The 67,075-nt window shown below is 38.9% G+C and overlaps 1 non-coding gene and 2 pseudogenes across 1 annotated transcript; all 3 read right to left on the bottom strand.

Moving 5' to 3' along the window:
* Positions 1–8,269: 8,269 nt before the first annotated feature.
* On the bottom strand, positions 8,270–13,873 carry LOC143662454 (protein Aster-B pseudogene; annotated as a pseudogene).
* On the bottom strand, positions 11,394–12,377 carry LOC143662777 (uncharacterized; annotated as a pseudogene).
* A 20,204-nt stretch (positions 13,874–34,077) lies between the features above and the next one.
* Positions 34,078–34,184, bottom strand: LOC143662885 (U6 spliceosomal RNA). Its single transcript, XR_013165653.1, has one exon. It is a non-coding gene; the product is annotated as a U6 spliceosomal RNA (small nuclear RNA).
* Positions 34,185–67,075: the final 32,891 nt, after the last annotated feature.

Here is a 67,075-nt window from a genome sequence, read left to right as displayed (position 1 = left end):
AGGAAATGGACGGGTTCCTGGAAAGACATGAACAACCAACTTTGACTCAAGAAGAAATAGATGACCTCAACAAACCAATCACAAGTAAAGAAATTGAATTAGTCATTCAAAAGCTTCCTAAAAAGAAAAGTCCAGGACCAGATGGCTTCACATGTGAATTCTACCAAACGTTCCAGAAAGAATTAGTACCAATTCTCTTCAAACTCTTCAAAAAAATCGAAGTGGAGGGAAAACTACCTAATTCATTCTATGAAGCCAACATCACCCTCATACCAAAACAAGGCAAAGATATTACAGAAAAAGAAAACTACAGACCAATCTCTCTAATGAATACAGATGCAAAAATCCTCAATAAAATTCTAGCAAATCGTATCCAACAACACATTAAAAGAATTATACATCATGACCAAGTAGGATCCCAGGTATGCAAGGATGGTTCAACATAAGAAAATCAATTAATGTAATACACCATATCAACAAATCAAAGCAGAAAAATCACATGATCATCTCAATTGATGCAGAGAAGGCATTCGACAAGATTCAACATCCTTTCCTGTTGAAAACAGTTCAAAAGATAGGAATACAAGGGAACTTCCTTAAAATGATAGAGGGAATATATGAAAAACCCACAGCTAATATCATCCTCAATGGGGAAAAATTGAAAACTTTCCCCCTAAGATCAGGAACAAGACAAGGATGTCCACTATCACCACTATTATTCAACATTGTGTTGGAAGTTCTAGCCAAAGCAATTAGACAAGAAAAAGAAATACAAGGCATCAAAATTGGAAAGGAAGAAGTAAAACTATCACTGTTTGCAGACGATATGATACTATACATCGAAAACCCAGAAAAATTCACAACAAAACTACTAGAGCTAATAAATGAGTACAGCAAAGTAGCAGGTTACAAGATCAACATTCAAAAATCTGTAGCATTTCTATACACTAGTAATGAACAAGCTGAGGGGGAAATCAAGAAACGAATCCCATTTACAATCGCAACTAAAAGAATAAAATACCTAAGAATAAATTTAACCAAAGAGACACAAAACCTATATAAAGAAAACTACAAAAAACTGCTAAAAGAAATCACAGAAGACCTAAATAGATGGAAGGGCATACCGTGTTCATGGATTGGAAGACTAAATATAATTAAGATGTCAATCCTACCTAAACTGATCTACAGATTCAATGCAGTGCCAATCAAAATCCCAACAACTTATTTTTCAGAAATAGAAAAACCAATAAGCAAATTTATCTGGAAGGGCAGGGTGCCCCGAATTGCTAAAAACATCTTGAGGAAAAAAAACGAAGCTGGAGGTCTCGCGATGCCGGACTTTAAGGCATATTATGAAGCCACAGTGGTCAAAACAGCATGGTATTGGCATAAAGATAGATATATCGACCAATGGAATCGAATAGAGTGCTCAGATATAGACCCTCTCATCTATGGACATTTGATCTTTGATAAGGCAGTCAAGCCAACTCACCTGGGACAGAACAGTCTCTTCAATAAATGGTGCCTAGAGAACTGGATATCCATATGTAAAAGAATGAAAGAAGACCCGCATCTCACACCTTATACAAAAGTTAACTCAAAATGGATCAAAGATCTAAACATTAGGTCTAAGACCATAAAACAGTTAGAGGAAAATGTAGGGAGATATCTCATGAATCTTACAACTGGAGGTGGTTTTATGGACCTTAAACCTAAAGCAAGATCACTGAAGAAAGAAAGAAATAAATGGGAACTTCTCAAAATTAAACACTTTTGTGCATCAAAGAACTTCATCAAGAAAGTAGAAAGACAGCCAAATATTATCTCAATGGGAGATAATATTTGGAAATGACATATCAGATAAAGGTCTAGTATCCAGAATATATAAAGAGATTGTTCAACTCAACAACAAAAAGACAGCCAACCCAATTACAAAATGGGAAAAAGACTTGAACAGACACCTACCAGAAGAGGAAATACGGATGGCCAAGAGGCACATGAAGAGATGCTCAATGTCCCTGGCCATTAGAGAAATGCAAATCAAAACCACAATGAGATATCATCTCACACCCACCAGAATGGCCATTATCAACAAAACAGAAAATGACAAGTGCTGGAGAGGATGCGGAGAAAGAGGCACACTTATCCACTGTTGGTGGGAATGTCAAATGGTGCAACCACTGTGGAAGGCAGTTTGGCGGTTCCTCAAAAAGCTGAATATAGTATTGCCATACGACCCAGCAATACCATTGCTAGGTATCTACTCAAACGACTTAAGGGCAAAGACACAGACGGACATTTGCACACCAATGTTTATAGCAGCGTTATTTACAATTGTAAAGAGATGGAAACAGCCAAAATGTCCATCAACAGAAGAATGGCTAAATAAACTGTGGTATATACATACGATGGAATATTATGCAGCTTTAAGACAAGATAAACTTATGAACCATGTAATAACATGGATGGACCTAGAGAATATTATGCTGAGTGGGTCCAGCCAAAAACTAAAGGACAAATACTGTATGGTCCCACTGATGTGAACGGACATTCGAGAATAAACTTTAAATATGTCATTGGTAACAGAGTCTAGCAGGAGTTAGAAACAGGGTAAGATAATGGGTAATTGGAGCTGAAGGGATACAGACTGTGCAACAGGACTAGATACAAAAACTCAAAAATGGACAGCACAATAATACCTAATTGTAAAGTAATCATGTTAAAACACTGAATGAAGCTGCATCTGAGCTATAGGGGTTTTTTTGTTGTTGTTGTTTTTTACTATTATTACTACTTTTATTTCTTTTTTCTATATTAACATTTTATATCTTTTTCTGTTGTGTTGCTAGTTCCTCTAAACCGATGCAAATGTACTAAGAAACGATGATCATGCATCTATGTGATGATGTTAAGAATTACTGAGTGCATATGTAGAACGGTATGATTTCTAAATGTTGTGTTAATTTCTTTTTTTTTCTTTCTTTCCGTTAAAAAAAAAAAAGAAATGGGATTCTTTGATGAAATTATTAACTTGTTAATCATCATAATGGATGTTAGAAGTGGGCTATCTTTAATGAATTTAATGATATTCAAGATATAAGGACTGCAAAAAAATGGAAAAAAACCAAGTGTCCATCAATAGATAAGTGGTTTTTAAAATGAGGTATAGCTATACAATGGGATGCTATTCAGCAATTACAAGAGATATAAAACTGATACATACTAAATAAGATGAATTTTGAAAATATTATGCTGAGTGAAAGAATTCATTCACAAAAGATAGTACATTGCATGATTCCATCTGTCCGAAATGTCCCGAATAGACCAATAATCATAGAGACAGAAAGTAGATTAGATTGCTGTTCTAATTTGGAAGCTGGGAAAGAAGGAATACAAGGAGTGCAGATAATACATTTCTTTTGGAGGTGACAAAAATGTTCTGAAATTAGATAGTGGTAATGGTTCATAGCTCTGCGAATATTGTTAGAACCACTGAACTATATACAATTTGAAGGGGGTAAATTTTATGGTATGTGAATTATATCTCAATAATCCTTTTTAAAAAATATCTGATGGTTAGTTAAAGTATTTCAGAGGCATGCCCACTCTTGGACAAACAGAATATAAGAATCCAATAACACCTGTATCCTGTATCCTGAAGACGCCCAATGCTTGATCATCAAACAGTTCACTGGGCCAGAGCACTGCTAGGTAATTTAATTTTCTTATTTTTACATATGTAAGAGATATGATATTTAGAACTCATTACAAAAACAAGGGTCCAAATTGCATGAGTTCTCTCTGGTTGTCACACAATTCACTTGTTGGTGACTTTGAACAACATTTCTTCAGCTGGTCTTGCATAAGATTCTTCAGGCAGTTGAGGTTACTTGGTGGGTCAGATGGAGCCTAGACTCAACTGGGACAGCTGAGATTACTGTATCCCTTTCTGCAATGCAATGGTCCTTCATCCTCCAAGAGGCTAGTCTGGGTTCTCAGTGCAACTACCTTTCAAGCATCTATTTGCCTGTCAATTAGCAGCACCAAAGCAATTAGCAACAGCAAAGCAAATTACAGATCAAACCCCAGATTAAAAAGATGGAGAAATAGTCTCTACCTCTTGATGAGAGACACTGGAAATAATTTGGGGTCATTTATTTGCATCCTATGATAAGAATTCTTGAATCCCCTTGGCTTGTGAAAGAATGGATTTATATCACTCAAGATCTGTAAATTACTGTGGACAATCAGCCTTTACTGAACCAGCTGCTAGAACTGTGGACTAAGTTCAAGAACAAAAATTGTAAGTATGTTCACCATTCTATCGCTGATAACTGATAGAGTGCTTGCCACATAATAGACGCTTAATACATTTTTGTGCAATGAAGCTGTTGCAAGTGAGGGAAATCCAATTCAAATGTGCTTAAACCAACAAGGAAGATTTATTGCCACAAATAACTAGGAAGTGCAACATACTGACTCCAGATAAAGCTGGTTCCGGGACTCTCTCTTACTTTTTGTTCCTCACTCTTTGTGTTGGGGTCATTTTCTGGCAGACTCTTTCCATGCGGTCACAAAGATACCTCTAAGTTTATATTCTTAGATTGTGTTCCCTGTAACTACATATGTCTTCTTCCTCTGATTGAAATAATAACAACTACTACTTATGGAGTGAATATTCTATGCCAAGCACTTTATATTTACATTAAAAATATATTTATTTTCAATTAGACATTTTTATATCACATGATTAAGATCATGGACTCTGGAGTCGGCCTGCCTAGATTTATCTGAAAGTGTGTGGTGGTTTTCTATAATGTTTTTCAAATTTCGTTTTTGTTTTTATCAAAGTTATCCATGCACATAGTTTAAAGAGTCATAAGAATCTCAAATTATACCAAATAACTTACAGTTAATATTGAATGCATCTTATGCTTGTATATGAATTACAATTGCATTTGAATATTCCTTGCAATCCCTTAAATTAACAATGAAGCTATACTAAATGAAGTAATGCAAAAGTTGGAGGAGATGTGCTGGAAAGCTCTTCTGTGCCTCTGTACCTCTGCTGAATTCTTTCTTCTTTCTCATTCCCTGCTGAGGTTAAAATGCATTATCCCTCCAGATTCTCTTTCCTCCCTAGCTTCTGATACAGCTTAACAACCAGCTTCTTGAGCATAAGCACACATCTTTTTGGTAGCTGAGTCAGCTGTCTGGTAGACTTTTTTTTCTAGCTCCATTATAGACTAAAATAGAAGGAAATAGAACGATTTATTATGTTGACTGATTTGTTGAAAGGAAATGAGTATTGCTCTGACTCCAGTGCCACACTAATCCTAAAGATTTTCCCCACCTAAATAAACCACAAAGCTGATTCGGATAAAAAATTTATCTTACAAGCCTCTATCCAATATAGCGAAACTATTTCTATTATCCATCAGATGTAGAAGAGGGAGTGCTTTATTCAATCATTTCTGAAAGAAGATTGGTAAAATTTATTTCATAAATTGACGTTATTATATTTATAACATATCAGTGAGGCTGTTTAGCATACTAATAATTTGGAACTTGAGCTTATGGCTCATAGTTTCAGTCTTAGATAAGCCTCAACATCTGAAAGTGTGTGGTGGTTTTCTATGATGTTTTTTAAATTTCATTTTTGTTTTTATCAAAGCTATCCATGCATATAGTTTAAAGAGTCATAAAGTTCTCCAGGGCTTTTGATGGGAACAGTAGCCTTTTGCCCAATTCCCCTTCCTAATGTCAATACTCATTCTCCAGAGGCAATCACTTTAAACTCATTTGACTAATTCATTTGAGCTTTACCTCTATATTGTTAAGTAATCTGCTTATGCTGTTCCTTCTTGATTTGGGGAGACAATTCTCCATGGGTTTATCGCTTTTCTGGACTCAGCCCAAGCAGAGAGTTGCTGAACCGTCACCCACCCACCCCCACCATCTCTTCATGGCTGTCTGCATAGCAGACTCTCTTGAAGAGATAAAGTGTCTCCCTCTGAGACAGAGGATGTGTTTGTTGACTGATATCATGAAGATAATGTCTCTTCTTGGGGTCAAGGTTGAGCAGATTTGCTTGCAGCCCATTATAAAAGACTGAGGCTTTTCTGAGCATGGGTTTCCTCAGCTGTGATGCATAGCCAGTGCACAGGGAGCACCCACCTGGCCTGCTCCTCATCACTCCATAGGACTTAGGGGGTAATGGGGATGGAGACATGGACATATAGCTCAGGATGTTTGCTATGCCATGAATAATAATATTCTTCATCTATGACCCAGGGGTCTCAGCTCTTCGGTCAGCATTCACGACACTGTGTTAGGCTAACTTGTTAGCTTGAAGTAAACTAAAATCTCAGACCTGTCACAGATCTTGACCCTTACTTTTTCATTGTCCCAACTGATTTGCCAGTATTGAAGATGAGGGAAATCTCCACCCCCACCCCACTTCTGTCCCACACAACATACAACTTTCCTGGCTCCTCTAATAAAGTTAATATGATGAATATTCAGTGTTTACATGATTAAGGCTATGTAAATGCTGTTCACAGATGTATCATGGAATGTGCCAGGATTACCTTCCCTATCCTGCACAACTTCCTATTTTCTGAAGCGTAGATAATTGTCTTTTATTTGTTTGATTGCTTTCTTGCTAATTTTCTATTTATTTACCATTAAGTTGTTCCCAAATTCTCCCTCAGACATTTTAGTGGCTTTACTAGATTCTTCTTGAAGACACTCCTCCTAGAGACCTCTGGCCTTCCTTCTCCAATCTGGGTTGCTTGTTCGCTAGGCATGCTTTGACTATTATCCTTTATCATCATCTGGGACATTTGCTTCATCTTTACATATTGAATCCCAGATATTCATTCCCAGATCATGTCTTCCTCTTCCTTGGGTTACTCTCTGATTTTGGAAGAGTGCATCCTCCAGTAGCTTTCTAATAATGGATGTGTGGAGATTAGTTTTTTGAAAACTTGCATGTCTTAAAATGTCCTTTTTTTCCATGTTAACAGTTAATTGACTTTGTTTGACTGGGTATAGTCTGGGAATCACTCTACCTGTGAATGTTGGGTACTTTACTACAGTTCTCCTAGCTTACAGTGTTGCTGTGGTAAAATTCAGGGCTATTCTGATTCTTGACCCTTCTTGTCTAAAACGTGAATTTCCCCACTCTTTAATGGAAAAAGAATCCTCACTGTGTCTCTGAAATTTCCCAATGATGTGTCTTCAGTTGGGATTAATTTTATTCTTTGTGTAGGTTAGATATTTTATGGACACTTTCACTCTGGGAACTCATGTACTTCAATTCTAGGGATATTTCCCTGAATTACTTCATTGATGATTCTCTCCCCTCCACTTTTTCTGTTCTCTGTTTCTGGAATGCCTATAATTTGGGATTTAATATTATATACTGCTTCTCTACTTGTCTTTTTTTTTTTTTTTTCCTATTCTCTAACTCTTTTTCTTTTTACTTAAGTTCCTGGGAAATGTCTTCAAGTACAATTTCAAACTATTTATTGAGTCTTTAATTTCTGATTTCATATATTAATTTTCAAGAGATTTTTTGGTTCTCTAATATTTTTCTGCATATTATATATATATTTATATTCTGTATATATTTACACATATTTATTTATATGATTTATTGTAAATGTATCTAATGGCTGCCTTTTGCAGCCACCATGTTCCTCCCTTGTCAACCTTAGCAGTTCTTCTTTTTACTTTGTGTTGTGTAATCATGGGACCTGATACCGTTCTGAAGGTTGATGAGTGTTTTAACTTGTTAAAGCTGCTGGAAAGCAATATACCAGAAATGGGCTGGCTTTTATAAAGGGGATTTATTAAGTTACAAGTTATAGTTTTAAGGTCATAAAAATATCCATACTAAGGTATTCAGAGAAAGATGCTTTGATGCTGAAGAGAAAGCCATGACATTCAGGGTTTCTCTGTCACATGGGAAGGCACATGGTGATGTCTGCTAACTTTCTCTCCCAGCTTCTGGTTTCAAACAGCTTCCCCGAGGGCATTTTCCTTCTGCATCTCTAAACATCTCTGTCTCTGTTAGCTCTGGGCTTTTTCCAAAATGGTCGCTTCTTGAAGGACTCCAGCAAGCAGATTAAGATTAACCTTGAACGGGCAGATACACATCTCCATGGAAACAACTTAATAAAAAAGATCCCACCCAACAACAGGTCTGCCCCCACCAGATTGGGTTGGGATAAAGAACATATATTTTCTGGGGTACATAACAGTTTCAAGCCAGCACAATGAGTGTGTGCTTCATCTGGTCAAGAAGCATCACCATGGATCTGATGATCTCCTTCCTTTTCCAGAGCTCAGTATCATGGGACTTGGGTTGGGACTCTAAAACCTGGGCCCATGCTGTCTGAGATTGGAGTAAACTTTCTTGGAGTCTCAGACCCTGCTAAGCAGTGAAGGTCTGAGCAGTGCATTCCAACATCTAGAGTTTGTAGAAGTGCATCCTGTTAAAGATGACAGCAGAGCCAGAACACGGCTGACAACCAGCAGCAGCTTGGACACGCTCGGCAGGTGGAGATCATTTGGAGGGCTCCTCAGAGAGCCTGCCACGTGCTTGATCCTGTGGCCCACATCTTTGTTAGTAGGCACAATGACAGGGCTCATTACCTCTTCCAGGTGAGGGACCTGTAGGTGGGCATGGAGATGCTTCCTCCTTCACACCGCCGAGGGTTTGCTGGCTTTCTCTTTGGGAGACTGTGCATCTCGACCAGGTAGGTGCTCTCCATTTGGTCAGCTCACTCTGTAAATGGCAGAAATAGTCCTCTAGTCCACTCCAGAAGTTCTTTTTTTTTTTAAATCTCTAGTTTATGTCTAACAAACACCACTTGGTGCTTGACTCATGGGCTGTATTTACATTTGTCTAAGCATCATTTCCTTATTAAATGAACTAGTACAGTTTAAGCCAAATGAAATCATAATTATTCAAATTGTCTGTAAACTACTATTGTTTACATTTATAACCTTGCATTTGCTTAGTACAGCCTAAGTTTTAAATACAGAAAGCAGAAGAATAAACACATGGTAGCATATAAAATCTAGAAGATCATCTGATCTGGGCTATTTAGAAGGTGGACTTTCAAGAAGTCTGAAGTACAATGAAGAGAGTAAAAGTTCTTGTGCAACGTACAATAAACGTAGCAAAAAAAATAGATGTAAAAAAGCATGGGGAAGTTCATCGTAAAAATATCATCAAAATATTTCTACATAAGGTGTTTGTTTTCACCTTTAGATCAGCTGCAGAGAAAGACATGTATTTTAAATTTAAAACAAATATAATTTCATTTGATCTATCTACCAAATATCCTAAAATGTTTTAATTTATATTTAGATTGCAGCAGATATCAGTGTTAACAGAAAAAAAATCCATATCCCATGCCAAAAAAAAAGCCCCAAAGCATGACTGATGATTTTCCTTAATATACTTACCTTGCTTGCATTGTCACTGAAGATACTTTTAAAAGAAACCTTTTTATTTTATTTTATTTTATTTTGGGGGGTTGCATGGCTTAGTAATCAAGCCTGGGCCCCCCACAGGGCAGGCAAGCATTCTACCACTGAACTACCCGTGCACCTCAAAACCCTTTCTATTTTTAAACCAGAAGACAAAATGGAGCTCAAGTGACCAGATTTTAACTTGGGGAAATAAAACAAATTCCAAAAGCATTTAAGCCATAAGTAATTTCGAAAGTGAACGGGAGCAGTAATGATTTTAACATCATGTAGAAACAAGCACTCATTTGCACTTCAGGAGAAAATTTTATGCAAAATGTTTGAAGTTAAATATCTCAAGGCAAATGCTCACTTAAATTCACAATGTCTCTATTGGCCTTTCATCCCAAGAAAAATATACTTCAGAAACTCTCTTCAATTTGCTTCTCATTAACAACTATGATATAGCCTTTTCTAATCTCTCATATCTGACAACCAGATATTTGAAGAATATCACACAAAGCTTTTTAAAATATTAAGACAGCCAAACATTTCAAACATGTTTTCTTAGCAGCCAACCATATCAAAAGAGACAAAGTGTTAGATTAGTAACATTTTAGTAAAAGAAAATGAGTAATACCTTTTTGTTAGTTTGAAAGCTGCCAGAATACAATATACCAGAACTGGAATGGCTTCTAAAAAGGGGAATTTAATAAGTTACAAGTATACAATTCTAAGCCTACAAAAATGTCCAATTAAGGCATGTCCAGAAAGATACCTTAATTCATGGAAGGCCGATGGGTCAGGAACACCTCTGTCACCGGGTGGTCACATGGCTGGCATTTGCTGATCCCTCTCTCCTGGGCTCTGATGCCTTAACTCTCTGTTCCTTTTGGGGGTTCCTCAATTTGCTTCTCCAGGGCTGGCTTTCATCTCTTGGCTTCCCTTGGCTCTCTCCAGGTTCTGGTTTGCTTAACATCTCATGGCAACATCTGCTGGGCTCCAAGCATCTCCAAACATCCATGTTTCTGTTCTCTGTTGGCTCTGAAGTTTCTAATGGCTCTTTCTCCGTCACCTGTGTTGTTTCTGTTTCCAAAACGTTTCCTCTTTTAAAGGATTCCAGTAAGCTAATCAAGACCTATCTGGAATGGGTGGAAGGAATCACATCTTCACCTAATCAAAGGTCACACCCCTGCGGAGATAATCTAATCAAAAGCTTCTGCGTGTAGGATTGGATCAGGATTAAAACAAGGCTTTTCTAGGGCACATGATTCTTTCACCACAGGCACAACCTTCTGCAATTCACAAGATTTTTTTACATTAAATATGGTGATGCAAAAAGTAAAATTGAATAAAAGTCAGTGATTCTAAGGCACCCTAAGCATAGGACTTTCAAAATAAAGCAATTTTTAGTTGGCTGTTTTACAACTTAGTTTAACTTTTTCTGATATGAGAGTCACTTTGACATAGGCTAATCTAAACAGGTTGATTTCTTTTCCCAGGTTAGCATAAATAGCTTGTTCCCAACTACTTTACCATAATCCTTGCCTTTATACCCAAAGTTCAGGCAAGTTTTGACAATCCTCTTTTAGTCAAAAGATAGAACATATTTTGGTATAAAAAACAGAGTTCAAATTAGGATATAAAGTACTTTGTTGTAACAGAGAGGCTTTACATAAAGGAAATAAATGTTTTTAAATCATGAATGTGAAATGCGGTGTATATTTGAGGACATTATGACTTAAAATGCTATTTACTTTTAGTTTCACAAATAAACACAGGTGTATGTTTCTGAAAAGCAATGAAAGGCATGCACCTCTACTAGAAGATTTAGCACTTCTGACCAAGTAAGACACCAACTACTTTAAAATTATGCTTCATGCACTACTGAATATTTGAAGATGTAAATTTTAACACACTATTTCTCTTTTCGAACTTGAACGGGAACCAGAATGAAACAGTCCAGAAGGTGACCTGCGGCGCCTTTTGGGTGACCGTGCTCTTGCTTGCCCTTTTTCGCAGTCACCAGATGAAGATCTAGAACGACTTCTCTTTCTCTTCCTCTCGGGAGAAGATGATGAACTTGAATAAGATCTTTTTTCGTAGGGAAGAAGAGCCCCTGTGGGGCCGGGAGCTGAACCTTGATTTCCACCCAGGAGATCTCAAATGCTCTCCAGAACTGGAGCCAGCTCTTGACTGCAAACTGGAAGAACTTCTCGGACGGGACCTGGACCTAGACTTTGAACTTGAAGGGGAGGACGAGTGTGGTGAAGATCGTGGGTGTGAAGGACGAGACTTTGAGTGACTTCGTCTGTTGAATTTCTCTATTACTATCTTCTTCACTGGCACCAAGATTACATTTTGAGAGATCAGCGTCATCTTCATCCTCATCCTCATCTAATTTATATTTAAAAAGACCTTTATCCTCATCCTCTTCTCCCTCTGATTCTTTATCTCCAACTTCCTTTAAATGGATGCGGGACCCACTGCCTTCCCTCTGTATTTTTTCTTTTTATGTCCAAACTCATCATATTCGCCATCAGATTCTTCTCTTTCTATGTACTCAACATTTTCTCTTTCATTAAAATCACCACCACATCATGTTCTTTCTTCTAACATAGCACACTTTGGAGTATTGAGCATGCTACATTCTAATCTTCTGATGTGATTCACATTGCTGCAAGTTTTACACTGCCAGTCATTAGCACTAATCAGGCCTCAGCTCTTTTCTGAAAATGTCTTTCCTATTTCAGTGCTTCCAGCTTTCGTCACCTTTGCCTCATTGTTTTCTCCCAATCACATCACTTACAGCTGGTTCTTCTAGCAAAGTTTATATTTCTACATATCTTGTCAGAACAAATCCGGTCTCTGTCACTGACTTGGAAATTCTTGATATATATCTTGGCCACCACGACCCAGAAGTTTTTATTGATGAAGGTTTCCACTAATGCCCAGGGCTGTTTTCTATAGCACAGCTTTGTGGAGACCCCGAATGAGCTCTTATTCCGAACCCCACAGGTGAGGATGTTGCAACTGATGGTGCAGAAATAATCCTGGCATGGCAGATTGTGGGTGAGGACCTGGCATCAATCACATAACATTCACTCTCTAGCTCATCTTATACGTGGTCTGTGTCTCCCTGTTGGCAGTTTTGGGAACCAGAAGGTTGATAAGGGTGATGGTATAAAGAATCACTTGGCTCTGTTTCTTCCCATTCTTCTCATTTCTCCATGGACGGAAGATGATATTGAAGAAGCGCCACTGTTCCATGAAGTCCCTACGGAAGGGCGAGTCAGTGAAGAGGAGGTCCTAGAGCTTGTCCATGTTGAAGTTGAAGACTTCATTTACATACTAGTGGCCACTCAGATCACATAGAAGGTCTGAACCTCCCCTTCATCACGGGTGTCAGAGGAGTCACTGAGCTCACTGAGGATGTCTTCTTGTCACTGAAGTACGACGAAGGGGGTTCATGGGTGCAGTGATTTTGATCTTCTCCCCTATGATGTCAATGGTGAGCTCCTTCTCCAGGACTGCATCACTGTCCAGCACCTCCTCCTCCAGGGTCAGGCTATCAAATGGGACAGGGGCTTCACTGTTCCCTGTGGATGTCAGTGTGCTATTGGTGAAGGATTTCTTTGGCAGCTGTGGACAGGCATCAGCCTTGGTCTTTAGCCTACTTTTGGATGAGCTGTCATTTACTTTATGCTCTTCCATGGGATCTCCTTGCAGTAGACTTCCCATTATGTTGAAGTCATCGTCAGAAGGTAGGCTGTCCTCATCATCACTAGCCAGCCCCAACTCATTCCTAAGCACTGGTGAACAAAGTGCCAGAGCTCCTTGGGGCATAAGGGCTTTTCAAGGAGGGCATTCTACCAGAGCCAGAATGTCATCATATGTGTCCTATTTTGGGCCCCAAATGAAGTGAAAGAGTGCTTTTCCAAATCAGTGCAAACTTGGATGGCATTGGGAATGAGGTGAGCTGTTTTTTCAGTAATGGAGCTGATGTCTTTCAAAGGGATTCCCAGCAGAATTTTCCAGTAGGGGCTGTTTCTGCAGGAACAGATTCGGTTTTCAGAGAGTTAGAGTCAGCCCTCAAGAAGAATGTCTCTTTGGAGTGCACATGAGTAATCAACAATGAGGTGCTCCATGTGGAAGTTGTCTTAAGTGCTTCCTAAAGTCTTTATTTCTCTGCTTGTAAATGGGACTTAATATATTATACTAACTCTGACTTTCCTTGGAATTTTTGCCACCATTTTGGGCAGGTTGTGAGGACAGCTGCACTCACCCACTGCTCCGGTGTGGGTGGGGACTTGTGGGAGGAGTGATTGGAGCTCTTCTCCACCATGGTGTCTCTGTCAGCATCCTGTGGGGTTGGCAAGCAGACCAGCATGCTTCCGTTTGAGTTACTGGCAGTGAAACTTTTAGTATAGTTCTTAGGTGGTGGAAACATCCAAATCAAGGCATCAACAGGTGATGCTTTCTCTTCAAAGACTGGTTGCCAGTGATTCTCAGCATCCCCATCCCATGGCCAGGCAATATGGCAAGGTCTGCTTGTCTTTCCCTTTGCTTCTGGGTTTCACTGCTTCCAGCTTCTGGTTTCAGTGACTTCCTCTCTCCAGTTCTCTAATTTTTTAAAAAGAAATAACCTCAACATACAGGAGAGTTGCAAATGCAAAAATTATACAGAAACTTCTATATTCCCCTACTCAAATGGCCAGATTTACCATCTTTTGACCTTTTGCCACTCAGGTTTTATCACTGTATCACCCTATCTATCTATCCATCCTTCCAATATCAAGCTATATATCCATTTTCTAAACATTTGAAAGTAGCTTGCAGACAACATTCTCCTTTATCACTTTATACTCCTATGTGTATTTCTTAAGAACAAGGATACTCACTTATGTAACCACATTAAGTACAATTATCAAGTTCAAGAAATTTAACATTGATATAAAGTAAACAATCTGTATCCAATCGTTTCTATTGTCTCGATAATGTCCTTTTGGATCTTCTCATCTTCATTATTAGATATAATCCAGGATCTTATATTGTATTTAATTGTCATTGTCTCTTTAGACTCTATTTCTTTCTTTTTAAAAGTTGTGATGATATATACAACCTAAAATTTTTTATCTCAGCCACTACCAAACATGCAATTCAGTGGCCCTAATCACATTCATAGTGTTGTGCTACCATCATCACCATCAATTATAGAAACTTTTCAATCACCCCCCAAAACAGAACTTGTACCCATTATGCATTAACTCCACATTCCCTCTCCTCCCCATCCAGTTACCTGTATTTTACTTTCTGTGTCTCTAAATTTGCATAATCCAGCTACTCCATATAAGAGGAAATATATAGTATCTGTCCTTTTGGTCTGACTTCATACACTCAACATGATGCCTTCAAGGTTACTTTTCCAATTCTTCTGTTATTTGGTTTCTAGTTCCATTCCTTTGTGGTTAAAGAATATCCTTTCTATTATTTCAATCTTTTGAAGTTTTTGAGACTTTTGTGACCTAACATATGTTCTATCCTAAAGAATGACCTATATGCACTTGAGAAGATGTGCTCCTGTTCTTGGATGAAATTTCTATATGTCTATTAGGTCTAGTTGGTTTAAATTCTGCCAATCTCTTCCATTGATTGAAAAGTTTAGCTCTTTACATTTAAAGTTCCTATTGATAATGCAGGTCTTCTGACATTTTGCTATTTTGATTTTGTAAGTTTTATACTCTTTTTGGCCTTCAATTCTTCCATTACTGCTTTCTATATATTCAGTTGATCTTTTGTATTGAACCATTTAAAATCGTTCTCATTTCTTTCTGTGCATATATTTCAGATGTTTTCTTTGTAATTATCATGCAGTTAAACTTAATATCCTCAATCTATAAGATTCTTTCTTTATTTGATATCCACTTAATTTTATTAGCATACCCAAACTCTGTTCCTACATCCCTCTATCACCCTCTTGTCACAAAGTACATCTTCATACATTGTGTTCAAAATCATAGATTTATCATTCCCTTTTTATCCATTTGTATAAATCCTATAAGAAGGAAAAAAGTGGAGGAACAAACCAAAAATAGAACAGTATTGGCACTTATATTTACTCATGTAGTTACCATTACCAGAGATCTTTATTTCTTCATGAATCTACAATCTACTCTCTGGTTTTATTTTCTTTTGACTCGAAGAAATCCTTCAGCCTTTTTTGTATGACTGGTCTAATGGCGACAAACTTCTTCAGCTTCTGTTTATCTGGAATGTCTTTTTTTAAAAAATATTTGTATTGACAGATCTTCACAAATATACGGTCCATACATGATTCATAATCAATGGCTCACAATGTTATCACATAGTTGTATATTCATCACTATGATCATTTTTTAGAACATTCGCATCACTCCAGAAAATGAAATAAAAAGAAAAAAGAAAAACTCATACATCTTATACCCCTACCCCTCCCTCTCATTGACTACTAGTATTTCCATATACCCAATTTATTTGACCCTTATCCTCCTATTATTTATTTATTTTTTATTTCTGGAATGCATTAATCCCTTCCTCACTTATTAAAATAATGGAATCTCCTTTGTTTTTTAAATATTATTTATTGTGAAATATATATATAAAAACAATAAATTTCAAAGTATATTTTAACAAGGAGTTATAGGACAAATCTCAAAGTTTGTCATGGGTTAAAGTTCCACAATTTCAGGTTTTTCCTTCTAGCTGTTCCAAGACACTGGAAGCTAAACAGAAATATCAATATAATGATTCAGCAGTCATACTCATCTGTTTAATCCTGTCTTCCCTATGACAACTCATCCTTCTCCTTTGATCATTCTCCCAATATTTAGGAATATTTGGGATATGCCCATTCTGACTGTTTTCATTTTGAAAAGGGATGTCAACAATATGGGATAGAGCAATGAAACTAGTTGATGTTCTTGGAGAGACTGGTGCCTCTGGGTTCCAGAATTTAGCTGGCCTAGGAACCATCTGAAGGTTTTAAGTTTCTGAAAAATAAACATAGTGCTCGCAACTTTTGTAGAATCCATATAGAGATATTCTTTAGGGCTAACAGGAAGGATGTTGGTTAAGGTTGGAAAACCATGGCAATTAGCAATGTAGCTTAAGCTTGCATAAGAGTAACCTGAATGGCCTCTCAAATCTATTTAAGCTGTCTTAGCCACTGAAACCTTATTTTTTTTTTTTGCATTTCTTTTTCCCCTTTTGGTAAGGAAGGCATAGTCAATCCCATGATGGCAGGGCCAGGTTCATCCCTGGGAGTCATGTCCCATGTTGTCAGGGAGACTCACGCCCCTGGACATTATGTCCATGTAGGGGAGAAGGTAATGATTTTCCTTACGGTTTTGGGCTTAGAGAAAGAGAGGCTGCCACATCTGAGCAACAAAAGAGGTTCTCTGAAAGTAACTCTTAGGTATAATTATAGGCAGGCTTACTTCTCTGCTACAGAAATAATTTTCATAAGAGTAAGCCTCAAGATCAAGGACCTGGCCCATTAACTTTGGAGTCCCTAGTGTTTGAGAGAGTATCAGGGGTTTCCCAGGTGGGAAAGATTAATAGTTCCATATTTTTTTCTCCAGTCTCTCAAGGAACTTTGTCAATGCTTTTTTTTTTTTTTAAGTGCATGGTCCAGAAATTTTGAACCCAATTCTTCCATATGGGAAGGCAAGCATTCTACCACTGAACCTATACATTTTTTTTGTATGCTGTATGGCAGTGGGTCACATTTCATTCTTTTTCCATGTGAGTATTCTTGTTATTGCAGCACAATTTGTTGAATTTTTGTTGTTTGTTTTTTCCTTTGTCTGTTTCTGGGAAGTGCATGGGTCAGGAATTGAACCTGGGTTTCCAGCATGGCAGATGAGAATTCTACCACTGAACTACACTTCCACCCCTGAACTGATACTTTTTAATTATCTGCCTAACATACTGTGGGATATATCCACGTATTGTGTTAAGTTGTACAGAATTACAAGCCTTCGTTCCCATTCTGGCTTCATGTATTTGTGTTGTTTAAATGAACTATCCAGACAGGTTGAGTTAGATTATGTGTGACAGAAAATTTAGGTTTTGGACAAAATAAACCTCTCTTCTTTGGTTTCAGACAGTAGACGAAGTTCTAAAATACAGACACTGTCATCTTTAACTCTGTATTCTGATTTCCCTTAGTCCCAACTAGATCAGCTTTGTTCTTATCTCTAACTGAAGACTGATCTCCATTTTTTGTTTGTTTCTTAAACTGTTGCTGTATGTAGCAATGTTGATTTTCAGAGCTGCAGAACTCCAACTCTGCATCTTAGGTTGCACAAAGGTACCTAAAGTTCCAGGGAGATACCAGGTTATACATATATAGCATAGCATCTCAGAATCTAGAAATAATGCTTAAAGTTCATATAAATGTAACTGCTATAAGAGCTTAACAATGTAGGCCCTGATTTTCTTATAAGCATTCTCTAAAAGAGACCATGCAATATTTGTCTATTTGTTTCTGGCTTATTTTGTGCAACCTAATTTTCTCAAGTTTCATTCACCTCATTGCATGCCTCATGACTTCTTTCCTTTCTGTAGTGGCACAATATTCCATCACATGTATACACCACAGTTCTCCTTTCTACTTCTCAGTCAATGTACACTTTGGGCACCTCCATCCATTAGGCATCATGGATAATGTCCAAAATAAGCACTCCAGGTCTCACAGTATCCTCACTTAGTTGTACAATCATCAGCACTCTCAATTTTAGACAATTTTCATTGCTCCAAAGAGAAAAATAACAGATAAACACAGCTTCACCAAAGAGAGAATACAACCCCCCCTTCACTTATGTCCCTCCCCCACAATTATTTGCCCTTAATATTGCTATGGTACTGGTGATGTCTTCCTGTTAAATATAGGCCATAGCATGCAATGGTAGTGTGTTAGTTTGCAAGCTGCCAGAATACAATATTTCACAACTGGAACAGCTTCTAGAAAGGGAAATTTAATAAGTTACAAATTCACAATTCTAAGGAAGAGAAAGTGCCCAAATTAAGGCACCAACAACAGTTTACCTTCACTCAAGAAAGGCCAATGGGTCTGGAACTGCTCTATTCTGTCATTTGGGAAGACACCTGGCTGGCATCTGCTGGTCCCTTGATCCTGGGCTCCACTGCTTTCAGCCTCTGTTCCTTTGGGGGTTCCTCACTTTACTTCTCCAGGGCTGGCTGTCATCTGATGTTAGTATAGCTAGCTACTCCAACTTTCTCTTGGTTACAGCTTGTATAGAATATCTTTTTCCATCCTTTCATTTTCAATTTATTTGTATCCTTAGGTCTAAGATCTCGTTTTGTAAGCAGCATATAGATGGCTTATATTTTTTAATCCATCCTGCCAATCTTCATCTTTTAATTGGTAAATTTAGTCCATTAACATTGAAAGTTATCACTGTACAGGCAGTACATGGAAGTTGCCTTCCATGCAGGAGACCAGGGTTCAATTCCTGGACCATGTGCCATCACCCCCCAAAAAAGAAAAAAAAAGTAAATTACTGTTACTGGAACTATTCAATTTTGTGCCCTCCACCAGACTTTTCTCTCCTGTCTTTATTTTTTCAATTGACAGGAGCTTTAGTATTTCTTTTTAGGGCAGGTCTCTTGTTAACAAATTATCTTAGCATTTGTTTGTGAAAATTTTAATCTCTCTCTCACTTTTGAAGGGTGACTTTGCTGGACAAAGAATTCTTGGCTGGAAGTCTTCCTCTTTCAGGATTTTAAGTATATCATACCACTGCCTTCTTGCCACCGTGGTGCCTGTTGAGTAGGCCAAACAGTTTTATTTGCCTTCCCTTGTATGTGGTGAATTGCTTTTCTCTTGTTGTTTTCAGGAATTTCTGCTTTTCTTCAACATTTGACAATCTGATTAGTATGTGTCTTGGAGGGGTCTATTTCCACTTATTCTATATGGGGTTCATTGGGCATTTTTGATTTGTATATTTATGTCTTTGTTAAGGGTTTGGAAGTTTTCCCCCATTATCTCCTCAACTAATCTTCCTAGCCCTTTACTCTTCTCTTTTCCTTCAGGGACACCAATGATTTTTATATTTATGTACATCATGTTGTCCATCATTTCCTTGAGATCCAATTCCAATTTTTCCATCCTTTTTGCCATTTTTTTCTTTTGTGCATTCAAATTAATCTCTCCTGTCCTCTAGTTTGCTTGTCCTTTCTTCTGCCTCTTCAAATCTGCTATTGGATGTTTCTAATATTGTCTACAGTATCTTCCATCTCTGTGAGATTTGCTATTTTTCTATTTATTCTTTCAAATCTTCTGTATTCTCTTCTAGTGTCCTATTAATTTCCTTTAGTCATTAGCCAACCCATTAACTTTATTTAGGAGATTTGTATGAACATCTTTAATTAATTGTTCTAAATTCTGTTTCTCCTCTGCAGTTCTAATTTGGGCATTTGGCTGGGCTATATCTGTCTGCATCTTCATGTGCCTTGTGATTTTCTTTTGGCTTCAAGGCATTTGATTATCTTGATGAAGTTATTTTGAAAATTGATTTCCCTTGCTTGTCAAAGGTTTTGTATTTGCTTGCATTTGTACTGACGGTCTCCTTTTGTTCTTGGTTTGTCAATAATTCCATGCTCAAGCAAGGCTGGACCTCCTGCAGGAAATGCAACTTTGCTGCAGATCTTTTGAAAGCTCAGCAGATAGACAATTTGCCAGACTGCATTTTCTGTGTCTTCCCCACAGATCACGCTCTTGGGCCACTCTTCCCAGCTGTGGCAGCTGCTGAACACCGAATGGAGACCCAGTGCAAATCCAGCCAAGACTGTTGGTCCTGGTGCATGCTGAAAGCCACCAATCCCAGGGCTGGGAGGTGGGCAATGTATATCTCAGTGGAGAATACGTTTATGGGCCCAGTGGGTCTCCAGGCTCCCACCTGGAATGACCTTGGGCTCTGGAACTGAGTATTTCAACTGCCTCTGCCCTCAACCAACCTGGAAGTGCCTGGCAGTGTAGCATGGCTTGGCCTACTTCTTTGGTCATGACTCTTTGCCCGTGCATGCCTAAAGATTCTGCACTTCCATGGGAAAAGGCAATGTATAGTGGGACCCAAGTCTTTTTTGCCAGCCAATTGTCAGGCCAGCTCCACCCTGCATATCCTCTCTTCCCAAAAGGAGGACCTCCCAGTCTCTGCCCAAAACCAGTTGCCCACAGTGGCCTGCCTCAGGGATTGGGAGCATGCACTGTGCATTGGCTAGAAGGTTTATATGCTCAGGCAAACCAAGTCTGCAGGTTTCCAGGTTCCCCATGGGAGCTCCTGACTGTGGACCTGAGAGGGAAGATCTCCCAAGCTAGCTTTGGAGGTTGGCAGGAGTGCAGAAGTGTCTCACACCTTTGGGACTCACTCTTTCCAGTATACCACCACTTGCCCCAGGTGGAGTCCTAACTGAGCATATCACCCCATTCTCTCCATCTCCATTTCTTTTTTCATCCATGACCTCCCTGTATAGTGTAGACACCCTCTCAGGTTACTTGCTCCCTGGAACTGCTCTCCTGGTAATTTTTCTGTCACTTTTCTAGTTGCTCCACAGAGCAGGGGTGAACTCAGCATATTCTATTCTGCCATCTGCCTGGAAGTCCCTTCCTCACTTTTGAAAGAGAGTTTTACCCGGTATTGAGCCATTCATTGGCAGTTTTTGCATTCAGCACTTAAATATCCCATCCCACTGCTTTCTGCCTCCATGGTTTTTTATGAGAGACCACTTAATCTTATTGAGGCTCCCTTCAACATAACATGTTGCTTCTGTCTTGTGGTTTTCATAATTCTCTCTTTGTGTTTTGCATCTGAAAGTTTGATTATAACATGGTGTAGTGTGGGTTTATTTAGGTTTATCATGTTTGGAGTTTGTTGACAATCTTGGATATGTATATTCATACTTTTCATTAAATTTGGGAAGTTTTCCATTATTATTTTTTTGAATATTCTTTCTGCTCCTTTATCTCTTTCTTCTCCTCTGGGACTCCCATAATGCATATATGGGTTGCTTGATGTTGTGCCACAGATCTCTTAGGATCTGTTCACTTTTCTTCAGTGTTTTTTCTTTCTGCTTATCATACTGAATAATTTGAATTGTCTTATCTTCAAATTCACTGATTATTTATTTTCCCAGCTCCAATCTGATGTTTAACCCTTCAAGGGAATATTTTTATTTCAGTTACTATGTGTTTTAGTTTGCTAGAACTGCCAGAATGAAATATAGCAAAAATAAACCAGCTTTTATTAAGGGGATTTATTAAGTTGCAAGTTTACAGTTCCAAGGCCTTAAAAATGTCCAAACTAAGGCATACACAGAAAGATTCCTCAACTCTGAGGAAAGGCTGATGTCTATTGGGTTTCTCTGTCATATGGCACAGCATATGCCCAGTCTCTGCTTGTCCGTTCTTAGCTTCTCTGGGGCAACTCTGGATTTCTTCTCTTAGCTTTCCTAGGCTTTCTTCAGGTTCTGGCTTGTTTAGCCTCTCATAGAAAGGCACGTGGTGATGTCTGCTGGGCTCTGGTTCCTGCCTAGCTTCTTTGGCTCTCTCAGCTTCTGCTGTCTTCTGCATTTCCAAACGTCTGCATCTCTATCAGGTCTGAAGCAACTATGCTTCTCCAAAATGTCTTTCTTTTTAAAGGACTCCAGTAAACTACTCAAGACCCACCTTGAATAAGTGGAGTTACAGCTCCACCTAATCAAAAGGTCACACCCACAATTGGGTGTGCCACATCTTCATGGAAATAATCTAATCAAACTTTATACCCTAAACAATAGGTCTGCCTCCACAAGACTGGATTAGGAAAGAGCACATGGCTTTTCTGGGGCACATAACAGCTGCAAACTTGTACACTATGTTGTCCAGTGTGCTGGTTTAAAAGGATTATGTACTCTAGAAAAGCCATGTTTTAATCCTAAACCATCATGTGGATGCAGCCTTTTCTTTTTCTTTTTTTTTTTCATTTTTCTATTAATTTTTTTTTTAAATACCAAAAAACACCAAACAAACGCAAACATTCGTAACTTTTGGTCATTCCGTTCTACATATATAATCAGTAATTCACAATATCATCACATAGTTGCATATTCATCATCATGATCATTTCTTGGAACATTTGCTTCTATTCAGAAAAGAAAAATAAAAAGAAACAAAAAAAATTCATACATACCATACCCCCCATCCCTTCCCCTCACTGATCACCAGCATTTCACTCTAAATTTATTCTAACATTTGTTCTCCTTATTATTTATTTTTATTCCATGTGTTCTACTCGTCTGTTGATAAGGTAGATAAAAGGAGCGTCAGACACAAGGTTTGCACAATTACACATCATATTGTGAAAGCTGCATCATTATACAATCATCTTCAGGAAACGTGGCTACTGGAACACAGCTCCACATTTTCAGGCAGCCTTTTCTTTTAATCCCTTTTCAGAACTACAGTTGGAAGCCTGATTAAGTTATCTCCATGGAGATGTGATTCACCCAATTGTAGGTATTAACCTTGGGTTAGAGGGAGATGTGACTCCGTCTGTTCCAGGTGGGTCTTGATTACTTTACTGGAATCCTTTCAAAAAGGAAGCGTTTTGGAAAAGGCTTGAGATTCTGAGAGAGACAGAGCCTATGCAGCCAGAAGACCTTTGGAGATGAAGAAGGAAAACATTGCCAAGGGAGCTTCATGAAACAAGAAGCCAGGGGAGAAGGCTAGCAGATGCTGCCATGTTTGCCATGTGCCTTTCCAGTTGAAAGTGAAACCCTGAACGTCATTGGTCTTTCTGAATGCACGTAACCTCTTATTGGTGCCTTATTTTGGACATTCCTATAGACTTGCTTTCATTTGGACAATTTCACTGCCTTAGAACTGTAAACTTGCAACTTATTAAATTCCCCCTTTTTAAAAGCCATTCCATTTCTGGTATATTACATTCCAGCAGGTAGCAAACTAAAGCAACCAGTATTCTGTTTTCTTTCTTTTTATGGTTTCTATCTCTTTATTGAATTTCTTTTTGTGTTCATCTGTTGCTTTCCTGATCTCCTTTCATTTTTTTGTTTTTCCCTTTAGCAATTTGACCATATTTAAGTCAATTTTTTTAAGTGTTTGTCTGGTACGTACAAAGTCTGGTCTTCCACATTGATGGTTTCTAATGCTTTTTCTTGCTCCTTTGCATGGGCCATTGTTCTCTGTTTCTTTGCACACCTTGCAATATTTGTTGCACATTGGACACTTTAATATTTTAATGTCTCATCTCTGGAATTTAGTCCCTGAGGTATCTGTTCCTTAAGCATGTTCAAGCTAGTGTTATGACAGAGTTTCTCGAATGCCAGGAGCTCACAAACCAGAAAAAAAAGAAGAAAGAAAAAAGAAAAGGAAAGGAAAGGGAAACAGTCTTTGTAGATTATGCTGTGTAAGTCCTCTCCTTCAGAGCTTAGCCATCTTAACATCAGGCCTAAAGAACACACTGAGGTGGAAGCATAGTGTCCTACCTATCTTTTCTGAACATGTTTCTCGTCCTGAGCATTTCTGTATGACCTTAGGAATTCCTATTTACATGGATCCGAATATCCCCTTTCTCCTGGGAAGGTCTTTCCTCCTGGTCCTAGATGTTATATTGAATGTCTTAAAGCTGGTAATCTTTTGTCCCAGGCATCCATGACTTATTTGCTTTCTTACAGTGTGTTAGCTGCACTTCAGGCCACTTTTACATCTTGGAAAAATTCTGGGATGGTAAGCCTGCAATAAGAGTCCTTGTTCAGTCCTTCAAGCTGCCGCAAGACAGACTGTTAGAGATATGCATGCGCCCTGGTACCTGCGTAAGGGTTACTGTGCTTCCTTTGGAACTAGAACCAGTGTCATGCACTGGGAACATGGGCCATTTCTGTACTGAGCAGGGCTGCAGGTGGAAGAAGAGACAGCACAGGTGCCCTGAGGTTTTCCTACCATTTCAAGTTACTTTTCTTTATTTGGTGCTTGTCAGTTACTGCAGCTCTTTAACTCTTTATGAGAAAGATAATTCTGCCTGTTTTTCTGCTTGTTGTTTAAAATTTGTGTGTGTGGGGGGGGTGGAACCCCAGACCTTCTCACTCCACCATTTGACGACATCACCCTTTACATTTTTTATATATAGCATCCTGTTGTATTCTGAAAGGCAATTACTTATTCCCGTGAAGATATCAAAGGTATATGTAAATTTTCTTCCCATGTGTTATCTCTGATTCTTTCAGGTTGATTTTGTTTCTTTGTGATTGTGTGACTAAAACAATATTAGAGACTTTCCTCAAATGTTCACTGTTCCTTGGCTGTTCAAATATATTTAAAAGTGTGGAATGAAAAAGCTGTCTAAGAATAAAGTCATGAAGTATGTAACAACACGGATGGACCTTGAGGACATTATGCTGAGTGAGATTAGCCAGAAATAAAAGGACAACTGTATGGCCTCACTGATACGAACTAACATTAATGAATGAACTTGGAGAATTTCATTTAAGAACAGAGGCCCTCAGGAGATAGAAATATGGTAGATATTGGGTAATTAGAGCTGAAGGGACAGATTGTGCAACAAGACTGATTGTAAAAATTCAGAAACGGATAGCACAATATTACCTAACTGTTACACAATTATGTTAGAACACTGAATGAAGCTGAATGTGAGAATGATGGAGGAGGCCTGGGGGCACAAATGAAACCAGAAGGAAAGATATAGGACAAAGACTGAGATGGTATAATCTAGGAATGCTTAGAGTATACAATGATAGTGACTAAATGTACAAATTAGAAAATGTTTGTGCATGAGGAAGAACAAAGGAATGTCAATATTGCAGGGTGTTGAAAATAGATGGCAAGTCATATTTAAAAGCCTTAACTTACATGTGAGACTACAGCAGAAAATGTTTATTTGGTGCAAAGTTCATGTTTTGACTAGTGCATTTCCTAATAGAACTTAAATGGATAGTTTAATTGAACACCATAAGTACATGGAACATTGAATAGGGCATGAGATTTTGTAGTTTTGTCCAGAGTGATGCCCCGATAAACCCCAGAGTGATGCCCTGATAAATCCCAGAGTGATTTGAAAAGTGAATAAAAAAGTATTTGCGAAGTCCCCTTGGGAGAATGGTGAGAAAGGGGGAAATTTCAACTTCCCCATTTGGAGCACTCCTGATATTCTTGCAAGCATTGCAGACAACCAAGTCAATAAGCCAAGGCCTCAATCTTGGGGATTGTTCATATGAAACTTATCCCTGCAAAGGGTAAACTAAGCCTGCTTAAAATTATTCCTGAGTCACCCCCAGAGAACCTCTTTTGTTGCTCAGATGTGGCCTATCTCTCTCTCAACCAACATGGCAAGCAAACTGATCACCCTCCTCCTCTCCATATGGGACATGACTTCCAGAATGTAAGCTTCCCTGGCAATATAGGACAGAAATCCTAGAATGAGCTGGGACTCAGCATCAAGGGATTGGGGAAATCTTCTCTACCAAAAGGAGGAAGAGAGAAATGAGAGAAAGTAAAGTGTCAGTGGCTGAGAGATTTCAAACATAGTTGAGAGGTTATTCTGGAGGTTATTCTTGCACATTATATAGCTATCCCCTTTTTAGATTAAGGTAAATTAGGCTAGAGGGAAGTGCCTGAAACTATAGAGCTGTGTTCCAGCAGCCATGTTTCTTAAAGACGATTATATAATGATTTAGCTTTTGCAATGTGACTGTGATTGTGAAAACCTTGTGTCGGATGCTCCTTTTATCTACAGTATGGACAGATGAGTGAAACATATGGATTAAAAATAAATAAATAATAGGGAGAATAAATGTTAAAATTAAAATATATATATATTACATAGATGGAAATATTAGTGGTCAATGAGAGGGAGGGTTAAGGGTATGGTATGAATGAGTTTTTTCTTTTTTCTTTTTATGTCTTTTTCTGGAGTGATGCAAATGTTCTAAAAAATGATCATGGTTATAAACATACAACTATGTGATGATATTGTGAGCCACTGATTGTATACCATGTATGGAATGTTTGCCTGGTAAGAATGTATGTGCTTGCATGTTCTATAAATAAAATTTTTTTTTTAAAAAAAGCTGTCTAAAAACTTTGTACATGTTGATAGGGCTTAGGAATTTTGGACCTCATGCACTGTTGTGTGGTCTGGCTGGTCCATTTTGTTTTGTTGGGTATGTGAAGACTGCTGGCTTCCTCTAAAAGATGTTTTCCCCCTGGGTATAAAATGTGTGGCAGCCATGAGAAGTGCGCCTCTCAGATCTCTGGCTGTAGTGATCATAATTGACTAATACCCCACATGTTGCTCTGAATGTATCACCACATTTGTGCTGAGGTCACACTTCCCCAGTCCATGACTAACCACAACAGGAATACTGAGACCAGCCCATTCCTACAAGATGCAGGATTGCTCTGATGGGTCCCTTTGGCTTGACGATTCCCCACTAGTCTTTCCAACTTTTCTTAGAATTACACTGGATGCTAAGGACATTCTTCCTGCCTTCCTTCCCTCTCAGTTTTCCTTCTTCCTTTATAGGAATCATGCCTGCATCATATCTGATAGCTCACCCATTCCCCATGGGCACCTCCCCATTTTCTGTAACAGTTGCCCATCTTATCCCATCTTGTCATCTGTTTCTTGGAGAACTAACACAAACAATGCAGGAACTGCAGTCTGAGAACACAGATGTAAGGATGCGGTTTGGATTTGATTTACTCAACATTTGGCAGATGTTGAGGACGTCATCCTGAATGGGAGGTGGGCACAGAGAGCACTGGCAAAATATCTTGGCCCAATGGCTAGATTTTACCAGAGGTGAACTTGAAAAATATCTGAGTGGAGGGGAACAACTGTTGCAGATGTAATGATTCAGGCATTTGAACAATATGAGGCATTTGAAGACATTGTTCCATGATAGTGAAGTTAGATCACTGTATTAATTGTTTCAATGCCCTATAGGGGAATAATTGGAGACTGGGTCCCATTAATAAGCAGTTAACAGCCAAGAGCCATGAGGTCTTTTTGGTAGCATGCAAAGAGGCTTTTATCTCCTGCAACAGAAGAGCAGGCACAGAGGAGCTGCAGGTATGTTTAAATTCTCACAGCCTAAAGCACGTTTGTTAAGCTAAGATCAGAGTTCCAGTTGGGAAAACCTGTGACTCTGAAATATGGAATGCAGACAACTAGATGAATGTCATTGAGGATATTGACTCTGAAGACCTCCCCTTAACCTTGTGACTTTCAAAGCTGCCTTCCTTTCGTAGATGACACTTCCTCCATGCTGGAGATTTCTGCATAGGCTTCTTCCCCACAGTACATAGGAATACCCCTCTAGAGTTTCTCAAGCACCACCACCTCTCCTGGATTCCAAACCAATAACTAAGGTTAAATCTGAGCATAACCTGGCTGGGGGCATGTTGGGCCTGATAATGCAAGAATGAGACTCTACCAAAAGAATTGCAAGAATTGAGTAGTGTGTGTCTATAGGAGCCAGAGGAGTACCACTTACGGATTGAATTTTGAGGGTTCTTGCTCAAGGAGATAAGAATGAAAAGACTAAATAATCAAGACTTAAATATCTTGGGACTCTATCTCAAGAAATTAGACTTAACACCCTGGCAAGGACTCCAAGGAGTAGGACAAACTCATTGCCAGGGTGGCTCTTAGAAAGAAAAAGCAATAGCCAACACTTAGTGAGGTAGAAAAGTCTGGGTTTCCCTGGCAGATGGTAGAGCAAAAAATAAAGGGCTTGAGGGAAGTGGGCATGTTGCAATGAGGCTAGAAGACCAAAGAGGATTAGATTCCATGGGAGGGGATTGTGACTATTAGAAAATGCTTGTTAGAGGGGCACAAGCATCTAAGAAATTCACAGGTCTCCTCCTCAGCAGGTCAAGGATAGTGGTAGGAGTGGTGGGGACAAAACTGGATTTACCAATATCCATGGGGAAGATGGACCCCAAGTAATAGAGGCCAGGTGGCAGCATCCAGATGTCGGAAGCCAGGAGGCCACAATTACTATAATGACTAGTAAAGTCAAAGGATCAGCCAAGAGGGAACTAACAGGGAAATCTGGAGGTTAATAAGCAAAGTGTCCCTAGGGGAAAAATAAACCGACAGCCAATAAAATGCTACTTAATATTTATACACCCCACCCTACCCCAAAAAAGAATCAAGAATGAACCAGCAAAGCACATGGAACCTTGAATAGGGCGTGAGATTTTGTTGGTTTGTCCAGGTTAGAATGCTGCCCTGAGAAATCCCAGAGTGATCTGAACTGTGAATAAAGAAGTTATTTTCAAAGTCCCTTGGAGGAATGGGGAGAAATGCGGAAAAATTCAACTTCCCCATTTGGAGAATTCCTGATACTCTCACAAGCAGTGAGCCTTTGATCTTGGGTTTGCCCCTATGAAACTTATCCCTGCAAAGGACAGGCTAAGCGTACTCAAAATTATACCTAAGTGTCACCCCCAGAGAACCTCTTTTGTGGCTCAGATATGGCCTCTCTTTCTCTAAGCTGACACAGCAAGTGAACTCACTGCCCTCCCACTCTATATGGGACATGACTCCCAGGGGTGTAAACCTCCCTGGAAATATGGGACAGAAATCTTGGAACAAGTGTGACTTAGCATCAAGGGATTGAGAAAAACTTCTCAACCAAAAGGGGGAAGAGAACAATGAGACAAAATAAAGTGTCACTGGCTGAGAGATTTCAGAGTCAAGAGGTTATCCTGGAGGTTATTTTTATACTTTATATGTCTCCTGCAACAGAAAAGCAGTTTATGGTATATTGGCATGGCTAGAGGGAAGTACCTGAAACTGTAGAGCTGTGTTCCAGTAGCCATGTTTCTTGAAGATGATTGTATAATAATATAACATTTACAATGTGACTGTGTGACTGTGAAAACCTTGTGTCTGACACTCCTTAAAAAATGACTAAAAAATATTGATGAAAAATAAACAAATAATAGGGGGAACAAAAGTTAAAATAAATTGAGTAGACTGAAATACTAGTGGTCAGTGAGAGGGAGGGATAAAGGGTATGGCATGCATGAGTTTTTTCTCTGTTCGTTTTTATTTGGTTGGAGATAAATTGTATGCCGTGTATAGAATGTTTGTATGTCAAAAATGCTTGTATTTTTCTGTTGTTTACAATAAAAATATTAAAAAAAAAAAAAGAAAAAAGAAACCAGCAACTGGCTGAAGAAAGCGGGCCCCCCAAAAGTCAAGGTTTCTTTCTTGATTCCCACACCTAAGACACTTCCCTGGTGCCTGGTCAGGGACCTGCAAGGAAAAAGACTGAAATACTGGAGACAGGAAATCTGGACTGGAGGACTGCAAATAAATATATGGAATGGGGTTAGGATGTGGAGTCCAGCTCTTTCAACCAATTCTCCTGATTTGAGCTCCTGAGACTTTTGCCCAGCACCTCCAATTTCTGAGCCTTGCGGGGATTTCACAGTAAACCGGATTGCTTTCTGGCTTTCCTGCTGCAGGAATAGGACGCCTCTTTCCCGGGTCTGCTAGGGCAGTAACGGGTCAACCCGTTTTCTAGCTTCCAGTATCATTATTATTGCTGTTGCCTCCCCCATTCTCTTTGCCCCTGTGGGTTTATGGTTTTGTTTTCTTTTGTTTTGTAATCCCTGCATTGTCATTTTATTGGGTTTTAGGAGGGACGATAAGTTATTACCTTTAATTGGAAGTTGACAAATTCTTTATCACAAAGAATCCTTTTCAAGCTTCCCTGACTCTGTCTATAACAATAGAACTTGGTTAAGTTATATTACTTTCATGGAAGGATGGAGCTTGGCTAGCTTCTGATGAAAGAATTCCCTTCAAGAAAGAATTCCCTCCAGGGTTTCTACCAGTTGCTTAAGTAAACTCTTTCAACATCAAGATCCGCCAACATAATATATATATTATCTAGATGTGACTGATCAAACATGCTCAGTTGGCACCATTGTGGGAAGACCTTTACCCACAGGCCACCATTCAGGCCACATTGTTCTAATTTGTTCTAAAAAATAGGAGAACTACTGTCAAACATTTTGCAAAAATCTATATACACAATGAGCAGATGATTAAACTAGGTAATGTGGCACACGTTTTTTCGAATCTGCCAGATCCAAGTTCAAATGTTGGCTTTAATTCTTACTCTATGTCAAGGTCGGGAATATTTTTTTCTGAAAAAGGTCCAGAGGATAAGCATTTTAGGCTTTGCAGGTCATATGGCTTCTGTCACAACTACTGAATGTGGCTGTTGTAGCTCAAAAGCAGCCATAGACAAGATGTAAAAAGATATGCGTGACCATGCTCCCCAAATATTTGATTTACAAAAGCAAGTGATCACTGGATTTAATCCACAGGTTGTATGCTGCTGACCACTGCCCTATGCACATATTTTCTTACCACAATCAGTCTATTTGCAAAAATGGTCTTAATGCACTTATATAAAATGTTATAAACCAAGGTAGTAAAGTGGAGCCACAAAATCAGCCTCATAGTGGGCTGAGTCTGGTATTTGCCACTTACTTAATCAAGGTGACTCTGCCCAAGTTTCTCTAAACTTTATGGTCTGGGTGGAGTTGACAGGTTGTGAAAGAGTGTTCCAGGGGTTGCTGAATGGAGTGTTAGAATTACTGGCTCTCTGCTTTGACTGCAGTCATCTAGATGGGCCATTTGTGATTTGATCAAAAACATTCACCATATTTCCTAGTCTTTCTGCAGCCCTTGATGGTTTTTGTTCTTTCACTTTTTCTAATGGATCTTAGCTTGTTGGCCCTCCCTCCCTGCCAGTCCTGCCACCCCCTTTCCTCCTCCTTACCTTTCGTGCCTAGCGCAGAGTCAGCCCTTACTTAATGATTGCAATGATTAGATCCTATTTCAGGCAGCTACAATTGTGAAGACATGCCTTTAATGAGTGAATTTCTAGCTTTCAAGTAAAGAAATAAGGTATTGCACCTTTTTTACTGAAGTTAAAACAGAAAGAAAAGACCTTCACCCATGCAGAGCTTTGAAGTTTGCCATCAAAAGGATTTCCTTGTAGTGCCTGTCAAAAGCTTTTTAAAAAAAGGATAAGCTTTTAAACATAGGGTGGGTTACTATCTCCCTGGCAAGCATACCTGTGGGTCTAATTGCAATAAGGGAGAATCCCTTGAAATAACCTATCTAAAGTCTTTGATTTAAATAGCTGAGAGAATTCCTGATAAATAAAGGATGAGAAATGTTGCTCTAGTGAATATTTTAAAATTCCTTTGTTAAATATTTTACTTTGCTAGGTAGAAGCTGCAGGGTTCTAGCAGGCTGAAACAGTAGCTAAAACTCTTATCTTGTTGATGGAACTGTAAATGGGTGCAGACATCCTAGAGAGAAATTTAGAATATCTAACTAAATATAAAATATACCTAAGCTATGATCCAAAAACTTATTCCAAGGTTATAATAGGACAAGTGTGGCATGCACAAGAATATTTATAATGTTATTTTTAATAATGAAAACATTGGTATCTAAAGGTTCATCAATCATAGATTGATTAAACAAATTATGGCATATTCATTACAGTAGAATATCATGTATTTTTTAAAAGGTAGTTATGACATGCAAGATATCCATGATGTACAGCAACGAGCAAACCATTGGTCACCTGGAGTGTATGTGTATGAGAATATATTCACTGTCAATGTGTTGTTGATTGATTTATTAAAATGACATATTATGGGGAAGGAAAATAATAATGTTTTCTGCTTGGAAAGAAAAAAAGCAGTTGTAATATTTATTTTCACTGCTCAAGAGACAGGGAAGAGACTAAAATATTGGATCAAGGAGACCTATGGTTACCCTATCCAACTTCCTACACAAGATGCAGCCAGCAAAGCACTTAAAAAACTTACCCTAACATGACTTCCTGTTTAATAATACAGGTAGTATCTATTTTCTCCCAGAATGTGTTGTTGAGAACTGTAATACAAAATAAATTGTATTTTTCCAAGGAAATAATATAATACCTTATTGCAACAGTAAAAACATTACAGATATGGCCAATAGCATGTCATAAATTCAGAAGTGCACACATACAACATGCAAAAATGTAATATAACAGATTAGGGGAGGATTGTGGGAAGATGGCAGAGTAGGAAGCTCCAGGAATCAGCTCTCCCACCGAAACAACTATTGAACTGGCAAGAGCTATCTGAGTGGACGATTTTGAACCTCTGGAGTCTAGTGGGAAACTGTACAGCTCCAGCCAAGGGCGGGGGGGACAAGATGGTATATTGTGGTCTCTATTCTAAAGAATCCAATGGACACACTGGAAAGACCTAGGGTTGCAGAAATAGAGGGACTGCCCGGCTGTCTCCTGCTGGCTCGCCCTGCAGTAGAGCCTGTTGGTGGGGCCATTGCCTCTTCAACACAGAGCTCCCCTGGGCCCTTGAGGGGGCATCCCATGGGGAAAACAGCTCTACCAGAGGAGACTTACACCAGGTATCCAGAAAAATCAGTGTAGGCCTTTGATATTTTTATTGCTTTCCTTATTATAGTCTCTGACTATAGATCACCAAGCATACTTATTTTAAATATCAGTAATTTTTGAGTTGGTTTAAACTCAAATCTCAATATAATAGTGTGCTTTGTTTATGTCTTGACTCTTTAGAATAGGACATTCTTATTAGATGAGTCATACTCCCGAAAGAGTAAGATAGAAAAAAAAAACTAAAGAATTAAGAATGAATAAAGTAGGCTTTATGTCTTGATTCTCATCTAATAATACTGCTCAAACCTCTTCCTTAAAGCTGCATTTCTACGTAATGAAATTTTTTCATTAGTACATATGATGGCCAGGTTCATGTGTCAAATTGGCCAGGTGATGGTGCCCAGTTGTCTGGTCGGGCAAGAGCTGGCCTATCTGTTGCTATCAGGACATTTCATGGACTTAAATCATGAGCACATTGGTTGCATGCATGGCTGATTACATCTACAGTCAGCTAAGAGAGACGTCTTCTGTAATAAGTGATACTCTAATCACTCAAAAACTTTTAAGAATTCAGAACAGAGACTGCCTGTTTCTACTTCAGCCAGCCAACCTCTCCTGGGGAGTTCATTAACGACCTTCATTGGAGCTGCCAGCTTGTGGACTGACCTACAGATTTTGGGCTGCTCTGTCCCCACAGTTGTGTGAGACACTCTTATAAATCTCATATTTACAGATGTCTCCCGTTGGCTCTGTTTCTCTAGAGAACCCTAATACAGCTTGGTACTGGGAGTGGTTTTTGAAAAACAGAACCTTAAAAATCAGTTTTTACAATTGGTTTTTGTTAGGCAGAACCCCTTCCCCCATGATGTGACCAACCCCCTAATTTCCCCCATCCATAATTTCCAGGAAACCCTCCAAACCTACCCCAGCCCACGCAGCAGTCACATGACTCCTCTTGCCTGCTGGAAGGATGTGATAAGCTCCTCTTACCCAACATCTGCCCTCCAGCAGTTGCAACACTGCATGACTACGGCAGTATTTACATTTTATTTTATTTTGTTTTGTTTTTTTAATATGGAACGCTTCAAGAATTTGCATGTCATCCTTGCACAGGGGCCATGCTAATCTTCTCTGTATCTTTCCAATTTTTGTGTATGTGCTGCCAAAGCAAGCACGGTGCTTAAATTTTAAACCCCACCAGTGAAAAGCTGCCAACTCCCTGCTTAGCTCTCCACTTCTAAACCAACCAATCAGAATGTGCCAATTTCCCGCATCCAACTTAGACAATGAAAATCCATAACCTCTCTTTTTCTATTTACTGCCAACCATCCTGCATAACCTGTGTCCCTTCCCTTGCTTGGGGCTGTTGCCATTTTAGGCTGCAACTGCCTGTGCAAAGCCTCATAATAAAGCTCCTTTGATGGAGTTGATCTCTTCTTCTCTCTCCTGGTTGAAAAGGCTTTCAGTTTTCTACTCTGATTAGACTTAAAGGCACTAATGACTCTGTTTCCATTAATCAAGATGGCATTGACAGTCCATGGGGTGAGTTGGCAAGAGAGACATGCAAAATATCACCATTTGATTCTGCTAATTGTATGCCAATATGAGGAAAGGCTCTAGGTCAGAGTGTTTTTGACACTTTAACGGAGTATTCTGGAGTAAAAAGGTATAATGATGTTGGCTGGTTGTTCCTAGATATGCTGAATGCAGCTATAAAAAAAGGGATGATTGTGTGCAATGCCCTTTTTATCCAGGATATGGACAGATGAGTAAAAAAAATATGAATAGAAAATAAATATATAATAGGGAAGATAAGGGGTAAAATAAATTGGTAGATGGAAATACTAGTGTCAATTAAAGGGAGGGGTAAGGGGTATGGGATGAATGAGTTTCTTCTTTTTATTTTTATTTCTTTTTCTGGAGTGATGCAAATGTTCTAAAAATGATCAGTTTCTATAAGTGACCTGAAAGAAAATCTTATTTCTTGTAGCTGCAAACCTGAGACCTCTGAAAATCAGATCCAGAGTCTCATTGTTAGAGTAGCAGATTTACAACATAAACTGAAATCTCAACCTTGCAGGATGTCTGATGTTAAAGAGAGAGCATTGATTGGAAAGGAGTGGGATCTTGAAAAATGGGATATTGTGGGGACATTGAAACCCTAGATTTTGCTGTGTCTTTTCTAGATAAACCTGTAATGGTCTGCCCGGAGGACATAGCCTGCCCACCTCCAGCCTGCCCTGAGTAAAGAGCTTCTTGATCTCCAGGCTGCTGTGAAGAAAGAGGTGTCCAAGGTTCAGCCTGCCTTGAGAAAATGGCTTTGCAACCTCCAAGCTGCCAAGAAGAGTCTGCCATCCAAACTCCACCTCAAGAGATTAACCCTTCGCTGCCTGCAAGGTACATAGCTACCTATATGGGGAAACATTCCTTGCTCCTCTGTCTGGAGAGATTAATCCTGTTTCACCAGATGAAACTGCAAAGGAATGCCCTGAGGTAACTGGCTTGAAAGAAACTTCTAATCCTTTTCAAGACCCACCACCCTCCACCCCTCTTTTCTTCCAGACCTAAAGTCCAAACAGGCTTCAGAAGGTGAGGTACAAAATGTCACCCGTGAGGAGGTGCACTAAACTCCAAAAGAACTGCATGAGTGTTCTAATTTATATACACAGAAATCAGGTGAGTATATGTGGGAATCAATATTAAGGATGTGGGATAATGGTGGAAGGAATATAAAGCTGGATCAGTCTGAATTCATTAATATGGGCCCACTAAGAAGAGACTCTGCATTCAATGTTATAGCTTGAGAAGTTAGAAAAGGCATTAAGAATTTGTTTGGATGGTTGGTTGAAACATGGATCAAAAGTTGGCCGGCATTAAGATGTAGTGGAGAGGCTGGAGGGAACTGCCTGAAAATGTAGAGCTGTGTTCCAGTAGCCATGTTTCTTGAGGATGATTGAATAATGATATAGCTGTCACAATGTGACTGTGTGATTGTGAAAACCTTGTGTCTGATGCTCCTTTTATCTACCTTATCAACAAAGGAGTAGAACATATGGAATAAAAATAAATAATGGGGGAACAAATGCTAAAATAAATTTAGTTTGAAATGCTAGTGATCAATGAAAGCGAGGGGTAAGGGGTATGGTAGGCATAATCTTTTTGTTTTCTTTTCTGTTTTTGTTTTATTTCTATTTCTATTGTCTTTTTTTTTCTTTTTCTGAACTGATGCAAATGTTCTGAGAAATGAAGAATATGCAACTAAATGATGATATTGTGAATTACTGATTATATATGTTGGTGTTTTATTTGGTTTGTTAAGTTTTTTTTAATTAATAAAAAAAAAAAAGTTGGCCAGCATTACCTGAGGTTGAAATGCCAGAACTGCCCTGGTGTAATGTAGATGAGGGAATCCAGAGGCTTAGAGAAATTGCAATGTTAGAGTGCATTTATCATGGAAGTCCTGTGCACATACCTCAGGAATGTCCAGAGAATACACCTTTTTCCAGAACAGTGAGAAATAAATTCGTGAGACTAGTTCTATCATCCCTAAAGACCTCTGAAGCCACCCCTCTCTGTAGGTCAGATATTACAATGGAAACTGCTGTCACTGAACTGGAATCCTTAAACATAAGTTGGCAGAAGTCAGGTGGTGGCACTTAATCACCAAAAACAAGGTGAACGTGGCTATCATGGTGGGCAGCAGACTCAAAGCAGGAGTAAAAATACTCTGACTTGCAGAGACCTGTGGCATTGGCAGGTAGTAGATCATGGAATACCTAGAAGTACAACAGATGGGCAGTCTACAGCATTCTTTCTTGAGCTATATAAGCAGAAGAATTCTAGGTCAAATGAACAGAAGTCTAACTTGAATTACAAAAACAGAGAGCCTCTTAACCAATTCCCAGACTTGAGACAGTTCACAGATCCAGAGCCCCTTGAATGACGGGAAGTTTCAGGTCCCTTTGGGGAAGGATCATGTTACACTGCCACAAATTTACACTGTTAATCTTCCTCCAAGCCTTCCCCAAGGCGACCTGTGGTCTTTTACCAGGGTAACTGTGCACTGGAGAAAAGGAAATGATCACATATTTCAGAGATTGTTAGACACTGGTTCAGAAGTGACATTAATTCCAGGGGATACAAAATGTCACTCTGGTCCACCAGTCAGAGTGGGGTCTTATGGAGGTCAGGTGATCAATGGGATTTTAGCTCAGGTCCATCTCACAGTGGGTCCAGTGGCTCCCCTGACCCATTCTGTAGTTATTTCTTCAGTTCTAGAATGCATAATTGAAATAGACATACAAGCAACTGACAGAATCCACACACTGGCTCTCTGACACATGAAGTGAGGACTATTATGGTAGGAAAGGCCAAGTGGAAGCCCCTGGATCAACAGGCAAAGAAGGGGATTACTTTGCTGGCTGAGGTGATTGACCCTGACTATGAAAGGGAAGTAGAACTGCAGCTACACAATGGAGGTAAAGAAGTGTTTTCCCGGAATACAGAAGGTCCCCTAGGGTGTCTCTCAGTACTACCATGCCCTGTGATTAAAGCAAATGGAAAACTGCAACAACCCAATCCAGGCAGGACTATCAATGGCTCAGAAACTTCAGGAATGAAGGTTTGGGTCACCCCACCAGACAAAGAACCACGGCCAGCTGAAGTGCTTGCTGAGGGTAAAGGGAACGTGGAATTGGGTAGTGGAATTGGGTAGTGATAAATATGAACTACGACCACATGATCAGTTACAGAAATGAGGACTGTAATGGTATGAATATTTCTTCCTTGCTTTGTAATGAGTATCTATGTATTTGTACATAAAGCAAATATCTTTGTTTCCTTCTCTATTTTATCCCCCTTATCATATGACATAACTAGTATTGTTCATTTTATAGTATTTAAGTTGTAGGATATCAAATTTAAGAATCAAAATTACCCAAGGACTTACACCCGATTCTGGAGAGATTTAGTGCATTTCTGGTCATACACAAGACAGTTGAGTATTGTTAGGCAAGAAAAAATGTGTCTGTTATTGTTTTCTATTTAGAGATTAAATATAGTTTAAGGTGGTGTGTATAGTTGCCAAGTTGACAGGGGGAGGACTGTGATGGTCAGGTTCATGTGTCAGCTTAGGTGATGGTGCCTGACCTGGTTGTCTGGTCAACCAAGCACTGGCCTATCTGTTGTTGTGAGGACATTTCACGGACTTAAATCACGAGCACACTGGTTGCATCCGCGGCTGATTACATTTGCAGTTGGCTAAGGGGAGTGTCTTCTGCAATGAGTGATGCTTAATCTAATCACCCAAAGGTGGAGAATTCAGAAGAGAAAATGCCTCTTTCCACTTCAGTCTGCCAGCCTCTCCTGGGGAGTTCCTTGAGGACCTTCACTGAAGCTGCCAGCTCATGGCCTGCCCTATAGATTTTGGCTTCTAATGTCCCCATGGTTGAATGAGGCACTTTCATAAATCTCATATTTACAGATATCTCTTGTTGATTCTGTTTCTCTAGAGAATCCAAATAAATACAGTAAACACACAAAAAAGTAAAATTTTGGAAAATGTTTGATGAATTATTAGAAGGTAAACACATACTTTTGACAGTTTAATAGTGGAAATACCTACAAATCCTGAGAGGTTTAGTAGGTTATTTAAAAATCTATATTTAACAAATATCGAGCATATAAAGAATTATGTTGGATTATCAAAAGCTATATAGAAGACACAAATAGATAGAAGAATATAAGCAATAAAAGGAAAATGCCACAGTAAAAAAAGAGAGATTTTTTTTTAAATTTGGGAGCAAAAACAGATGTCAGAATAACCTCCCTTATCAATTAAAAATGCCATATACAGGCAACCTATCAATGGAATGAGAGAGCAAAATAAAGATATTTGCACATGTACAAAGACTCAGAAAGTACACTTCCCACATATTTCTCTTTAAGAAGTTCTTCAGGACATATTTCTGTTATATAAGCAGAAAGTCAAGAAAAAAGGATGAAAGACTTGGGGTATAAGAAAGAGTGAAATTAACCCAGAAGCCTATTAAAATGAACTCCTGGTTTGAGAGTTAGGTCACAAAGTAGACTAGCTTAAATTTGACAGGAAGTTATGGAGGCAAAGATGAATGTCTAAAAGAAGAATAAAATGCATAGAATATGATAAAAACATTATAGATATGGTGATGAAGGCTTATCTATTTTTCTTTTGCCAAGAAAAAGAGAGTTGTGCAGGAAACTCATGGTTCCAACAAGATGCCATTGAGAATGTGGCAGGATTTGAGCAATCAATAGAGGATTAGGAAAGATAATCCATTTGCTCATGATTCCAGCAGCACTTCTTTCAGACAACACTAGAGCGTTGATACTGGTTATATAGAAAAGAAAACAGAATTTTTAATTTCTGCAGTTAATTATACTTGTATAGTGATGGTAACGTGCATGCTATTTAGTGGTTTTCAACTATTAAATCAACTTATAGACAATCCACAGAAGACTTAGTAAAGAAACCAAGTTGACAGGTGAAAGTTGGGGAAGAAATCTAATCTTATGTCCTGGAGAGGAAATGGGGTATTTTATAAAGTTAATAGAACAAGAAACAGAGATCCACACACATTGTTTTAAATTACAAAGGTAAAAAAGAAGAACTAAATATAAGATGCCTATCAAAAAATTGAGAGAAGGGCAATGATAGGAGTTAAATGCTCACCTTTTAGAAGAGGGAGACATTAGATAATCTCTCTCTAATCTAGAAGTAGTAGCATAAGAACAGCATTTAGAATTAAGAAGGTAACTACCAGAAGAGCAAAAGAATAGAGAAGGGGTTGCCATGAGAGGAGGCCTGAGGTGGGAAGGATATGGCAGAAGATGCCCGTTTTTCTTTTTAAAAAAAATTTTTTTTTAAAACATAACAACATACAAAAACAACATTCTTACCATATGATCATTCCATTCTTGGTGTATAATCAATAACTCACAATATTATCCCATATTTATGTATTTGTCACCATGATCATTTCTTAGAACATTTGCATCAATTCAGAAAAAGAAATAAAAAGGAAAAAAAAAAACCTCATACATACCTTACCCCTCTCTTTAATTGCTCACTAGCATTTCAATCTACTAATTTTATTTTAACATTTGTTCCCCCTATGTTCTAGTTTGCTAGCTGCCGGAATGCAATATACCAGAAATGGAATGGCTTTTAAAAAGGGGAGTTTAATAAGATGCTAGTTTACAGTTCTAAGGCTGAGAAAATGTCCCAATTAAAACAAATCTATAGAAATCTCCAATCTAAGGCATCCAGAGAAAGATACCTTGGTTCAAGAAGGCCAATGAAGTTCTGGGTTTCTCTCTCAAGTGAGAAGGCACATGGCGAACACAATCAGAGTTTCTCTCTCATCTGGAAAGGCACATGGCAAACACAGCATCATCCTCCAGCTTCTTCTCCTGGCTTCCTGTTTCATGAAGCTCCCCGGGAAACATTTTCCTTCTTCATCTCCAAAGGTCGCTGGCTGGTGGACTCCGCTTCTCATGGCTATGTCGTTCTGCTCTCCTCTCTCTGAATCTCTTATTCTCCAAAATGTTTCCTCTTTTATAGGACTACAGAAACTAATCAAGACTCACCCAAATGGGTGGAGACACGTCGTCACCTAATGTAGTTTAACAACCACTCTTGATTTGGTTACATCTCGAGGGAGATGATCTAATTACATTCAGTATTGAATGAATAGGGCTTATTCTGCCTTTACAAAATGGGATTTTGAGTAAAATATGGCTTTTCTAGGGGACATACGTCCTTTCAAACCAGCACACCCTATTATTTATTTATTTTTAATTCATATGCTTTTCACCCCATACTTGCTGTACTCTATGCTTTTTAAAAGTAATTTACATGTATCAATTTGGTTAAATGAGAAAAAGGATTTAGATTGAAATGTATCTGTATTATGGCATCAAAAATAGCACAGCAGCTGTTTCAGATGCTAGTAGTTTTGGGTTTATAAAAACAGTTGGCTTATTTTTATAGCTATTCTGTTTTGTTTCTAAATTAAGAAATAGAGAACATTTCAAATTGCTATTTGCTGTCAATTGTTCAGTAATCATACATTGTGATTAGAAGTATTTTTGCCCCATAAGTGAAAAGCAAAATTGGATGTGATTCTTACTATATTTTCTCTTTTAACACTAATTTTTGAAAAATCAGAGATAGTTTACTCTGCTATGGAAGAATTGTGATCAGATGATACATATTACGGGTCTAATAGAAAATATCATGACAGGAACTTGAAAAATTACTTTTATGCTCATTACTAACTTGTTTATAATTGAACTGAAGTATTCCTTATGCTTCCCCATTTTGAGCAACAATTTTTTCTACAGAATAAATAAAACAATAGAGAACAAAGGATAAAGCAATGAAAAACTACTTATGTAGTCCTCCCCACCCAATCAGCCTGCCGCTTCAGAGTGCAAGAATTGTCTTATCCTATTTGGTAATTGGCTAAGCAATTGGTGTCTCTCAAACTGTTCTATTTTGAAGGCTGAATTTTAAAAGAAGTAATTGCTGTATTACTTTTCAAAATTGAAATAGAAGCAGTGAGCATTTTACCCTCTAATAAAGTTGAGCCCCTTTTAATTATCAGTTGAGAAATGCTGTTCTCAAATATTCCGTCCCTCCCTCCAGTCTCTATGGGATGTGCCATTTTGACCCCACACTGATGAGAAGAATTTTGGAAATACCATTTTACACATTAAAAGTAACATTGATGTTTTTGCCAAGAGAATCACATTTTATTAAATCCCCTTTCCATTAACTTCAATTAGGAAGAGTCAAATCTCAAATCTCAAACTCTGGCTCACAGCTCTCTTCTAATGTCTTGGCAGTTGTTAAATCAAGCTGTGGTGCTCAGAAAAGCGAAACTACAAACTGGCAGAAGCTACAAGGCATTGGCCAGGACCTCAGAGACATGTCTGCTGGTCTCCTGGCCATTATTCGTGTCCAGTGTTCATATTATCCTATTTTAGCAATTTATAAATGCTAGCTGCAAAGGAGATGCAGTTCCAGTCCTCTGAAAAACAAATTACCAGTTAATATTACATTTGAGGTTGTTTGAAAGTTCTGTGAAAGAAAAGCCCAACTGTGATCCTGAGGGCAATTAATTTTAAGAAACCTGATTTTCAAAGGCTATAATTATATTTCAAGAATATTGCTGGCCATTGACATTTGAAATACGCTTTCTTTCTTTTACAAAGATCATTTTGGCAAGTTTGCTTCTGGGAATTTCTTTCTCGGCAGCACAGATAAAAGCCTTGAGTTTGATGATGTTGACATTCTAAGCATTTGAAGTTTGTCTTTGATCCTTCAAAAAAGGAGAGAAAAATTGAAAGGCAGAGCAGAAGGCCATTTAACATCTTTAAAACATCATCAAGGGTTTGAGAGACTTATGCTGTGGAAACCTGAAATAAAATAGAAACATTTTCAATAAGAAGGGAGTTTGAGACTTCCCCCACCTGCCCTTGCGTGGCTGCAGAGGCTGAGCACATGGGAGAGTAGGTCAGTCCCCCAGGACTGCAGCCCGCTAACAACACAGGTGGGTTTAGAGAGCAGGGCTCCCGGCCTCAGCTTCAGATTAAGTCACTACCTGCTCAGAGGAGGGGACCTACCCAGTCTTTTTCTCCAGTCCTCTCTGATGTCATTCGTACTGAGGAGGTTCCACTTATTTAGTGTTTCTTTTATTGCTTGTGCAGTTAATTCATATTAAAGAATCCATTGCATAATAAAAGATCTTGAAGATATTCCCTTCCGTTTTCTTCTAGGAGTTTTACATTTTTAATTCTTATGTTTAGGTCCTTGATCCATTTTGAGTTAATTTTTGTACATTGTGTGAAGGAGGAGTCCACTTTCATTCTTTTGCATGTGGATATCCAGTTTTCCAACACCATTTGTTAAATAGCTATTCATTTCCCATTGAGTAGGCTTGGCACCCTTATCAAAAATTAATGGACATAGACGTGTGGACTTATTTTTGGACTTTCAAGATGATTATAGCAGTCTATTTGTCCATCTTAATGCCAGTGCCAAACTGTTTGATTTCTGTGGCTTTATTTTGAAATCAGGGAGTGTGAGTTCCTCTTTTCAAAATTGTTTTGGCCATTTGCAGTCCCTTGCAGATCCACATTGTTCTAGTTTGTTAGCTGCTGGAATGCGATATACCAGAAATGGAATGGATTTTAACAAGGGGAATTTAATAAGTCGCAAGTTTACAGTTCTAAAGCTGTGAAAATGTCCAAATTAAAGCAAGGTTATAGAAATGTCCAATCTAAGGCATCCAGGGAAAAACACCTTGGTCCAAGAAGGCCGATGAGGTTCAGGTTTTTTCTCTCAACTGGAAAGCCACATGGCAAACATGGCAACATCTGCTAGCTTTCTCTCCAGGCTTCTTGTTTCATGTAGCTCCCCCCGGCCATTTTCCCTGTTTGTCTCCAAAGGTCTCTGGCTGCATGGGCTCTAAAGCTTTTTCCAAAATGGTTCCCTCTTAGAGGGCCCCAGTAAGCAACCCCACCTTGAATGGGTAGAGGCACATATCAATAGAAACCATCTAATCAAAAGTTATCACCCAGAATTGAATAAGTCATATGTCCATGGAAACAATCAAAATACTTCCCTCCCACAGTATTGAAAGAGCATTAAAGGATATGGCTTTTCTGGGGTACACCACAGATTCAAAGCAGCACATACATGAATTTGTGGATTAATTTTCTGTTTCTGGAAAAAATTGTTGGAATTTTGATAGGGATTATGTTGAATTCGTAGATAGCATTGGGTAATACTGACATCTTCACAATGTTAACTCTTCCAAATCCATGAACATGTCTTGCTATTTATTTAGATCTTTAATTTCTTTCGTGTTTTGTGTTTTTCAATGTACCCGTCATATTCACATTCTCAGTTAAATTTATTCCTAGATATTTTATTCTTTCAGATGCTATCATAAATGGAATTGTTTTCTTAATTTCCTCTTTGGATTGTCCATTGATAGTGTACAGAAACACAACTGAGTTTTGCATGGTGATCACATAACCTGCCACTTCATTGAATTGGTTTATTAGATTTAGTAATTTTCTTATGGATTCCTTTGGGTTTTCAGTATATAAGAATATGTGAGCTGAAGACACAGATAGTTTTAATTTTTCCTTTCCAATTAGATGACTTTTATTTCTTTTCCTTGCTTAACTGCTCCAACAAGAACTTCTAGTGCAATACTGAATAGCTGTGGTGAAACTGTCATCCTTGCTTATTCCTGGTCTTAGGTAGTGTTTTAGTCTGCCAAAGCTGCCAGAATGCAACATACCAGAGATGAATTGGCTTTTTTTTTTAATTTTTAAATTTTTTAAAAACATAACATACAAACATGAACATGCTTACCATATGATCATTCCATTCTTGGTATACAAACAATAACTACGATATCATAACACAGTTGTATATTCATCACCACAATCACCTCTCAGAACATTTGCAGCAATCGAGAAAAAGAAATAAAAAGAAAAAAGAAAAAAGTTCATACATGCCATCCTCCCACCCCTCCCCCTCACCAATCACCAGGATTTCAATCTACTAAATTTATTTTAACGTTTGTTCCCCCTATTATTTATTTATTTTTAATCCATATGTTTTACTCATCTGTCAATAAAGTAGGTAAAACGAGCATCAGATACAAGGTTTTCACAATCACACAGTCACATGGCAAAAGCTATATCATTATACAATCATCTTCAAGAGACATGGCTACTGGAACACAGCTCCACATTTTCAGGCAGTTCCCCCCAGCCTCTCCATTACACTTTAACTAAAAAGGTGAGATCTATATAATGCATAAAATAACCTCCAGGATAACCTTCCGACTTTGTTTGGAATCTCTCAGCCATTGGCACTTTATTTTGTCTCATTTCGCTCTTCCCTCTTTTGGTCCAGAAAGTTTCCTCAATCCCTTGATGCTGACTCCCAGCTCATTCTAGGATTTCTGTCCTACCTTGCCAGGAAGGTCCACACCCCTGGGAGTCATATCCCATGTAGAGAGGGGGAGGGCAGTTAGTTTGCTTGTTGTGTTGGCTGAAAGAGAGAGGCCACATCTGAGCAACAAAACAGGTTCTCTGGGGGTGACTCTTAGGCCTAATTTTAAGTAGACTTAGCCTGTCCTTTGTGGGGTTAAGTTTCATATGAGCAACCCCCAAGATTGAGGGCTCGACCTATTGCTTTGGCTGTCTCCCCTGCTTATGAGGATATCAGGAATTCTCCACACGAGGAAGTTGAATTTTCCCCCTTTCTCACCATTCCCCAAAGGGGACTTTGCAAATAGTTTTTTATTCACTGTTCAAATTGCTCTGGAATTTATTGGAGCATCACTCTGGACAAACCTACAAAATCTCATGCCCTACTCAAGGTTCCATGTACTTATGGTGTTCAATTAAGCTGTCCACATAAGTTATATTAGAAATGCACTAGTCAAAATATAAATTTTGAACCAAATAAAGATTTTTTGCTTTAGTCTCATACATAAGTTAAAGTTTTAAAATACGAATTACCATCTAAACACCCTGCAGTAATGACATTACTTTGTTCTTCCTCACGTAAAAACATTTTTAAATTTGCACATTTAGTCACTATCATACACTCTAGACGTTCCTAGATTATACCATCTCAGTCTTTATCGTATATCTTTCCTTCTCATTTCATTTGTGCCCCCAGGCTTCCTCCCTCTATCATTCTCACATTCAGCTTCACTCAGTGTTCTAACATTATTGTATTACAGTGCTATCCATTTCTGAATTTTTACAATCAGTCCTTTTGCACAATCTGTATCCCTTCAGCTCCAATTACTTAATATCTATCCTATTTCTATCTCTTGATGGTCTCTGTACTTAACTGAAATTCTCCAAGTTCATTCACTAATGTTAGTTTCATCAGTGAGGCCACATAGTATTTGTCCTTTTGCTTCTGGCTAATCTCACTCAGCATAATGTCCTTAAGGTCATCCATGTTTTTACATATTTCATAACTTTATTTTGTCTTATAGCTGCATAATATTCCATCATATGTTTATACCACAGTTTGTTTAGTCACTCACCTGTTGATGGACATTTTGGCTGTTTCCATCTCTTGACATTTGTAAATATTGCTGCTATAAACATTGGTGTGCAAATGTCCATTTGTGTCCTTGCCCTCATGTCCTCTGAGTAGATACCTAGCAATGGCATTGCCGGGTTATGGCAATTCTATACTTACTTCCTGAGGAACTGCCAAATTGCCTTCCACAGCGGTTGTACCATTTGACATTCCCACCAACAATGCATAAATGTGCCTCTTTCTTCACATCTTCTACAGCACTTATCGTTTTCTGTTTTATTGATAATGGCCATTCTGGTGGGTATGAGATGACATCTCATGGTGGTTTTGATTTGCATTTCCATAATAGCCAGGGAAGTTGAGCATCTTTTCATGTGCCTTTTGTCCATTTGTATTTCTTCTTCTGAGAAGTGTTTGTATATGTCTTTTGCCCATTTTATAATTAGGTTGTCTGTCTTTTTGTTGTTGAGTTGAACAATCTCTTTATATATTCTGGATACTAACCCTGATATATCATTTCCAAATATTGTCTCCCACTGTGTAGGCTGTCTTTTTTACATTCTTGATGAAGTTCTTTGATGCACAAAGTGTTTAATTTTTATGAGTTCCCACTTATTTATTTATTTCTCAGAGCTTGTGCCTTGGGCGTAAGGTCTAGGAAACTGCCTCCTATTATAAGATTTATAAGATACTTCCCTATATTTTCTTCAAAAAGTTTTATGGTCTCAGATCTAATGTTTAGGTCTTTGATCTATTTTGAGTTAATTTTTGTATAGAGTGTGAGATATGGATATTCTTTCATTCTTTTGCATGTAGATATCCAGTTCTCTAGGCACCATTTATTGAAGAGACTGTTCTGTCCCAGGTGAGTTGGCTTGACTGCCTTATCAAAGATCAGTTGTCCATAGATGAGAGGGTCTATATCTGAGCACTATTTGATTCCATAGGTCAGTATAGCTATCTTTATGCCAGTACCATACCGTTTTGACCACTATAGCCCATAATATGCCTTAAAGTCAGGTAGTGTGAGACCTCTGAATTCCTTTTTCTTTCTCAGATATTTTTAGCTATTCGGAGCATCCTACCCTTCCAGATAAATTTGGTTATTGGTTTTCCAACTTCTGAAAAGTAAGTTTTGGGGATTTTAATTGGTATTGCGCTGAATCTGTAAGTCAATTAAGGTAGAATTGACATCTTAACTATATTTAGTCTTCTAATCCATGAACACGGTATGCCCTTCCATTTATTTAGGTCTTCTGTGATTTCTTTTAGCAATTCCTTACGGTTTTCTTTGTACAGGTCTTTTATCTCTTTAGTTAAATTTATTCCTAAATATTTTATTCTTTTGGTTGCAATTGTAAATGGAATTTTTTCCTCAACTCCCCCCCCCCGATTGTTCATTACTAGTGTATAGAAACACTACAGATTTTTGAGTGTTGCTCTTGTAACCTGCCACTTTGCTGTACTCATTTATTAGCTCTAGTAGTTTTGCTGTGGATTTTTCAAGGTTTTTCACCCTGTCTTGTATTTCTTTTTCTTGTCTAATTGCTCTGGCTAAAACTTCCAGCACAATGTTGAATAACAATTGTAATAGTGGACATCCTTGTCTTGTTCCTGATCTTAGGGGAAAGTTTTTGGTTTTTTCCCATTGTGGATGATGTTAGCTGTGGGTTTTTCATATATTCCCTTTACATGTTGAGGAAGTTCCCTTCTATTCCTATCCTTTGAACTGTTTTCAATAGGAAAGGATACTGAATTTTGTCAAATGCCTTTTCTGCATCAATCAAGATGATCATGTGGTTTTTCTGCTTTGATGTGTTGATATGGTGTGTTACATTAATTGAATTTATGTTAAATCATCCTTGCATATTGGGTTGAATCCTACTTGGTCATGGTGTATAATTCTTTTAATGTGCTGCTGGATTCGATTTGCAAGAATTTTGTTGAGGATTTTTGGATCTATATTCCTTAGACAGATTGGTCTGTAGTTTTCTTTTCTTGTAATATCTTTGTCTGGCTTTGGTATGACAGTGAGGTTTCCTTCATAGAATGAGTTAGCTAGCCGTCCCTCCTCTTCAAATTTTTTGAAGAGTTTGAGCAGGATTGGTATTAATTCTTTCTGGAATGTTTGGTAGAATTCACATGTGAAGCCATCTGGTCCTGGATTTTCTTTTTTGGGAGTTCTTAATGACTAATTCAATATCTTTACTTGTGATTGATTTGTTAAGGTCATCTATTTCTTCTTAAGTCATTGTTGGTTGTTCATGCCTTTTTAGGAAGTTGTCCATTTCATCTACATTGTAGAGTTTATTAGCATAAAGTTGCTCATAGTATCTTCTCATTACCTCCATTAATTCTGTGGGGTCAGTGGTTATGTCTTCTCTTCCATTTCTGATTTTATTTATTTGCATCCTCTGTCTTCTTCTTTTTGTCAACCTTGCTAAGAGTCCATCAATCTTATTGATTTTCTCATAGAACTAACTTCTGGTTTTGTTGATTTTCTTGATTGCTTTTATTTCTGCTTTAATCTTCATTATTTCTTTCCTTTTGCTTGCTTTGGGGTTAGTTTGCTGTTCTTTCTCTAGTTCTTCCAAGTGGACAGTTAATTCCTCGATTATTGCCCTTTCTTCTTTTTTTTGATATAGGGATTTAGGGCAATAAATTTCCCTCTTAGCACTGCCTTTGCTGCCTCCCATAATTTTTGATACATTGCATTTTCATTTTCATTTGCCTCGAGCTATTTACTGATTTCTTCCTTGACCCACTGGTTGTTTAAGAGTATGTTGTTGAGCCTCCATATATTTGTGAATTTTCTGGAACTCTGCCTATTATTGATTTCAAACTTCATTCCTTTATGATCTGAGAAAGTGTTTTGAAAGTGATTTCAATTTTTTAAATTTATTGAGATTTGCTTTGTGAGCCAGCATATGGTCTATCCTTGAGAATGATCCATGAGCACATGAGAAAAAGGTGTATCCTGCTGTTGTGGGGTATAATGTTCTATAAATGTCTGTTAAGTCTAGCTCATTTATTGTATTATTCAAATTCTCTGTTTCTTTATTGATCCTCTGTCTAGATGTTCTGTCCATTGTTGAGAGTGGGGAAATGAACTCCATTCTCCAACTATTATGGTAGATGTGTCTATATCTCCTTTCAGTGCTTGCTTCATGTATTTTGGAGCATTCTGGCTTGGTGCATAAATATTTATGATCGTTATGTCTTCTTGTTTATTTGTTTCTTTTATTAATACAGTGTCCTTCTTTGTCTCTTTTAACCGCTTTACATTTGAAGTCTAATTTGTTGGATGTTAGTATAGCTACTCTTGCTCTTTTCTGATTGTTATTTCCATGAAATATCTTTTCCCAACCTTTCACTTTCAACCTATATTTATCCTTGGGTCTAAGATGCATTCCTGTAGACAGCATATAGATAGGTCCTGTTTTTTAATCCATTCTGCTAGTCTATGTCTTTTGATTGGGGAGTTTAATCCATTAACATTTAGTGCTATTACTGTAAGGGCAGTACTTTCTTCTACCATTTTGCCTTTTGGATTTTATATGTCATATCTAATTTTTCTCCTTTTTACCCTTACTGATAGTCTTCATTTCTACACTCTTCTCCACACCTCTCTCTACTGTCTTTGTATCTATCTCTAATGCTCCCTTTAGTATTTCTTGCAGAGCTGGTATCTTGGTCACAAATTCTCTCAGAGATTTTTTGCCTGAAAATGTTTTAATTTCCCCCTCATTTTTTTTTTAGAACAAAGGGCAGAACTAAATTTATTTTTAATATTGTAAAAAATAGTAAATATGCTCAACCTCTCATCACACTCCTGATAGAATCATTACTGAACTTGGAAAGAGAGCAATATGATGCCTGTAAAAAGCTGCTATTCCTATAAGTATAATTTTGGTTTTTCCTCCCATGATGCCAATTGTAATACAAAGTAGTGGTAGTTGTGTAGTTCTCTTAAGTTTATGAGCTTTTCAATTTTATTCAAGCTTTCAAAACCACAGGGCATCAGATTTAATTTCTTTCAAAAGAAATTAAAATACAAACACTTGAAATAAATAGGTTGCAGAAGGCAAATCAAGTGTGACCAGGTTTAAGATTAATATAGAAACAAAGTATGATAATAATATGTCTAAAATTATTTAGATATCAAATGCTATAAAGAAAAAATAAAAGACAAATAATTCAGAAAACAATTTTGGATATATCATCTTTCTTCTTTTTTTTTTAAGAAATCATTCCATTCTATATATGCAATCAGTAATTCTTAATATCATCACATAGATGTATGACCATCATTTCTTAGTACATTTGCATCAATTTAGAAAAAGAAACAGCAAGACAACAGAAAAAGAAATAAAATGATAATATAGAGAAAAAAATAAAAATAAAGAATACAAAAAATATATATATAAACAAATAAAAAAACTATAGCTCAGATGCAGCTTCATTCAGTGTTTTAACATAATTACATTACAATTAGGTAGTATTGTGCTGTCCATTTTTGAGTTTTTGTATCTAGTCCTGTTGCACAGTCTGTATCCCTTCAGCTCCAATTACCCATTATCTTACCCTGTTTCTAACTCCTGATGGTCTCTGTTACCAATGACATATTTCAAGTTTATTCTTGAATGTCAGTTCACATCAGTGGAACCATACAGTTTTGTCCTTTAGTTTTTGCCTAGACTCACTCAGCATAATGTTCTCTAGGTCCATCCATGTTATTACATGCTTCATAAGTTTATCCTGTCTTAAAGCTGCATAATATTCCATCGTATGTATATACCACAGTTTGTTTAGCCACTCGTCTGTTGATGGACATTTTGGCTGTTTCCATCTCTTTACAATTGTAAATAATGCTGCTATAAACATTGGTGTGCAAATGTCCATTTGTGTCTTTGCCCTTAAGTCCTTTGAGTAGATACCTAGCAATGGTATTGCTGGGTCGTATGGCAATTCTATATTCAGCTTTTTGAGGAACCACCAAACTGCCTTCCACAGTGGTTGCACCATTTGACATTCCCACCAACAGTGGATAAGTGTGCCTCTTTCTCCGCATCCTCTCCAGCACTTGTCATTTTCTGTTTTGTTGATAATGGCCATTCTGGTGGGTGTGAGATGATATCTCATTGTGGTTTTGATTTGCATTTCTCTAATGGCCAGGGACATTGAGCATCTCTTCATGTGCCTTTTGGCCATTTGTATTTCCTCTTCTGGTAGGTGTCTGTTCAAGTCTTTTTCCCATTTTGTAATTGGGTTGGCTGTCTTTTTGTTGTTGAGTTGAACAATCTCTTTATAAATTCTGGATACTAGACCTTTATCTGAGATGTCATTTCCAAATATTGTCTCCCATTGTGTAGGCTGTCTTTCTACTTTCTTGATGAAGTTCTTTGATGCACAAAAGTGTTTAATTTTGAGGAGCTCCCATTTATTTATTTCCTTCTTCAGTGCTCTTGCTTTAGGTTTAAGGTCCATAAAACTACCTCCAATTGTAAGTTTCATAAGATATCTCCCTACATTTTCCTCTAACTGTTTTATGGTCTTAGGCCTAATGTTTGGATCTTTGATCCATTTTGAGTTAACTTTTGTATAAGGTGTGAGATACGGGTCTTCTTTCATTCTTTTGCATATGGATATCCAGTTCTCTAGGCACCATTTATTGAAGAGACTGTTCTGTCCCAGGTGAGTTGGCTTGACTGCCTTATCAAAGATCAAATGTCCATAGATGAGAGGGTCTATATCTGAGCACTCTATTCGATTCCATTGGTCGATATATCTATCTTTATGCCAATACCATGCTGTTTTGACCACTGTGGCTTCATAATATGCCTTAAAGTCCGGCAGCTTGAGATCTCCAGCTTCGTTTTTTTCCTCAAGATACTTTTAGCAATTCGGGGCACCCTGCCCTTCCAGATAAATTTGCTTATTGGTTTTTCTATTTCTGAAAAATAAGTTATAGGGATTTTGATTGGTATTGCATTGAATTTGTAAATCAATTTAAGTAGGATTGACATCTTAACTATATTTAGCCTTCCAATCCATGAACACAGTATGCCCTTCCATCTATTTAGGTCTTCTGTGATTTCTTTTAACAGTTTTTTGTAGTTTTCTTTGTATAGGTCTTTTGTCTCTTTAGTTAAATTTATTCCTAAGTACTTTATTCTTTTAGCTGCAATTGTAAATGGAATTCATTTCTTGATTTCCCCCTCAGCTTGTTCATTGCTAGTGTATAGAAATGCTACAGATTTTTGAATGTTGATCTTGTAACCTACTACTTTGCTGTACACATTTATTAGCTCTAGTAGTTTTGTTGTGAATTTTTCCGGGTTTTCAACGTATAGTATCATATCATCTGCAAACAATGATAGTTTTACTTCTTCCTTTCCAATTTTGATGCCTTGTATTTCTTTTTCTTGTCTAATTGCTCTGGCTAGAACCTCCAACACGATGTTGAATAATAGTGGTGATAATGGACATCCTTGTCTTGTTCCTGATCTTAGGGGGAAAGTTTTCAATTTTTCCCCATTGAGGATGATATTAGCTGTGGGTTTTTCATATATTCCCTCTATCATTTTAAGGAAGTTCCCTTGTATTCCTATCCTTTGAAGTGTTTTCAACAGGAAAGGATGTTGAATCTTGTCAAATACCTTCTCTGCATCAATTGAGATGATCATGTGATTTTTCTGCTTTGATTTGTTGATATGGTGTATTACATTAATTGATTTTCTTATGTTGAACCATCCTTGCATACCTGGGATGATCCTACTTGGCCATGATGTATAATTCTTTTAATGTGTTGCTGGATTCGATTTGCTAGAATTTTATTGAGGATTTTTGCATCTATATTCATTAGAGAGATTGGTCTGTAGTTTTCTCTTTTTGTAGTATCTTTGCCTGGTTTTGGTATGAGGGTGATGTTGGCTTCATAGAATGAATTAGGTAGCTTTCCCTCCACTTCAATTTTTTTGAAGAGTTTGAGCAGAGTTGGTACTAATTCTTTCTGGAATGTTTGATAGAATTCACATGTGAAGCTGTCTGGTCCTGGACTTTTCTTTTTGGGAAGCTTTTTAATGACTGATTCAATTTCTTTACTTGTGATTGGTTTGTTGAGGTCATCTATTTCTTCTTGAGTCAAAGTAGGTTGTTCATGCCTTTCTAGGAACTTGTCCATTTCATCTACATTGCTGTATATATTAGCATAAAGTTGTTCATAGTATCCTGTTATTACCTCCTTTATTTCTGTGAGGTCAGTTGTTATGTCTCCTCTTCCATTTCTGATCTTATTTATTTGCATCCTCTCTCTTCTTCTTTTTGTCAATCTTGCTAAGGGCCCATCAATCTTATTGATTTTCTCATAAAACCAACTTCTGGTCTTATTGATTTTCTCTATTGTTTTCATGTTTTCAATTTCATTTATTTCTGCTCTAATCTTTGTTAATTCTTTCCTTTTGCTTGCTTTGGGGTCAGTTTTCTGTTCTTTCTCCAGTTCTTCCAAGTGGACAGTTAATTCCTGAATTTTTGCCTTTTCTTCTGTTCTGATATAGGCATTTAGGGCAATAAATTTCCCTCTTAGCACTGCCTTTGCTGCATCCCATAGGTTTTGATATGTTGTGTTTTCATTTTCATTTGCCTCGAGATATTTACTAATTTCTCTTGTAATTTCTTTCTTGACCCACTCGTTGTTTAAGAGTGTGTTGTTGAGCCTCCACGTATTTGTGGATTTTCTGTCACTCTGCCTATTATTGATTTCCAACTTCATTCCTTTATGATCCGAGAAAGTGTTGTGTATGATTTCAATCTTTTTAAGTTTGTTGAGACTTGCTTTGTGACCCAGCATATGGTCTATCTTTGAGAATGATCCATGAGCACTTGAGGAAAAGGTGGATCCTGCTGTTATGGGGTGTAATGTCCTATAAATGTCTGTTAAGTCTAGCTCATTTATTGTAATATTCAAGTTCTCTGTTTCTTTATTGATCCTCTGTCTAGATGTTCTGCCCATTGATGAGAGTGGTGAATTGAAGTCTCCAACTATTATGGTATATGTGTCTATTTCCCTTTTCAGTGATTGCAGTGTATTCCTCACGTATTTTGGGGCATTTTGATCGGTGCATAAATATTTATGATTGTTATGTCTTCTTGTTTAATTGTTCCTTTTATTAGTAGATAGTATCCTTCTTTGTCTCTTTTAACTGTTTTACATTTGAAGTCTAATTTGTTGGATATTAGTATAGCTACTCCTGCTCTTTTCTGGTTGTTATTTGCATGAAATATCTTTTCCTAAACTTTCACTTTCAACCTATGTTTATCTTTGGGGCTAAGATGTGTTTCCTGTAGACAGCATATAGAAGGATCCTGTTTTTTAATCCATTCTGCCAGTCTATGTCTTTTGATTGGGGAATTCAGACCATTAACACTTAGTGTTATTACTGTTTGGGTAATACTTTCATCTACCATTTTGCCTTTTGTATTATATATATCATATCTGATTTTCCTTCTTTCTACACTGTTCTCCATACCTCTCTCTTCTGTCTTTTCGTATCTGACTGTAGTGCTCCCTTTAGTATTTCTTGCAGAGCTGGTCTCTTGGTCACAAATTCTCTCAGTGACTTTTTGTCTGAAAATGTTTTAATTTCTCCCTCATTTTTGAAGAACAATTTTGCTGGATATAGAAGTCTTGGTTGGCAGTTTTTCTCTTTTAGAAATTTAAATATATCATCCCACTGTCTTCTAGCTTCCATGGTTTCTGCTGAGAAATCTACACATAGTCTTATTGGGTTTCCCTTGTATGTGATGGATTGTTTTTCTCTTGCTGCTTTCAAGATCCTCTCTTTCTCTTTGACCTCTGACTTTCTAACTAGTAAGTGTCTGGATAACACCTATTTGGATCTATTCTCTTTGGGGTGCGCTGCACTTCTTGGATCTGTAATTTTAGGTCTTTCATAAGGGTTGGGAAATTTTCAGTGATAATTTCTTCCATTAGTTTTTCTCCTCCTTTTCCCTTCTCTTCTCCTTCTGGGACACCCACAACACGTATATTTGTGCGGTTCATATTATCATTCAATTCCCTGAGCCCCTTCTCAAATTTTTCCATTCTTTTCCCTATAGTTTCTGTTTCTTTTTGGAATTCAGATGTTCCATCCTCCAGTTCACTAATTCTATCCTCTGTCTCTTTAAGTCTACCATTGTAGGTTTCCATTGTTTTTTTAATCTCTTCTACTGTGTTTTTCAATCCCATAAGTTCTGTGATTTGTTTTTTCAGACTTTCCATTTCTTCTTTTTGTTGATCCCATGCCTTCTTCATGTCCTCCCTCAATTTATTGATTTGGTTTTTGAAGAGGTTTTCCATTTCTGTTCGTATATTCAGAATTAGTTGTCTCAGCTCCTGTATCTCATTTGAGCTATTGGTTTGTTCCTTTGACTGGGCCATATCTTCAATTTTCCTGGTGTGATTTGTTATTTTTTGCTGGCATCTGGGCATTTAATCAGATTTCCCTGAGTGTGGAACCCAGCAGGTTGAAAGACTTTCCTGTGAAGTCTCTGGGCTCTGTTTTTCTTATCCTGCCCAGTACATGGTGCTTGTCTTCTGCAGGTCCCACCAGCAAAAGATGTTGTGGCTCCTTTAACTTTTGAAGACTCTCACTGCTGGGTGTGTGGTGGAGACAGAGGAAAGGTTGTAGGTTGGTTTTAATGGCTTCAAATTGTGATGTCCTGGGATCTAAATTCCCTGAGAGAGGGATTCCACCTGAGTTGCGTTTCACCCCTCCCGCGGGGAAGGTTCAGGTGGTAGAGAGCCCTAAAAGCAGCCTGTTTCTGTGCTCGGGGCAGTTGTAACCTATGTAATCCCAGCGCTGAGCCCAGAGGCAATGAAGCCTCCGTAGAAACAGCCACAGAAGGCTCTGTTTCGCCCCCTTTCCTCTTTTTCAGTTAGCCCAATCGGCGACTTCCGCCTTGATCAGTTTCTCCTGAGCTGAGGGCCTATTTTTAGTAGTCAGAAGTTGTTCCTTAATGCCAATATTGGTGTTAGGTTGGGCTCAGTCTCTACTACTGTTGGAGACTCTTTCCTTTCCCTCTGGGAAGTCGCCTGTGGGGGAGGGTCGCCAGCTGCTGCGGCTTGGGGAACCGCTGTTCCGATGCTCCCAGCCAGCCCGGGAAGTCGCGTGTGTGGAAGGGGCTGCAGTCGCCGGAAACTGCAGCTTGGGGGACTGCTGTTCCGAGGCTACCAGCTGGCCTGGGAAGCCGCGCGTGGGGGAGGGCTGCTGGCCACCGTGGCTTAGGGAACTGCTGTTCCGATGCTCCCAGCCAGCCCAGGAAGCCGCGTGTGTGGAAGGGGCTGCAGTCACCAGAAACTGCGGCTTGGGGGACTGCTGTTCTGCAGCTACCAGCCGGCCTGGGAAGCCGCGCATGGGGGAGGGTCACCGGCCGCCGCGGCTTGGGGAACCGCCTCTCCAAAGCTCCCAGCTGGCCTGGGATGTGTGGAAGGGGCTCTGGTCGCCGCGGCTTGGGGAACCCAATCCAAAGCTCCCAGCCAGCCCGGGAAGGAGGGAAGGAGGGGCTCCGGCCACCAGCCGTCTCAGCCCGGGGAAGCGCGCGCCTCTCGGGGACCTCACCGCAGTGGAGTCTCTTAGCCGGTCCAGCTGGTCCTGAATGGGGTGTGCTGTGTGTCTGGTCTCTGTCGTGGCTCCGGGAGCTGTTCTGTAGTGTTTCTAGTTCTTTAGTAGTTGTTCTGGAGGAGGAACTAAGACCCACGCGCTTTACTAAGCCGCCATCTTCTTCCTATATATCATCTTTCTTAAAGATATTCAGTCAGTCAGAGGTCCTGGGGCTTGGATCTGGAAATGGTTTCTCTCTTTGAGGCTTTCTTAAAGAGCCAAAAGTCTCTAGAACACTGGCCGAACAGAGAAACTCCAATGTCTACAAAAGGCGCAGTTATCTTGCTCACCTGCTCTGCTGGGGCTCCAAAGATTCAGGCGTTCATCCCATCTGTGACACCAAATTGTTACCAGACAAAGGCTGTCGGTTTTTCTGCCCAACATACACAATTACCAATTCCTGAGACACCGGGGTTTCCAAGAGAGTAAGAGTTTATTACTACATGTGTTGCAGGAGAATATACTGTCTAACATTCCAAAATCTGTCTTCTCCCCCTCATTTTGAAGGACAATTTTGCTGGATATAGAATTCTTGGTTGGCAGTTTTTATCTTTTAGTAACTTAAATATATCATCCCACTGTCTTCTCACTTCCATGGTTTCTACTGAGATATCTACACATAGTCTTATTGGGCTTCCCATGTATGTGATAGATTGCTTTTCTCTTGATGCTTTCAAGATCCTCTCTTTCTCTTTGACCTCTGACATTCTGATTAGTAAGTGTCTTGGAGTACAGCTATTTGGATCTATTCTATTTGGGGTATGCTGCACCTCTTGGATCTGTAACTTTAAGTCTCTCATAAGAGTTGGGAAAGTTTCAGTGATAATTTTCTCCATTAGTTTTTCTCCTCATTTTCCCTTCTCTTCTCCTTCTGGGACACCTGCAAGACATATATTCATGCACTTCATGTTGTAATTCAGTTCCCTGGGTCCCTGCTCATGTTTTTCCATTCTTTTCCTTATGTTTTCTTTTACTTCTTGAATTTCAAATGTCCCATCCTCCAGTTTACTAATCCTATCTTCTGCCCCTTGAAATCTTACATTGTAGGTTTCCATTATTTTTCTCTTCTCTTCTACTGTGCCTTTCATTCCCATAAGTTCTGTGATTTGTTTTTTCAGACTTACAATTTCTTATTTTATTCACTCCTTACCTTTTTTACATCCTCCCTCAATTCATTGATTTGATTTTTTTTCTTTTGGTGGAAAATACATTTATTATCTTATGGATTCTGTGGGTCAGGAATTTGGGTACTGCTGGATTGTCAGTGGAGTTGCCAGGCTGCAGTCCTATCTGAAGGCTCAACTGGGGAAGGCTCTGCTTCTCAGGTTGCACATATGGCTGTTGGCAGAACTAAGTACCTCACAGCTGCTGGGCTGAGGGCTTTAGCTCCTCACTGACAGTTGGCTGGAAGCCACCCTCACATCCTTGCCCCATGGACTTCTATGTGGCAGGTTACTTCATCGAAAGATGCTAGCTGAGACAGTTAAATGGAGTCCAGAAAGTGGGAAGTCTCAGCCTTTTGTAACCTCTTCCTGAAAGTGACACCCCATCACTTTGCCCTGGTCTTTACATTAGGTCGCTAGGTTTGGCCCATACTCAAAGAGAGGGAATGTCCCAAAGGTATGAAGACAGGAGGCAGGGCTCAGCAGGGGCCATCTTTGAGAGATGCCCACTACCCAGTGGGGTATTAATCTAGATATTGACATTCTTCTTATGGTAAGGTGATTAGATTCCAAGAGCTTTGTCAGCCCGCTTGTCCTGAAACGAATGGAAAAAAGGATTTAAGCTTTTGGTCCCGATATGATTTCCACTGAAAGTTCTATCAGGCATATCCTTCCACTGGATATATGTTTCACTTGCAACTATAGTAAAAAGTGGCCACGACACAAAGCCCTTGCCTGCACACGAAGTCTGCAGAGGCTCCTTCAGTAGATGGTGCTCCTCTGCCCTACTGCTGTGCATCCTGCTGCCGTGGGGTTCCCCCAGACCATGACCAGTGGGATCCTCAGGGTCACGACCACTGATTCGGCAGTTCAGCAGTAGCATCTTCCCCCACGTGAGCTGTCAAGCTTTCCAACAGCCAGCCTCCGGCATGAGCCTAAAGCCAAGGGGCATCCGGCAGTGGAGGTAGTTTGCTGGCCGTACGTTCATCTTCATCAATAGCTTTTTCCATGCCTTCTGTCACTGAGGTGCTGTTTTCCTCATGTACGGGACTCATTCTTTTTTTCTTTTTCTTCTTTCAGAGGCTAATCTGGAAAGCTACCTACTGGATGATTCTATAGCACGTTCCATAAAACGTAGACTATAGAGACAGTAAAAACATCAGTGGTTGCCAAGGGCTCAGGGGGAGGGATGAGTAGGTGGAGCACGGGATATTTAGGCCAGAGAAACTATTTCAGTATGATACCATAACCGTGGTTTACGTGACCTGAGGCATTTGCCATAGAACTGTACACCCCAATGTAAAGGATGAATTTTTGTTAATTAAAAATATATATATTTTGAAAGAGAAAAAGCTACCAAAAACAAATTTTAGTAGAGTAACTACAGAGCCCATGCAGTTGACAGACAGCAGGGCTTTTCCACTTACCCGTCCTATCACCCTCAGAGATGCTGGAGTCTAATGGGAATGACTTGCTTGAGTTTCCTTACAGTGTGAGTTTACATTGCCTGTCTTGGAAATCCCTGTAGAACACGTGCACTCTGTGCCTTGCATGTGTGGCTCCATGTCACTCCTGTAAGAATCGTCACATCCCTGAGCATGGCTGGGCTTTGCTTCTCTTTACTCCATCAGTTTATCCACTCCACACTCAAGGGGCGTCTGCTGTTTCCAGGATGGAATACTCGGAATCTCCTTAGGTACGTGTCCTCGTGTGTGTGTGAATGTCTGTGGGACTGGAGCGGCTGGACCATGCAGAGGGTAGAGCTTCAGTTAAACCAGATGAGACCAAGATGCTTTCTCAAGTGGGTGAACTTCAGAATTCCAAGTCTTCAAGAAGGGCTGAATCCGCTTGTACGCAGGGATCATTCTCCAGGACAGACCATCTGCTTATTCTTTTTCCATTTCTGATCATCTTCCACAAATTGTTGAGTGTGCAAAATTACGTCAGAAGATATTCATGAGTTTCAATATTCTCCAACGCCGCGCAGCTCCACCTTTGATTTGATTTGTGATGAGGTTTTCCATGTCTTCCAGACTATCCCTGCTGGGGTCATGGTTGAGACAGAGGAGAGCTTGTAGTCTGGCTTTAATCGCTTCACTTTTCCAGATCCTGGGTTCTGAATTCCTTGAGGGAGGGATTCCACCTGAGCTGGACCCAGCCCTCTGCTGGGAAAGGCACAGGCTCCAGACAAACTTAATTCTGCCTATGCCTGGGGCAGATGGGGACTGAGAAGCCCAGCAGCTGTAAAGAGTAGCCAAGCCGTAGAAACACAGCCACAAAAAAGAAAAAGAAAAATGCAGGGCTGTGTGTCCGGTCACTGACATGGCCCCAGCAATTGTTCTATACTGTTCCTGACTGTTTACTAGCTGCTCTGGAGGACGAACTAAACCCCACTCCTCAAGCTGCCATCTTAGCCCTGCCCTCCAGATTGGCTTTTAATAAAAGGGGATTTATTTAGTTAAAAACTTAAAGTTCTTCAGAGGAAAGGCAGCTAGCTTTCATCTAAGGTTCCCTCTTACACAAGAAGGCACGGAGTGATATCTGCTGGCCTTTTCTCCCAGCTTTTGGGTTCCAACAGCTTTTGCTGGGGCAATTCCTTTCTGTATCACTACATGTCTGGGCTGAGCTACAAGTCCTGAGATGAAGTATGCCGAGCTGCTTGGGCTGTGCTGCATTGAGCTTTCTTCTGATCTCTCTCCTTTAAGCCTCCAGCTAATTAAGTTAAACATCACTCATTGCAGAAGACACTACCCTTAGCTGGCTGCAGATGTAATCAGTGATAGATGAGATTCACATGCTAATGACTCAAATCCACAGCAACAGAACTAGGCACAATCACCTGACCAAGTTGACACCTGAACCTAACTACCACAGGGGGGCAAACTTTTACTCTTTCGTTTTTAAGTATTATATTAGCTGTGGGTTTCTCCTAAATAGCTTTTATAAGGTTGAGAAAGTTCCCTCCTAATCCTATTTTTTGGGTGTTTTTATCAAGAAAGGGTCCTGGATTTTGTCAAATGCCTTTTTCTCATCTATTGAAATCATCATGTGGTTTTTTTCTTTCATTCTATTAATGTGTATATTACAAGATTGATTTTCAGATGTTGAACCACCCTTGCATTCCTGGGATAAATCTCATGTGGTAATGGTGTCTAATCTTTAAAATATGCTGCTGGATTTGGTTTGACGGTATTTTATTAAGGATGTTTGCACCTATATTCATAAGGGAAATTGGTCTATAATTTTCTTTTTTTTTGTCATGTCTTTATCATGCTTTTGGTATCAGGATAATGCTGGTCTCCTAACATATATTAGGAAGAATTCCTTCTTCTCTAATTCCTTGGAAGAGTTTGAGAAATCTCTATAAAATTTTAATCTACCATCTACTTTTCATGACCTAGGGATAGCATCTGAAGTGAAGATGACAGACAAAATCATGCAAAATAATGCGTAGGTAGCTGCTGCACGTAAAAGGCTTTTCTCAAACTTAGTGGTTTGTGTCTTCAGAACCACTTCAGATATATAAATATATAAGGAAAACACCCAGATCAACTTAATCCAACTGTCTGTAAAATTTTACAAAGCTCAACAGCGGCCAAAGAATTTGCTTAATTTGAAATCTGGCTACAGAAGATCCAAGAGGTTATAACATAGACCATCTAATCCAAAAAATAAAGACAACTTCGTATTCCAAAGTCATTTTCTAGAATGCAGAATTTTCATTTTAACAAAGATATCCCTGCTCTGAAACTGGAATGTAAAAAATGATCTGTTTTCTAGTTTACACTAAGGTAATATGGATTAATGAAAATAAACCTTATACAGTAGTTGAAAAATTAGTAAATCTTTGGTTGCAAAACGAGAGTCAGTTATTCTTGCAGCTGAATTCATTAGCTAAGTAAAGGTCATATGCATAGGATAATTTTTTTTATCATTACAGCATGTTATCATCGCAACATTTGAAATTAAAAAAATACTACTTAAGGCATATCAACCTAGAAAGTAAATATTGATCTTAATCTTAATAATCTATTGAAATCAATGCAAACAAAGGAGCCAACCTCCTTGTAATGCAGGATTTGCAAATGTGGCCACTTTTATATTTTTATACTGTCTTGTATTGCTATCAGATTTTGCCAAAAGGAATGTAACTATCTATTTATAAGCTACTTATATGGAGAGAGTTTAGACAAATGTGACTCTACATACTATGCTGTTTTAAAGATGCCCTACATGTTAAGAGTGTTGTTAACTGAGAAATTAAGAATTACCAAATAATTCCATTGCTGAATCAGTATATAGATGCTCTTCTTACTTTCTAGCGTATTAGAATAGCAAGAAGGAAGTACCTGAAGTTGCTTAACTATAAACCAGCTGCCTCGATCTTTGGTAATGATTGTATAACTATACAACCTTTATCGTGTGATTGCAAAAACCTTGTGACTGATGCTCACTTGTATCCCCTTATCCTGTTTTTCAGCTTTAGAATATTATGATCACTAAAGACAGCCCCTTATGTTTATTAATGAAGATCTTTGAGTCAGCCCAGAATTAACCCACCCCAATTCCTAAACTATCTTACTAGACAAAGCTGGATGCAACCAACGTTGGCCCACCTGACAGGTGCGGTAGCTTCAGCTTTAACCTGTAAGTCACCTATACCTCATTTAGTACTAAAAATCACACCCATCATCCTATTAAGGCTGCCATTTTCTTGTGTATATTCTATGACTAAGCATGTAATCAGTCTGCACAAGCTCAATAATTAGACTATCTCTAATTCTGTTCTCTTGGGCATTGTACTCCTTATCTTAAAACCTGCCCATCTTTTGATGTTATAAAACTATCAGTTACTGCAGGTCAAGGAGATAGATTTTTAGGGCGATAGTTCATCTATCATCCTGCTTTGTACTTAGCAATAAATTCTTTCTCTCTTTGAATCCTTGGTGTCTCAGGAATTGGTCGTTTGAGCCCATCTGATAGAGATCCCCTCACTTTTGGTGGGTATGTGTCATACCCAGGCACATGGGATCTTTCAGTTCTGTAGTATGCAATGGAAAGTTACAAAACTGATGGCCAAATTCCCTGGGCTGAGAAATCAAAGTAGGTACAGTGTACTTAGAGGGGAAGCTTCTACTGCCAAGAAAGACTTCCTTCCTTTTCATTGTTCACCATCTAGCCTTGTCCTCATTTTACTCTGCATTCTTGGTTTTGTTGCATCCCAGGCACTGGTCTTTGTTTAGAGCACCATGCCAATGTTCGTTATGCATATGTGATTTTGCTTTGAATGTGATTTCAGTGTTTTCGATGGTTGACAGATGCATTGATTGCTAGACATGCAAAAATAGTTTTGGATACCTCATGAATTCTGAAATTGATCATGTTATAAAGGGGAACTTGTTAAAATTTTGTTTATACTCTTGCTTCCAGTGTGTGGTGTTTTTTTTTTTTTTTTTGCCATTTGTAGTAATTTTAATAATTTTCCGTCTGTTGAATGGAATTCCACAAATATGCAACTTGACTCAAGGATTTCTCAAGTGTCCATGATTTGAAATACTAGATAATAACAATTTGCCCCATTTTGGTTCCTAGATTTTGGCCATCTTTGGCCACCTATGGTAATCACAGTCATTGCTCTGTGTGTGTGTCTTTTATGTGGAAGAGGAAATGGTGCATATCTTGCCCAAAGACATTGCAGTTTTTTTGAGGGAGTAAAATATTCCCAGAGTGTTAACAGATGAAGGTCACTGAATTCAAACACCGCCATGGTATGCCAAGCCATTGACTGTGGGGGGGCAAAGAAAGACCCTGAGTGCAATGAGAAAATTAATCCACACACCTGGGCACAAGCAATGCACCACTGCCCAGCTCCTCAGGGCTCAGACTCTCCAGGGTACACAGCCCCAGGGCACACATCCAAAGTACACAAGCTCCCAGGGCAAACAGTTCCCAGACACACACTAGCCTGGGCACACAGTTCCCAAAGCACTCACCTCCTGGGCACACATTCCCCAGTGCACACAGCTCTCCAGGGCGCACAGCTCCCCAAGATCCATGATTTCTTGGCATACACAACAAATGGGTGCTAAAAGGGTTAGATTAAAAATAACTAGCAGGGTCTTCTGAGAAGATGAGGGAGTGGGCTGGGTCTAATTCACCCGGCTCTGGGGGACAAGATAGGGGCATGGAGAGAATGACCAGGACTGTGGTTCTGGGTGGGGCAGGGGTCGGGGGTGATTGAAAAGGTCTTTATTATTTTGGGGGGGGGGGAGAGAGTGGGGGTGCTGGGATCAGGATGGGGAGAGCAGGTTGGTCAGATCAGCCATGATCCCGGATCACTGGCAGTGGCACGTGGGAAGGTGTGGATCTGAGGAAACAGGCGGTCCCTTCTACCCAGCCTGCCCCAGCTGCAGGTGGGGGAGGCCTCACTGAGTGGGTTCACAGCTGGCAGTGCCTATGGGGAGCCCGGAGGTAGACCCAGCCGTCCACTGCGAAGAGCTGTGACCCCAGGCACTGGGAGCGGTCACCCAGCTGGGCTCCAGGAGTGTCTGTCCCATCCGGCAGGAGAAGCAGATCTGCTGGGCACCAGAAACTGTGGACCAGGTGCTCCCCCAGGCACTGCAGTTGGCTCACTATCCTGGCACCAAGATTGTCGTCCTGCGGCCGATGGCAGGGAGCGACACTCCCACCATGCATACCATCTCTCCAGGTGTGCGGGGGTCGGTCTGAAGGGAGGGGGTGCTCCGGAGCGCACCCTGCTGGTGAGAAGCCGTAAGTGCAACGTGTCAAACTCCCCATCTGCCTAGGGTTTTTTTAAAGATATATTTTTCTCTCTATATATATTTATTAGGAGCATTGTTTTTATTTATATATTTTCATATATTTATATATTTATTTATTTTTTGTTTATGCTTTTTAACTTTTTGACTTTTTATTATTCTTTTCTCTCCCTTCTGTGTGCACCAGTCTGACTTCATTCCCAGTATGTCTCGGAGTGTTTCCTTCTGTCTTTGGGGCCTACTACTGTCAAGGTGTGTTTCTCATATTTTCATGATATATTTTTGTATTATTTATTTATTTATTTATTTATTTATTTATTTATTTATTTATTTATGGTTCTTGGGCTGGGAATTGAGCCCAGGTCTCATGTGTGGCAGGTGGCTCTGCCACTGAAGTACCCTGCCTAGATTTAAATACACCCTCAAGTAGAATTTTACCCCCTACATGAGATCCAGGAGTCGATTTGGCATTATTGACAAACCAAGTTCAAAAGGGACCTTCAATGCAAAATTAAATAAATGTAAAACTTAGATGAGTGAAGGAAACCAACTCGCAAAGTAACCTTACTAAGATAATCAAATGCCCCACACAAAACAGAAAATCACAAATCATGTGAAGATCTAAGCAGAAATGGCCCAGCCAAATTATCAATTCAGCACTCTGGAGGGGACACAGAATACGGAAAAAGAACTCAAGGATATTCATAAAGAAATAAAAGATAATAGAAAGACACTAGAAGAGATAAAGAATTCAAAAGATTAAGTAAAAGTGGCAGATCTCAAAGAGATGAAAGATGGTGTAGAACAAATTAGAAATACACTAGAGACACATGTCGGTAGATATAAGAAGCAGAAGGAAGAATTAGTGTGCTAGAAGACAGAACAATTGAATAAGGGTGCACAAAAAATAATGGTAAGAAAGATGGAAAAAAATGAAACTGGGTCTTAGGGAAATGACGGACAACAAGATGTATACAAATATAGGAATCATTGGTGTCCCAGAAGGAGAAGAGCAGAAGGAAGGGCTGGGAAGGTTAGTTGAAGACATAATTGGGGAAAACTCACAACTCTTATAAAAGACATAAATACACAAATCAAGCAGACCCAATGATCTCCAAATGAAATAAATCCAAACAGGCCTTCTCCAAAGCACATACTGATCAAACTGTCAAATGTTGAAGAGAAACAGAAAGTCCTGAAAGCAGCATGAGAAAAGCAATCTACCACACACAAGGGAAAACACATAAGATTAAGTTTGGACTATTCAACAGGCACCATGGAAGCAGGAAGGCAGTGGTATGCTATATTTGAGATCCTGAATGAGAAAGGATTCCAGCCAAGAATTTTTTATCCAGCCAAGTTGTCCTTCAAAAGTGAGGGAGAGATTAAAATCTTCAAAGATGAACAAAGACAGAAAACTAGTCAACCTACCTTTAAGAAATACTAAAGGGAGTCCTGTCAGCTGGAAAAAAAAAAAAAAAGACTGGAGAGAGAGGTCTGGAGGAGGGCATGGAACTGAAGAGTAGCAGTAATAATCATTTAAAGGATAAAAGAGAAAGAGGGGAAGGAATACACAGATCTGACAAATAAAAACTAAAGGACAAGATGGTAGATTCAAGAACTGCTTTTAGAGTAAAAACTTTGAATGTCAATGAACTAAACTCACCAATTAAAAGATACGGACTGGCAGAATGGATTTAAAAATCTAATCTATATGCTGTTTACAAGAGATGCATCTTAGACCTAAGGACACAAACGGATTGAAAGTGAAAGGATGGAAAATGATGTTTTGTACAAGCCGTAGCCAAAAGAAAGTAGGAGCAGCTATACTAATATCAGGCAAAGTAGACTTTAAATATAAAGATGTCATAAGAGACAAAGAAGGACACTATATATTCATAAAAAGGGACAATTCACCAAGAGGAAATAACAGTCATAAATGTTTAGGCTCCCAATCAAGGAGCTCCAAAGAACATGAGACAGACATTTGCAAAACTGAAGGAAGTGATAGATATTTCAACAATAATAGTGGGAGACTTCAACACACAACTCTCCTCTTGATAGGACACCAGACAGAGATCAATAAGGAAATAGAGAACCTAAAGAATGTGATGAAAAAATAGATCTAATTGAGACTTCCTGGAAGATGGCTGACTAGAGTAGCTCGAGATGAGCCCTGCTCCATGGAAAAGTTAGAGAAGGGGCAGGAGGATGACTGAGGGGACAATTCAGGAGTGCAGCAGACGCGGGAGAGTCTTCTGCACCACATGTGGCAGCTCTGGTTGCGGAGGCTGAGGAACTGAGAGGCAGAAAGCTGGAGCCTGGCGAGGAGAC

Source organism: Tamandua tetradactyla, chromosome 18, assembly GCF_023851605.1.
Source record: "Tamandua tetradactyla isolate mTamTet1 chromosome 18, mTamTet1.pri, whole genome shotgun sequence".
Taxonomy (NCBI): Eukaryota; Metazoa; Chordata; class Mammalia; order Pilosa; family Myrmecophagidae; genus Tamandua; species Tamandua tetradactyla.
Note: the sequence above shows the minus strand (reverse complement) of the source record. Positions and strands in the feature narration are given on the sequence as shown.